The sequence below is a fragment of the Gekko japonicus genome, unplaced genomic scaffold, assembly GCF_001447785.1.
Source record: "Gekko japonicus isolate JY-2015 unplaced genomic scaffold, Gekko_japonicus_V1.1 scaffold382, whole genome shotgun sequence".
NCBI classification, from domain to species: domain Eukaryota; kingdom Metazoa; phylum Chordata; class Lepidosauria; order Squamata; family Gekkonidae; genus Gekko; species Gekko japonicus.
In genome coordinates this window covers 702,244-760,189 of record NW_015168662.1, presented here as the reverse complement: position 1 = coordinate 760,189, position 57,946 = coordinate 702,244, and the positions used below count along the sequence as shown (strand labels likewise).

General features: G+C 42.3%; 2 protein-coding genes across 2 annotated transcripts; both read right to left on the bottom strand.

Annotated features, from left to right (window-relative positions):
• Window positions 1–1,740: 1,740 nt before the first annotated feature.
• LOC107113871 (epidermal retinol dehydrogenase 2-like) lies at window positions 1,741–15,624 on the bottom strand. The gene is made up of 7 exons (XM_015415264.1): window positions 15,535–15,624; window positions 11,967–12,263; window positions 8,364–8,495; window positions 7,173–7,272; window positions 4,970–5,114; window positions 4,365–4,478; window positions 1,741–1,846 (listed from the first exon to the last, which is right to left on the bottom strand). The coding sequence occupies exons 1-7, from the start codon at window positions 15,622–15,624 to the stop codon at window positions 1,741–1,743; spliced, it is 984 nt and encodes a 327-aa protein (XP_015270750.1).
• A 7,291-nt stretch (window positions 15,625–22,915) lies between these two features.
• PENK (proenkephalin) lies at window positions 22,916–32,783 on the bottom strand. Its single transcript, XM_015415278.1, has 4 exons — window positions 32,677–32,783; window positions 32,463–32,582; window positions 31,340–31,477; window positions 22,916–23,584 (listed from the first exon to the last, which is right to left on the bottom strand). The coding sequence occupies exons 3-4, from the start codon at window positions 31,472–31,474 to the stop codon at window positions 22,916–22,918; spliced, it is 804 nt and encodes a 267-aa protein (XP_015270764.1). The 5' UTR covers window positions 31,475–31,477; window positions 32,463–32,582; window positions 32,677–32,783.
• Between the last annotated feature and the right edge of the window lie 25,163 nt (window positions 32,784–57,946).

Below are 57,946 nucleotides of genomic sequence, written 5' to 3'. Positions count from 1 at the left end.
CAGCGGCGCCGAGGCCTCGCCCGCCTGCCAAGCTTTCTCCCCCCCTCGTCCCACAGTGGCAACGAGGCCGGAGCTCGGCCCGCCAAACTTTCTCCCTCCCCGGGCGGCTGTGGCAGCAGCGGTGAGGGATGTGCAGCTTTCAGTCACCAGCCGGCCAAGCCTTCTCCCCCCACCCCTTCTTCTAAGGCGGCGGCAAAGCCATTCTAAGAGCGTTCCCTGCGCATGCACAGGGGGTGCTCTGTTATTTTTTTTGGGATATAAATATCCCCCATATATTTTTTTACAGTTTTCAGATTTTTCTTCACACCTGGGCATTGCCCCACATGTGCAGGAAAATCTCCCTGCCCCCCAGGTGCCCCCGATGTGCAGATTTAGATATCTGCATGCAGGGGGCGCCTTCGCTATTAGATATATAGATATCTGTAGATGAGTACATTTAGTGTATAAGATTCTGAAGGTAAGAATCTACTGTATTAAACTGTATAGCCTTGAACTCATTAGATCCTGGAAGCTAAGCAGGGTTAGTACTTGGAAGGGAGACCACCAAGGAAGACTCTGCAGAGGAAGGCAACAGCAAACCACCTCTGCTTGATCACTTGCCTTGAAAACTCTATGGGGTTGCCATTAAATCAGGTGCAACTTGATGGCACTTTACACACCCACCCACCCTGTTTCACTTAGAGAACCACCCTGCCTGATATATCCTTCCCTCCGCTTCCAGAGATAGCCATTTTACACAATTATTCCAAGGTGCACTGGGTTTCTGAAATGCCTAGTCTGATTTAGCACCAAACATTCCAGCACTCCTTTTTAGCTGGAAGGCTTATTGCATTTGCATACAATCTGTATTTGTTTCTTCTTCAAGAGCTGCTGACATCCCCATATAACCCTTCACTTCTCTTAAACAGCTATAATTTCTTGGCACGGTCAAGTTGTAACCTGTCTCCAGCTAGATTAATCAGACTAGTTGACCTAAACACTTCAGGGATGAATCATCCCAAACCAGAAGCTCTTCAGCTCATGTCTGCTTTTTGCGTGTGTCGCTTCAAATTCTATTTTGCAACCTGAATTGGCAGCAGTGGTTCTATTTCAGTTCAAGTGGAGCCTACCTTTTTTTGAACAGGGCTGGCTTGCCTTAAAACTTCCCCCAATGCCTAATAAATTTAAACTGTTCTTCCCAGCATCAGTTCCTCATACATACCCTAAGACTCCTAATCTTTGCCTGTCTAGCTGACTTTATATGTGGAACAGGCAGCATATACTACAGACTACCTATCTAAACATAATGTAATGTCTGGTACCTTTCCCCAGGCACCAAGTCACCCATCACATCAATCACCTCTGTGCTTTCACTAACAAGAGCCTCCTTTTACCCACAAAAGTATCCTTGGAGCAAGAGGACTGGTTTCCCTTCTGATGAACAGGTCCCTTCAGAAAGATCATTTCCCACCTTCTCATCTTGACACCCTCCTACTTCATCTTTTCTTTCTTTATGATTAACTCTATACCAGAATAAGTTAGATTTTATCCCTTGTGACCTCTGTTCTGTATTGAATAATATACCTTAATGTATTTAACGTAACTGGAATTTTAGACATGATCTTTATTATGCATGATAACATTTCAAGATGTAGTTAGTAAGTCGGAAAGTAGCGTTATTTCATTTGTATTTTAATGAGTTGGATTTCCCTCTTCCTATAAAATGATCTCATTTGGCAGCAATAGCAATGGCAGCAATCATTAAATTTTGTTCTCTTTTATTTTCTTCCGACCTTTGAAGTGATCAAAGTAATTGAAGAATCCCAAATATTCAGCAAGAAGGAACATTACTTTTGTTGGTAGAAATCTGAGAAGGGAAATAATGCAATATATTTCTGATTAGCGTCAGCATTATTCTTTACATTTAATTTCTTATTATTTTATTACCGATTAGGAAACAAACCAGAAACAAATCGAGTGAGTAAGGGATAGTTTACACGTTTGGACATGATATCTGCAATGTGGAAAAGCTCTACCATCCACATAACGTAATGAGTAACACTGGCATTTCATGCAGAGGACTGTATACAAAGGTTCAATTTGCAAATTTCTTTCTTCATAAAATACTAGGAAGGAAATGAGAATAGGGCATGTGCACATATAATTCAGTCCCTGTATTATAATTATTGTGGTGTCATTTCTGTTTTCCATCACACAAAGAGGATGACATGTCCCCACCCCACAGCAATGATCTATCTAATCCCTTTTTAAGGCTGTTTATTCCTGTAGCCATCACTACAATCTCTGGCAGCAAATTACACATTTTAATCACTCTCTGTGTAAAGGTAGCATTTCCTTTTGTCTGTCCTGAACCTACTGCCCAGGAAAAGAGAACTACGGATATGAGTCTGAACGGGAGAAACAATAACCGTAGAAAAATAACTAATTAATTCTAAACAAATCTTGAGAGGCTTTCAAAGGCAGTCTCCAGCCTTGCGGGGGTGGGGGGGCTAGCTGGAGAACTCATTTTGTAGAACTTCCTCAAAGACGGATCTGCTTGTTAGTAGTCAAATAAAAAAACCCTTCAATCTCTTATCCCTTTACTTGCTGGTATTTGCCTTACAATCTATTCAGAATCAAAAACATCTTTACTCCCTCATGCCTGGCAAAAAGCCTTACAGTCTTATCTTCCTAGGAATTAGGAATTCATGCACTATTAAAGTGTACAGCATTATAATACTTGAATAGGACACTTCTCAGCATTATTGCGCTGTTTATTAGTATTTACTTTCTATATGTTTGTAAGGATATAGTGATTTAAGGGGATTTGTTAATCAGTAGACTTGCACTGTATAAATTGTTTGGTTGAATGGACACAGAGGTATAATTTCTACTATTTTATATTTCTTTACTTAGTAAACTGGTATATTAAAAAGTGTTAATTAGTTATTTTTTCTACAGTTATAGTTTCTCCTGTCTGAACCTACTGCACATCAGCTTCATAGGATCTGAAATGATCAATTTTTGACATTTTTTTTCCTTTTCATTTTGCTGCCTGAACAAATAGCCTATGATCTCATTAGATATAATGAAAAAATGTTACTTCCAAGGTTTAATTTAACTGCTGCTGCTGCTTTGGAATGTTGTTGTTGTTCAGTCGCACAGTCGAGTCCGACTCTTCGCGACCCCATGAGTCGAAGAGTTGGAATGTTAGAGAATCTTATTTAACTGTGAAAAAACCTGTGAATTAAAATATCTGCTGCATGAATTTAACATAATCCTTAGTGATATATGTCTGTCCCTGTTTCTGTCTTAGATGTCTACCAGTTGGAAGTATTTGGTAGATGTTAGTAGGTAAGGTGAGGTGAGTCTGCCCTCAAAACATTTAAGCTAGGGTGAAACAGTGTGTGTGTGTGTGTGTGGGTGCATGTGTGCTGGGGGAAACCAAAGTTTAAGAAAAGGGATGGGAAAGGCATGGAAAGAAGCTGAGGGCAAAATGTTTCAGAAAATTCTGTTAAAAGAAATTGTACTTGGTAAGAAAGTAAGTTCCAACTGAATCATGCCCAGATTGCAGAGCACTGAGGAAAATCAGGTAAGAAAAGCATTGTTATCATGTAAAAAGATGATTTTGGCGGAGCAACATAAATGTATCAACCACTGATAAAACTACATTGACTTTAAAAAAAGTAGCTACACCTGGAGGAAGTTTTCCCTTACAGTACCCACCATACTGAGGGTGTATCAACCACTGATAAAACTACATTGACAAAAAAAGTAGCTACACCTGGAGGAAGTGTTCCCTTACAGTACCCACCATACTGAGGTTTTTTTTCTGAGAACAAAGCTGAAATAAATAAATTACATAATATTAAAAGCCCTATAAAGAAGGAAATCCCAGATAGTAATTTCTACCTACTTCCTTAATAACCTCTAATTGGGTTTTATTGTTTATAGGGAAGTACACAGTGGTATGTAATCAGAGAAATTAAATCAGATGTCCTGTTTAAATATATTTGGGTACAGGTTATACTGGAAATCATTCCAAAAAGTAAGACAATCGTTTCCCTGTCTATTTGGATATTCTTGGACTGTCAATGATTCTGTGCACAAGATAAGAATACCTATGAAATGTGATGATGGCTATTATTATCTATATATCTCTTATATTTCCAGACTGAACCTCCAGAAAACTAATCAGAAATACCAATAGAAAGCAAGCCCTGAAGATTCAGTTATCTATTTCAAAGTTTTAATGCAATACACTTTAAAATACTGCAATTAGATTTTTTACCTTTTTGAAATCTTTCACCCTACCCCGATCTTATTTAGCTTCTGAGTTATGCTAAATGACCACAGAAGAAGTGGGAGATGAGTTGTATTCTCACATTTTTAGAGGAATGAAGGACACCCATGATGGAATAAAGAGATAAAACTTCTCCTTCAGAACAGCATCCACAATACTCCTGCCCACATCCAAGATTGGAAACAGACAGGGCCTCCTGAAAAAAAATATTATTTGACAAGATTGATTTCTTCCTGTCTTTTTTGCATGAATTGAGTAAAATGCATGACTAGTTACGTGTACTCAGATGAACTTTTGCTTGTGTTTCATGAGCAGCTGACATACCTTGTAACCTCATGTGAGTTTTAAAAGCATTTCCTGCTGGGACACACCTAAAAAGACTCTATGTGTTGGATTTCTGCTGATGGAAGGGAGTTCAATCAGTGGAACCAGAATTTCTGGCTTCCTTATTCCTCCTGGAGCCTCATATGATTGCACAAAAAGCCATTCCTGGAAGACAGGTAATCCCTAGGAAGCAGCTGGAATTTGAAGATCCACAGCAAAAGGGGGGAAATGGTGAAAACTTCTCCCCCCCTTTAGTGAAAATTTTCCATTGGATCCCAGCCTATAGGCACATAGGCGGCTCAACAGGTTTGTTGGATTTTTGAAGTTCTGTGGATGACTTTTTATTCGAAATCCAATACTCACGTTGTTTGTACTCCAGTAATCATTTCTGTGTCAACATAATAAGGAAAGACAATGGTCGTTTTGATGCCTTTCTTTCCTGCAGCCTGTAATTCAAAAGCAATAGCCTCCAAAAAGCCAGTTTCTGCCCACTTACTTGCACAGCAGTCTGGAAAGTGGAAAAAGAAGTAAGATTAAAACACATGCCAACGCAGGTATGAACAATATTATATGCTTAATTTAATTTTTAGACTAAAGTACTTATTCTTAGAAGTTAGTTGATAAGTAGTTATTTTATAGCTATGGGGAGACATCTTAAACACGCGTTCTAAACACTATTATCTGTGCTAGCGAATATGTATTAATCATTGAATGCACTGATAGTTATAGCAGTGCCACATCATAAGATATACTGCAAACAATACATTAAGTCATGGAATTCACCACCATAAAATATAGTCATGGCCACAAGCTTTGTATTAGTCCTTCCCATTCTATTGTTTTCCTCTTTTACTTTGCATTGTTCATTCAGGAAGGCTTCCTTATCTCTCCTTGCTGTTCTCTGGAAATCTGCATTCAGTTGGGTAAATTTTTCCTTTTCACCTTTGCCTTTCGCTTTCCTTCTTTCCTCTGCTATTTGTAAAGCCTCACCAGGCAGTCACTTTGCTTTCTTGCATTTCTTTTTCTTTGGGATGGTGGTGATTGCTGCCTCCTGTACAATGTCACGAACCTCCATCCATAGTTCTTCAGGCACTCTGTCTATCAAATCTAGTCCCTCAAACCTGTTCTTCACCTCCACTGTATATTCACCATTACTACCCAATAACTTTTGCAAAGGAGTCACTGTGTGATGTCACACAAGCGGTGACTTGCACATGTCCAAGTACTTCACAACCTGAACACATATGACTATCATAGGGCAACCTTCACTTCTGCAAACCTTGTGCCACAACTGTAGTGATAGCCTGCATGAGTAGTTTTAAAACTTGTATAGCCAGTTTGGTGCCTGGATGCTCCTACTACTAAATGGAAAGCTATTGTTCTTTCACATTAAAAGCCAAACAAAATGCTGGTTTAGGGCACAAACTGAAAGAGAACATTTACCTTCCTTCCTTTCCAAACTTGATACAAGGAGAAGGGAGGCCATGTATTCTTAACTGCCTGTTTTAATGCAAAGTCCTTTAAGAGTCCCAACTCTCATGGATGCTGTTTGCTGAATAAGCAAGACCCAAATTTTACCTGAGGCGACAGCTTTTTTGTTTAACTACACAAAATAAATTTTAAAATTTGCAGCCTAAACTCAAGCAGAGGGGTAGCATCCCTGATGGATTAAAGTATCCTGGTCCTGCTCCTTCATCTGACAGAGAACCATCTGTCTGGTGTTGGAGGGGAGATTATGTTTAAAGGCATCAGGGAGGCTGGGCCAAACCTCCCCGGTGGCTCACCTCCTCTTCTACACCTGACAGGCAGCTGCCTGTCCAGTGTAGGAGGGGGAGGGGGAGGAGTATTAGAAGCCACTGTGGAGGTGGGGCTGGCAGGATCACTGAGGCATTACTGCTGGGGCGGGCTACCTTGTGGCTTTAAGCACCCTGCAACCACTGCTGCACCTGACAGACAACCACCTGTTAGGTGTGGGAGGTGGGGGGGGGAGTGTTTTGGAAGCCATCAGGGAGCCTGGGCCAGCAGCATTACTGCACCTCACAGGTGGTTGTTGGACGTTTGATTTCCTCAACTGTCATTAGCTCTGTGCAATCTCCTGTAACTGTTGTTTTTTTATTACCTCAGAACACTGAGCTCTGCAGCTGACCAGTCAGAGAGTGGGGGGTGCAAGGAGGCAACAGCCTGGCAGCCATATAGGAATTAATGGGGAGAACACATTTTATACCTTTTGACCCACTTAGGGGTTGAATTTCTAAAAATCCCTTCTTAGTGAGCATCTACATCATGGTAGGAGCGCTCTCCCCGAATTTTGGGTTTTTAGGTCCAGTGGTTTGGTCTGGGCGTTGATTTTACAGTGAGGGGACTTAGATAGATAGATGGATCAGCATGTTCAGATTGGCCACATCTAAGAATGGAGAGAGAGTTAGCAAACCAGAAGCAGCTGATAGAAAGTGCTCTTGGCCACTATGCCAACCTGCTTTTTAAAAAGTGCCGGTAAGTAAATAAATGGACAGTTCAGAGGTAGAAAGTGTACATGCACACACAAATAACTCCACAGTATACTGACATGAAAGTGCATTGGCCCCAGTTAGTGCTCCTGTACTTGAAATAGTAACCAAATGACCACAGTTACAGGAAATCATGGCTGGTAGGAAAGCTTTGCAAGTCTGTGGTAAATTGATAAATAATAATTATTAAACAAGTTTTTAATCATGTCCATTTTGCTTGAGAGCTACAACTGCATGGGCAGATTACCCTACCACTGCAGGCTGACATTACTGTTTGGATTATGACACTAAGTTATGTTTGGAATGTCCAGTTTTAAAACATTTACTGTTTTCAGACATGTGCCACTCCAGAGAAAAACTGAAATTTATGAAATACAAAGCCTACTTCTACTTCTGGAGATAAAAAACTTAACATTGCAGAAACATCAGAAAAGTTTCATGGAGAACAATGAATATGCTTCCAAGTGCAGCTGGGATCAATGGGAAAGTCCTGTCTATAGTTGCCAACCTCCAGGTGGGGTCTAGAGATTTCCCAGAATTACAACTGATCTCCAGATTACATAAATCATTTATTATTTATTAAAAATTATTCCACTTTTCCTGGAGAAATTAGCTGCTTTGGAAGGTGGGCTGCATGGCATTATACCCTACCAAGGTCCTTTGCCTCCCTGAACCTCACTCTCTCAGGCGCCATCCTCAAATCTCTAGGAATTTCTGAACCTGGAGTTGGCAACTCTAGTCCTTAGATGCTCAGGAGAAAAGTAGGCACACACACATTTAAACAAGTATTTAAGCATGCATAAAACTATAAGGATTCAGGAAGTAGAGAAATGGTGACAAAGCATAAGTGGCAAAAAGGGAACTATTATAATTAATTAGCATAAAGTAATACTGAGATAGCAGACTATACGGATTTGTATTTGCTACCGCTAACCAATGTTCCCTCTAAGCTGTGGAGTCTTGTGAGCAAAAATTCTACTTTGTGAGCTACTGGCATTAAAGTTGTGAGCAGGTGATTTGGCAGCTGCATGACTTAGTTTGCTCTGGAGCCCCGTCTTTCCTGAGCCAAGACAAAAATGTGTGAGCTAGAGTCTAAAAAACTATGAGCTAGCTCACACCAACTCAGCTTAGAGGGAACACTGCCGCTAACTACTTCTGATTTTCTCAAATGTAGCCAAATTCCAATTATGCAAGTTTTTAGAAAAAATACAAAGTAATTTCATGGTTATCCAGAAAAAGAAAATGATTACCAAGAATTGTGCCTTAATGTTCAAGTCTAGTGTGTCTTCCATTTCAGAATCTGTAAGAACAATGAAATTCTTCCAATTCAAGATAACAGCATTGTTGATTAGAATATTAACATCTCCTACTTCTTTTTTAACCTACAACAAAAAGGGAAAATTGAGATATTATGTTCTAAGCCCATTGCCTAATTGAACTGTATTCGAACAAAGTTCGAGTCCAGTGGCATCTTTAAGACCAACAAAATATTTGTAGTTTGGTAGCACCTGTGATAGGTTTTTGTTTTGAACACAGACCTCTTCTTGTGTCTGTTTCTTAACTCTTTCTAAGAATTGATTTGACTCTTAATGCCTGTCTATTTATGTACCATCCTTTATTTATTCATGTATAATGTCTATTCATGAATCACTCTATCCCCTATTACTCAGAGTTCTGAGCAATGGACAACAATAATAAATTACATCAAGATAAAAGCAGTTCCAACAGTTAAAAAAGACTAACTGTGCAATACAATAGGACTGTGCTGTCATTTATGTCAAAGTGTCATTTATGAAATATGGTTGTTTATTTTTTTTCCATCTGATTGCAAGGGAAATGTTAGTATGAACCAGATTATACACTGAAATAGCTAATAAATAAAACTTCAAATAAAACTTATGTGCTGATTTCACTACAACGTGTCTCGAACCCAGTACTTTATAGCCACGCAGAGAGAAGGACGCCCTCCGAGCTACACTCGCCAAACTGAGGGAGGGAAGAGGCCCTTGGATGGCAGGCAGCCCCCTTCGTGTTTGGGGACACAGAGTCCCTTTGTCCAGCGTTTGGGGGGGGGATGTATTACTTTTGACAAAAGTGGCTGTTGCTTTACTTGAGAAGCAGAGAAACTGTTTAATCACTCACCTTCTCTATAAGTTGATGGGGAAGAAATCCGTTTCATGACAAGATGGTTGAAGAACAAATAGTTGCCTAACCAAAGGATGCTGTCTTATATGAATGACAGCCCCTGGATACAGTAGGAGTGGTCTGGGGGCCTGTCCACTCTGGGACCTGTCATTCCAGTTTCAGAACACTCCTACTAACCCCAGGGGCTGTCATTCCACTCTGGGGCCTGTCATCCCAGTCCCAGAAGACTTCTGTTACTCCTAGGGCCTGTCATTCCAGAATCAGAGTAGTCTGTTTGGGCCCAGAGACCCTAATGGAAAATCTATTCCACATTTTTATTGCAACTCTACTTGTACTTTAATGTATTTCAATGGAGCCCATGCAAGTCAATTCGCATTCCTGGCTCCCATTATTTCCAATGGGCCTTCAAGTGTTTCACATTGTTTTCAATTGTCCTTCCTTTTAGTACATCCCATCTTCACCACATTAAACAGCAATCAGTTGAGCAACTCTCTCAGACCTAAAGGTGTTTGGTTAATGCGCTGTTTTCTTTTGGTGGCATCTGATAATCCAGGAGTCAGGCTCTTAAATTTACCCTGAATCATAGGTAGGATTGACAAAATGCAGGAATGACAACTGATCTCCAGACTACTGTTGAAAATGGCAGCTTCAGAGGGTGTACTTCTATGGTATGCCATAGATCCCAGGTTAAATCCCTGCCTAAATTCTTCCATCTACAGTGATGATCAAGATATGCAAAGTGACACTAAATAACAAGTTAAGGTTATAAGGTCAACAGCTGTAAAGCAATAAATATGTTAAACTTGCAGAGAAATGTCTAAAGGTGTCTTTTCTAATTTAGTTATTATTTAGAAGTATGAGCATGGCATGGCAGTACCCGCACAGATATATAATGGCAGGCCCCCTGAGAAAAACATTGGCCCCCCAGAGCAAAAAGTTGTTAGCTACCGGGCTGCTTCCACCAGGCTTTTGATTAGGAGCCACCAGTGATGAATGAGCACTAAGAACACCATGGATGCTGGCCTGGTTACACTGGATTACTGTATAGCAACTGCCATCTATACTGATCTGCACTTTATTTGTATATTGTTTTATGTGGTATTTTATTGTATTGCTGTTATGCACTGTGTTTTATTGTATTTTAATTTGTTGTACACTGCCTTGAGCCTGCTTGTGCAGGCAAGGTGGGATATAAATTGAAATAATACATAAATAAATCACAGAACAGTAATATAAAAGTAAGGAGTAATATCAATAAGCAGTACATAAAGTTCCAACTGATTACAGGTATAACAGCCAGTTATATACAGGTATAATAGCCAGTTTGGTATAGTGGTTAGGAATGCAGACTCTGATCTGGGAGAACTGGGTTTGATTCCCCACTCCTCCACATGCAGCTGCTGCTGTGACCTTGAGTCAGTTACAAGTTATTTCAGGGCTGTTCTCTCATGAGCAGTTCTCGAAAGAGCTCTCTCAGCCCCACCTACATCACAGGGTGTCTGTTGTGGGGAGGGGAAGGAAAGGAGATTGTAAGCCACTCTAAGACTCCTTCTGGTAGTGAAGGGTGGGGTATAAATCCAATCCAATCTCCTCCTCCTCCTCTTCTTTTTCTTATTGTTATTTCCTTTATATTAATTGGATACCTCATTTTGATTGCCCATTTATACTTAAGATCGGAAAATGTGGAGAGAGCTGGCCCATAGAATCGCCAAGAGTCAGACATGACTGAATGGCTAACAAAAACAACAACTTATTTATGGGCCTGCTATGAAGACTCAAGAGTGTTCATATATACATATTAACATTATTTGAATTAGTGATAGGAAAATAACTTACTTAGGCCTAAATAGTTAAGCCTATCCCTAAATCATTTTTTTTTAGTTAAGAAAGGGTTGAATGGATTATCTTCACTCTTTATTCTCACCCTCTTCTCTATGGTTCCATCCTTGTGTGAAATTTTAGGTGTAAATTCAAGAGACATCTTGTACTCTGTGACATGCCATGCACATTACTAATTCCATATAACTAACTAACTAACTAACTAACTCACTCACTCCTAGGCTAGTTATTTGGGGGAATTTCAGCATTTCTGCTTAGGCTACCTTGAAAGTAGTAGCTCAGGATTTCACAGTCTCCATGACAACCATGGGCCTGTCTCAAATAATAACAGGCCCACACACTGTGCAGGCCACACTCTTGATCTGGGGTTTGGGGCAGGAAGAAAGTGATAGAAGGTCTGGCAGATTGTCATGGACATATGTCATTGTCATAAACAGATCACTATTTTCTGGGGTTTAGACATACAATTGTACTAGGACTCTGAAAGAATGGGGGATTGATTAAGATGATCCACTCCTGTAGCCTGATGGATCTGACTAGTTTTCAGATAGAATTAGGAGGTTTTTCTGCTGATATGGTCAGTGCTTCTGTTGGTAACCTGGTCGACATCTGAAATAAGGAAATGAGTCAGGCAATTGATATGATTGCTCCAAAGTGCTCTCTCTCCAGTTTAAGAGCCTGGGGAGCCCCATGGTTTACTGAGGGGCTGCAGACAATGAAAAGACAAGGGAGACAATTGGAACAACAATAGAGAAAGATTCAGGATGAATCCAGCTACGCATGGCATGGCTAGCACTTATTTAAAGCCTATTCACCCGCCCACCCAACGGTTCGAAAGCCCTCAGGCAAGTAGATAAATGGGTACCCACTCCTAGGAGCGGGGGGCACCTTCCTCCAATGAACTGGAGTGCAGCAGCGGCGGCAGATGAGCGGTGGCAGCGGATGATGAGCGGCGATCCGGCGAACATGGCGGCGGTCCAGCAGCGAGCGACCCGGGCGGAGATTGGTCCAGGAGATGTGGCGACGTGACGACGTAACGACGTAGCGCAGTCAGAGCCAATAGGATGGAGACCAGCTGCTACAGCCATTGCACAGCCGCGCACCGTGAGGACCACTCCAGAAGGAGTCACTGCGAGAAAGAAGGATCTTCGCCGAGACACCGTCGCCTGGAAACAGAAAACAACCCACCATGGAAAAAGAACAACATAAGGAAGATCATAGCTGCTTAGGTGCCTGGTAGGCACTCACCCCTTTCCTTGCACTGTGGCCCTAGTTAGGTAATTTAAAGGTCTTTGTAAGCCGCTCCGAGCCCTCGGGAAGAAGCGGTATATAAGTTGAATGTGTATGTATTCTGTGGCAGCAATGGTGGCAAAGAAGTAACACTTCTTTGCCACCATTTCATCCACACAGTGTCAACCTGCAACTCTTCTGGGTGGTCAGGGGCTATTGGGTTTTAGACTACAGGATGTTCCAGGTTCAAAGAAATCTCAAGGAAACGATATGCAAGATCCAGGTTTCCTTACAAGGAGATTTTTAATAAAACATCAAACTTACAGAAAATGCAGGCTAATCTTCTGTCAGCTAGGCCTCGAGTGTATACACACTATGGGCAATTTCTCACTAGAGCTGCCTCGCAGCACAACCGCCATTTGCCCCAACACAAACATGTCAATTTCACTCCCGAAGCTCCAGGGGCTGCATTTTGACTCGCGGCTTCGCCCGATTTCCTCCACAGTTTCGTGATCCTGGTTTTTGAGGATCATGAAACTGCGGAGGAAATCGGGCGAAGCCACGGGTCAAATGCAACCCTGCAGCCTCGGGTGTGAAATTGACATGTTTGTGTTGGGGCAAACGGTGCTGAGAAATCGCCCACAGTGAAGCTTTCCAGAATCTGAGGCCACAAGCATAACTAAAACTAGGTGCCTTATACCCTAAATGCTGGTTACCAGTCAGTGGGCTTAAAAGTATGTAATCTTCAGGCTATCACTGCAAATAAATAAAACTCTTCTTCATTAGAATTAATAAAACTGTTTAAGATTCTTCCAGTGCAAATGAGGTTTATAATTTTCTGCTAAAGTTTGTGAAGAAAACAATACAAACAAAATGTCACACACAAACTTTAGGCTTAGTTCTAAGGCACATTTGTATCTCTATTGGGAATATGACACCTTTTGCTGCTGTTAGGGATGAGCATGAACCGGCTCACAAACTAAAGTTTGTAGTGAATTCTGGCCAGTTTGTAGTTCATGAACTGAAGTTCATGGCAGGTTAACGAGCACAAACTTTTCATGAACTTTTGAACAGTTCCTGGAGGTTGGTGCTGGTTTGTGACATTTCCAGACAAACTGCCTCCGCTGAAACAAAATGTTTTCCAAACTTCAAAGGGGGGGGGGATCTCCAGCCTTGGAAGCACTGTTGTCAGTTTCAAACTATTCATGTCAGTTTCAAGAAGAGGGTTCCCCCTCTTTGCCAATCTTCCTTTTTGTTCACTTCCCATTTTCTTGCACAGAGCTTTCAAAAATCCCACCCCCCGCTTGGATTTGTGACTCTGTGCTTTGGAATTAGTCCTTTTAATCTTGCAATGCCAGTGGCACTGGGTTCTACTCAGCATTCTGTGATTGCACTGGTACTGCTGGTCACTCTGGACATTGTACTGGTTCTGCAGGGCTTGCAAAAATGCCCCCTCCCACTTGGATTGTGATTGAGCTGTCATTGCCACATTGGCATTGGGTTCTTCTGGGCACTGGTACATTGCACTGGTTTTGCTGGGCTTGCAAAAATGCCCCCCTTCAGTTCGTACTGCCGAGATTCTCTGGTTTGACCTTAGTCCTGTTGGATTTGCACTGCCACAGTGTCACTGGAACTGCTGAGCACATTACACTGGTTCTGCTGGACTTGCAACAATCTCACCCCCCCCTTCAGCTTCTACTGCAGAAATTCTCTGGAACTTCGGTTCTGTTCTGCTGGGCTTCTATCGCCATTTCTTTCTTTTTTTCTTTTTTCTTTTTTTGCTGTTTTCTCCCTCCATTGGAAATTATGGAGGATGGGGCACCTTCTTTGGGGGACCATAACTCAGACCCCAGAATCTAATCCTCACCAAACGTGGAAGGCAGGTAGCAGAAAGTCTGTCAGAGATCCCCTGCAAATTTGGTTACTCTAGCACACCAGAGGCCATTCTACCATGTCACAATCCTCAGAAACTGAAACAGTTCGTTTAGCTCTTAAAAGTTTGTGGTTTGTGGGTATTTCTTTGTAAAAAGAGTAAAAATTATGACTGTAAAGCAGGCCATCAGGCAGCCCAGTCCTGTAGCCCATCTAATACAGCAGGAGCTGCAGTACATTCACTGCAAAGAACATAGCTAGCTGTCCAGTTCCTTCATCAATCAGAGTGAAGTGCTGAGCTGCCAGTCCCCGCCCCCCCCAGAAAAAACACAGATAAAGTGCCAACTAGGAAACCTGAGCTTTATCATATGACAGCTGAATATTTCCCTGTTATAAACTTCTGAAACTATAGGTTAGGGATTCGGAGTGCTAGATGAAGCATTGATCTGAGTCCAAACTGTAGTGGTCTGCACATTTTAAGGGGTGGCATCCTATGTATCAAAGCGGTCATGACATGAGAACTTATGATTAGGATCTCTTGCAGGTTTTTACGCTAATTATGACCCACCTATTCCTCACCTGTTTTCAGCCAAACCGTTCCTGCCCAAAAGATTGTGGAAACTCCCCTGTTCTCATTGCACCAGCCCTGAAGATTCTCTGTATCATCTACTCAGTTTACACAGCCTGTTGTTGTTGTTCAGTCGCACAGTCGAGTCCGACTCTTCGCGACCCCATGGACCAGATCCCGCCAGGTCCTCCTGTCTTCCGCTGTCCTCTGAAGTTTGCTCAGTTTCATGTTCGTTGCATCTATGACACTGTCTAACCGTCTCATCCTTTGCCGTCCCCGTCTTCTTTGACCCACACAGCCTGTACCCCTCAATATTTCTCTCTTTGGCTTTGTGTGTAATTTTGAATTTTATATACATGTCTACTAATATAGGATACACTTTGAGTTCTCACTTCTAATCTCAGTCTTCACATGTGCTTTAACTAGGTCTAAAACAAGTTTATTTTAAAACCACAAATAGAAATATAGTTACAGAGTGTTGTTTGCTTTGATATAAACTGAAACTAAGTTATCCACTATTCTACATATATAACCTCTAAACCAGATTAATATGTATCACAATGCATGTAAAGTGTGTGTGTGTATGTTAACTTGACACTCCACATTCTAGTCATAATATCAACAGAGATTTTCTGTTCCACTATTATGTATGTTTAACTCCACAACCAGGGTAGGGATGAGAGGAATGAGGATGGAAAACCGGGGCGGGGCGGGGGGGAGGATGACAGAGAGAAAGAGGGTTCAGAGAGAAAAAAATGAAGGCATACCAGATTGGTTGATGGGTTTATGGGTTTAGCAGCATCTTGTGTTACACCAATGTTTGCTTCATCCTCATAGTTAAAGAAGTATGCAGCCATAGAGAGCATTCTTTAAAAATCAGTGCTAAAAAGGGTGGTAAACAGCACTGTCTGGGAAGTTTGTCTGTTTGCTCTGCTTTGCCTTGCCTGCTCCCCTAGTGGCTGCAGTGCAGAACGGCACTAAAATGAACTGAAATGCATTTGCTGAATACAGGATGATTGCTGCTTCACTGAGTCCTCAAGCTGACTTAGGCCCTGGGAATTTTGTACCCCCAGTCCCTTCCTGTTGGTGGCCTTGCTGAAAGTACTTTAAGAACACACACACACAAACAGATTTACAGAGAAAGAGAATGAAAACAGTAATTATCTACTTATGTATGAAATATAATGTGTATTATTATATTCCTCATAAAGTTATGAGGTAAATATGAGGTGACTTCTGTGAGATAAACAAAGCTACAAAGCGCATAGGTCTCTGGAAAGCCTGCCAAGCAGTGGAGCTGATATCTAGTCACTGCTACTAAGGGAGTAGTTTTCTTTCTGTGGTTTTCAGTGAATCTCTGTCATCTTTTTTATGGGATGGATCAGTCAGTTAGTGATGATTAACCACTTTCATTGGGCTGTTCTTAGAACTTATGAGATGAGCACACAGAGGAGTTTGATTGGTTGAAGAAGTAAATGAAAAGCCTCAGGCTGGCTGAAGTAAAGGTTGGGTGGGGTGTAAAGATTCAGCAGTTGCTGATGAAGGCAACAAAAAGTTGACAAAGAACTGCCTGAAGAAAATATCTTGTAATCTGGAAGGAGATGGGGCTGGAGGAACAAGAGCTTGAGAGGCTCAGCTGAGGAAGAATCTTCCAGGTGCAATGCCTTGGTTTTCTTATTCCAGTGTCTTCAGTAAGCAGACCTGACCAAAGGCAAACGACTAGTGTGGCCAGCAAGTGAGAGGAAATGATGCACCACCACTGTAGGGAGAATGAGGCTTGGCCATCTGAGTGTAAAAATTAAAGTCCTGTGGCTGGGGAAATGAGTGGGGAGGAACAGCAGCAGAGACTGAGGAAGCTGACAGCTGTGGTGGAGCTGAGGATGCTCCAGAAACTGAGAAAGATGCTAAAACAAGGGAGGGTTGCAGAGGCCAACTAAGGGTGGGGGCAAGAGGCAGTGAGAAATCTGAGATACTGGCAGAGCCAGTTCCAGACTGGGAAGAGGTTAATAAAAGAGGAGAGATTGACCCGGAGGAGGTGCTGCCGGGCAGCAAGCAAACCCTGTCCCTGAAGAACCCAAGGAAGGACTGGCTCAATGAACTTGAAGGACACTGGGGGCAGGGTGGAACAGGAGAAGGAACTTCTCCCTTTGGGAAGGCACAGAGGCTTAGGAGTAGGCATGGGCTAAACACTGTATGCTATGTAGGTGTATATATGTAACGCAGATGGCCAGGGAGGATGAGGGCAGCCCTTACATAAAAGCCACTGGGAAAGGGAGTGGTTAATCTTTTCTCTCACTTAAATAATCCCTCTTCAATTACCTCAGTGGAAGAAAAATAGGGGTGCTGCAGCAGGTGGTTGTTAATTAGCTTTAATACCTGAAAGTTATCCTAATCATGATATCTTAATTGGCTTATAGGAAGCCATGATTTAAAACCTCTAAGCTCCCAATGAGCAAGGGAAAAATGTGCAGACCTGTTGAGTAATCTTATGAGCATTTTGAGTTACATTTAGAGATAGTTTTGTCTGGCTGATACATTTTTATGCAAACAGACCATATTGGTATGTGAGTCATGATCACTGAAGGATTTCTGCAGATTAAATTTTCCCAAATAAGAGGAGAAATAATAATACTGATGAAGAAACCTATCAGAATCTAAATGAGTAGGCTCAGGCCTCTTTATACTTTTTTTTCTGGGGATGAGAGGTTTTTCTCTAAAGTTTACACAAGGTATAGATAGGGACTCTGGGGCAAGTGATGCTCTGTCATCTTGGTGCTTGGGGGGGGGTCAACAGTGGGAGGGCTTCTAATGTCCTGGCCCCACTGGTGGACCTCCTGATGGCACTGGTATTTCTGGCCACTGTGTGATACAGAGTGTTGGACTGGATGGGCCTTTGGCCTGATCCAACATTGGCATCTCTTATGTTCTTATGTTCTTACATGTAGCAGAGGTGTCTCCTCCTAGGTATGCCAGAGGATGTAGTGATGGTCACAGGAATAAACAGCTTTAAAAGGGAATTAGATTCACGGAGGTTAAGTCTGTCAATAGCTACTAGCCATGATGACTGAGGGGAACCTCCACATTCAGAGGCACTAAGCCTTTGAATCCCAGAGCCAGGAGGCAACATCAGAGGAAGGCCTTGGCCTCTATGTTCTGTTCATTGGCTGTCCAGAGGAGCTGGTTGGCCGCTGTGTGAGACAGGATGCTGGACTAAATGGACCACTGGCCTGATCCAGCAGGGCTCTTCTTATGTACTTATGCAGAAATTCCGGTCTATGGGTGCTCCTGTTTCTCTGTCCTATCATTAGGCACCCAGCCACTGAAATTTGCTTTCTTGAAGGAGGGATCATCTGGAATTTATTTCCCCAAACCGTTGTTTATTTTGAAATGTTATATAAGTACTAATCTAAATCCACACACAAACAATTCCTTTAATGGCATTTTCACAAAAGTAAATCAAACTTTTATTATTTTGTTTTTGAAACTGTATGACAGTACCAGGTGAAGAGTATTGAAAAAAAGAGGTCTATGGTAGTTCAGGGTTTTGCTACAACTGCTATTTTTTCCCATATAGCACTCATGTTGATTTTGCTGTTTGGTGAAGCAGGAGTCGATATAGAGGGCATCACCATTTCTGTACCGTTTGCAGTGTCAGGCAAGCTGAAGCAACATGCCTCAAGTCCAGAAAAGTCCTATTCCTAGAGTCTTGGTTTTCATTCCTGAGATGTAAAACTTTTAGTATTCCTGCTTGAGCCTTACCTTATGTGTCAGGAGGAAAACAAGTGATTTGCAAAAATGCTGTTAAGGACTGCCTTCATGGCTCATTCTACTGGCAAAGTTGTTATCAAAATGTCATGAAATGGCTGGTGCACCCATACAGAGCCATGTCTAAAGGTTTTGCAAAGATCATGTGTCCAATCCTAAACAAAGTTAAGCCTTCTGTGTTCATTGAGGTCAATGGGTTTGCACTGTAAACTACCCCAAAATGGCTAGGGAGGTTAACAGAGATGCACTGGGAATGTAATGTGTAGAGATGAAGCATGCCTAGAATAAGATCAGATCAGGATGGAGGATAACTTTTGAGGCACCCTACTTTCCTTCCGGTGAACAGAGATAAGGTGGACAAAAGATAAGCAGGAGGTGTTCTGGTTGCTTACACATTCTTGAAGTTCTTGTCGAGTGTCATAAATATATATGGGACTTGGATCTCATGAACGATAGAAGTAAAAACCATTATAGAATTTGCATTTCTCAGTACAGTAAAGTTGTGTTGAATTCTAGTACCAAAGAGATTCTTCTGGTATTTCTACCTGAACTAATTTAATTAAATTGCTCCTTTATTTAAAAATGCAAAGAAAAAAAGTCCATCATGAGGCCTAGGGCGTGTGCAAAGAGGTGGTTTATATATTGCAAGAGCTGTTGGGAAGTGCACAGAACTGTGTTCTTTGTGTATACAGATAAATTGTACCCCTTGTGGATTTGTACCCCAGTGCTGGACTCCTTGACAGAGAGCTTCTACACAATGCTGTGCTATTTGAGGGCATGGCTCTTGGGGCTGGAAGGAAAGCAAAGGAAAACGTTCTTAGCTCCAGCATAAGAGGGAAAGAATGTGTTAGCTGCAGGCAGAGCCTTTGTGTGAAAACTCCAGCTGTGCCCAATCTAGCGAGGAGGAGGAGGAGCTTAGCACTGTCTTGAAAACAGCGGTGTTCAGCTCTTTACCCCCCCTTAGCTAGTCAACAGGGCTTTTAAAGAAACACCTCAGCCTCTGCTCAGTTGTGAGCCACAGCTTGACTGTTCGGAGGAAGGTGGAATTGCATGGCTGGGGCTGGGTGGGTGGCTGGGTGGGTGGGAGAGAGGGGATTGTCATCAGGTTGGCACCAATGTTCCCTCTAAGCTGTGGAGTCTTGTGAGCAAAAATTCTACTTTGTGAGCTACTGGCGTTAAAGTTGTGAGCGAGCCATTTGGCTACTGCATAAATTAGTTTGCTCTGGAGCCCTCCTTCCTGAGCTGAGACAAAAATGTGTGAGTCGGAGGCTAAAAAACTGTGAACTAGCTCACACTAACTCAGCTTAGAGGGAACACTGGTTGGCATTTCTGCACTGATGTGACAAGAAAGAAGGGGGTGAGAAGGGCATTTCCAGCAGTGAGTGGTACATGGAAGGGTGTGTGAATGCACAATCTCATTCACTGCTGCTTGTACAATGGGGTCAGTTTTTTCTTTTCCTTGGTTCTCTGTATGAAAGCACACTGGGTAACCTCAGTCCTACTGAAAATTGAATTTGTTCCTACCTGCATAGCTCCATCCAGTTTCTTGATCATGCAAGAATACTATGGAAATCCGGGTGAGTGGGATGAGATATTGGAACTGAATTCTATTATTTGTGCTCACTCTGACCTGGATAGACCAGGCTGGTCTGATCTAACCAGATCTCAGAAGCCAAGCAGCATCATCCCTGGTTAGTACTTAGAAGGGAGACGACCAAGGAAGTCTTGAGTTGTTACTCAGAGGCAGGTGATGGCAAACCATCTCTCTTGAAAACCCCATGAGGGATTGCCATAAATTGGGTGCAACTTTGTTTATTTACTTTCTCACAGGGACCCAAGGTGGATTTTACAGAGTTCACAGCAAACCAAACCAAACAAACAATTCTGCCCCAACACCATTTGTTACTCTTTCAGCCATAGAGGAGTCTGCATGAAGCACTCAGTGTAAAAAGAAATTATTTTCTTTTAACTAAACCGTTTTCTTTAAAATATTTTCTAACATTTCTCTAAATACTTTGAACAACAGACCGTGGGTTGGATCCTGCCAGCTTTCTTCTTCAGTCTCACCTAATCTCCCTCCTTGTTATATCCCCATTCCACCGGTGAGCGAGGTTGTTGTTTTTTGGCCTTGCAGGTCCATGATCCCCAGCACAGGCTTTTGGGTAGTCAAAAAGGGGTCCTTCTTCTCTCTTTTTTACTAGTTTGGATCCAATCATATGTGCAACATTTTCACACTTACCTGTACATCTAGGCATCAACGTTCCCTTTTGTTTGAAATACTCCCTATTAATTATAACTAGTATTAGTGGGTTTTGTCTTTGTAAAATTGTAAATAGACAGAACAGCCTTTTTTGCCTTTTGCAAGATGAAATAATGAAATTTGATTTGGGAGTTGAAAAGGGCTGGGGAGAAAACAGGCATATGGAAAGCTTATGAAGCAGATGCCTAGTAGGAGCAGAAAGAAGAGCTCAAATGAAATCAAGAAGGGGATGAAAATATGCAGTTTAATAACAAAAGTGAATGGAAAATGCAGAAGAGGTGAATGTAGAACTGGCCATTATTGTGGCTGACAGTTTTTTAAACTAATCTTTCTGTATGAGCCAAACACCAGCCCATCATAGATCATATGGTTAATGACACCAGATTCTATGTATTATTAGTAACACGACTGCTACTGTTTTTGAATACAAGACTGCTACTGTTTTTGAATACAAAGAAGTATGCAGGCAGTACTGTGCTTTAATGTTTTTTGACTGCCACATTCTAATGTACATAGTAAAAAAGTTGGTTGCAATAGTGGCCACCTTGCAATGAAAGAGATCAGGTACAATTCATTATTGACCTTCAAAGATTTAATCCCCTGTTGTTTGAAATACCAGCGGCAACTCTGTTGTTGTTGTTGTTCAGTCGCACAGTCGAGTCTGACTCTTTGCGACCCCATGGACCAGATCACACCAGGCCTTCCTGTCTTCCGCTGTCCTCTGAAGTTGGCTCAATTTCATGTTCGTTGCATCTATGACACTGTCTAACCATCTCATCCTTTGCCGTCCCCATCTTCTTTGACCTTCAATCTTTCCCAGCATCAGGGTCTTCTCCAGTGAGTGCTCCCTTCTCATTTGGTGGCCAAAGTATTTGAGCTTCAGTTTCATTATCTGGCCTTCCAGGGAACAGTCAGGGTTGATTACTTTTAGGATTGACTGATTTGATCTTCTTGCAGTCCAAGGGACTCTCAAGAGTCTTCTCCAGCACCATAGTTCAAAAGAACCTATTCTTCGGCGCTCGGCCTTCCTTATAGTCCAGCTCTCGCAGCCATACATGACTACTGGGAATACCATTGCTTTGACCATGTGGACTTTTGTTGGCAGGGTGACTCTGTAAGTGTACCCTTAATACACACATATTTTAGGAGAGCTGCTAGGGGATGGACACAAGAGGATACAGCCGAAGAACAACAATACTGGAAGGTGAAGGCAGTCTTTGGAAGTCAGTGTTGCTCTTCATAGCAAAGCAAGATGCTCTGGGTCAGGATTGTTTCTGAAACATGTTGAGTTATGAATTTCTCCAGTGCTACAGAAAGGGCTGATTCAGTTAGAAGAGACTAAAGCAGCTGTAGCTTGAGCTCAGCATCCCAAGGGTTTTGTTGCAACACAGCCATTTTTGGGTGTCTGTCCAAACACAATTAATACAAGTTGGGTATCATATGAAAAACTGCTAGAACCGCTGCTGTGAAATATAGCAACTCCATTAATTTAGAAACATAGAGATTTTCAAGTGCTTGTTTTGAATATGCCATATTACATTGGAAAATGCCTTGCTCATTGACCAGTTGTATGTACTGCTTCAGTTAAATGTGTAAAAAAGTATGTACTCATAAATCTGCATTAAGCCAGGCTGATCAGCTTTCAATGCAATAAAAATATGGATCATAAATCTGTAGAATACATACTTTGCTTAAGATTTTCCTAAAAAATCCAATTTATGTTTTTTGAAGACTGAACAAATATGCATGTTAGCAGATAAATTCATTATAGAATATTTCTTTGTTTTAAAGCAGTGATTGCCAAGAAACAATAAATACTTCTGGATGTATTATGCAGTTAGGATGAACAATTTATTGTATATACAGTTAAGCAACTGTGTTGTTTTAAAGAAATGGATATGATAATCAAAGTAGATTTAGCATGAAAAGTACAACAAAGACCCCAGACAAGAACAGAAGTTAGTTGTTGACTTAAAATAGCACAGAACTTGAAATAACAGACAGCAGGTTGCATTATTAACTAGGACAGTAAAAAACTGTACAATACAAGCAACAAATTACAATAAATCATGATAAATGAGGCAGTCTTTCATTTGCAACCGAAAGGACAAAAAAAGAGGATTTTAAAATCTCATAAATCCACCGTATCTTTTTTCCATCTCTGGAACTTCTTTGGAATAACTTTCTCCATCTTCATCTGAAGGAAGAAGAGAATTGGCAAAGCGCTTAAGAAATCCACCATAGCGTTTCTGGTAGTCCAGCCACCACTCTGGCCTTCCCACTCTTCTCATGAAGCCACCATACCTCTTTTGCAGCTCTTTGGCATCATCTTCCAGTTCTGGGCTATGCCTTATGTTTCTCATGAAGCCACCATATCTTTTGGCAATGTCACCATCATTATCATTCATGTCCCGGTAATGCCCAACATCAGCAATTTCCCCTGTTCCAAGAAGCTCTTTCAGCAGATCAGAGGAATTAGCCAAAGCATCATCATCCGAGTCCTTCTTCATAAACCCTCCATACCTCTTAGTAAGGATTTCTCCTCCATTTGGTTCCTCCTCTGGTTCTATACGATAGAGCTCATCCATCTTCTTCATAAAGCCACCATACCTTTTCATGAACCCACCGTATTTTTTTGCTAGCAAATGACTCTCATCCTGCTCTTTTGGGTTGTCCCCTAGAGCACCATTTCCTTCCTGGGAATGATCCAGTTTAGTTAGTTGTAGGAGCTCCTTGCAGGTTTCCCAGGCATTGGCAGAAGGCAGCTTTCCTTCACATTCTAGTGTACACACCTGAAAAATAGTTTTATTTTTTAAAAGTATGTTTAAATATATATATTTGAGATGTATCCTTGTTTTGCTAAAATATAGGGATATATAAAGTCCCAAATGCAGAATATAAACCAAGTATTAAGGGTAATAGTCATGGTTATGGACTTTGAAGCTCTGTAGCCTTCTTTGATATACCATTCTGGTATGGAACAGTATTAATGTGATTTGGTACAGCACTATATAATCTAATCTGTTTTGGTTAAATCTGGGGAAATTTTCCATTAATGCAAATAGAGTAACCATGCTTCTTGGAATATTAATATATATTTATTTTAATGAAATGCATTATAAGACACAGAGCCAGAGCTAACATGCCAATATATCACACTATTGAAATACTATTAAAAGTCATCGAGTTTCTACATTTCACATGTCTCTGTAAAACTTAAGGCAAACTTCTGTTTCTGGTCCTGTGTTCTACGTAGCCACATGTCAGAGAACAGAGATCAGCTGTCAGTCTCTGCCTCGTGGGCATATACTCACACAATAACAATCACATATTTACTGTTACATAACATCTGAAGTAATGCATTGTGCTGTAGCCCCAGTGGAAAATTCCCAAAATCTATTACGTTAGAAGAGAAATAGAAACTGTTGAGCACGTACTCTTACACTGTGAATTGTTAAATGACATTCGAGTGGAATTTATAGAAGCCCCCCTTAGGTTGGTAGCAGGCCAACCGGATGGAAACAAGGTACACTATCTCCTTGCTTCACGAGACCTGGAGATCATTGAACTGACTGCTAAGTTTCTTCATGGCTTTATAAAATGGAAGAATGATCCTGATCATATTATTGATTCTTAAATTATAATTAAAAAAACCCAAAAAAAAACCCCTTAAAAACCCCCTTAAGTTTAAAAGTTTAGAATTCAATTTATTTTACGATTCAGCTATCTTCTGTATGGTCAAATCTATCTTGTGACAACTTGAGGTATGTTATAGGCCTGACATATCCTTGGAATGGTTTACCACTGGATTGTATTAATACTGGTTGCTTTTTCTAATATTGTATGCCAATAAAAGGTATTTGACTTTGACTTTGAAAATCTATTACATTTTCCCCAGGCCTTTCAGTTTGAACAGTATGTAACCAAACTCATTTTCATTTCCCTTTAGAGATTTCTGTAATAAGCCAAACCTGTACACAGGTGGCAACATTCAGTTCATTTATTTAAAACATTTTAATGCTAGCTTTCCACATAACTTAGGGTCCTCAAGGGAAAGAACAGTCAAACACACAAATACACAAATTAAAATACATAAATGGGAAGGAGGGTCAGTGAGAGAATGCCAACAGAACAGAAAATTCTTTATCCGCTTCTGAACAACAATAGAAGAAAAAAAGACAAATCTGCCTGGGGAGAGAATTCCATAATTTTGATGTCCTAACTAAGAAGGACCTTTTGGGTTGCTATCTAATCTCAGTCATGAGGGACTCTGAAGATGACCTTAGTGGTCAGATAGGTTCATATGGAAGGAGATAGTCTTTAAAGTATGCTGGTCTCAAGCTGTATAATGATGTAAAAGCCAATACCAGCACCATGATTTGGGTCCTGTGGAAAATTGGGAACCAGTGTTGTGGAACACTAGTGGGCCCACTCTAGTCTGCATTCTGGCTGCAGCATTCTGAACCAATTACAGCTTCCAGACACTCTTCAATGACAGCCCTACACAGAGTAGTCTAACGTAGAAGTCTAATGTTAACAGGGCATATACCTCAGTGGAAAGATCTTTTTTTGTCCAGGAAAGGCCACAGCTGGCTTACTAGCCAAAGCTGGTGAAAGGAACTCCTGGCCATTGCTACCACCTGCTTATCCAACAGGAGGCTCAGGACCAGGAGCACCTCCAGACTACAAATCTGATCTTTTGGGGGGGCGCACAACCCCATTCACAACAGGAGACACTTCAACTCCTGCATAAGTTCTTCCACCTACCAGTAGCACCTCCATCTTGCCAGAATTAAGTTTCAGCTTACCAGCTGTCATCTATCACTAAACCCCTTCCAGGCACTAATTCACAGTTTACACAGCCTCCCTGGGGTCCTCTAGAAGTGAGAGGTAGAGCTAAGTATGATCTGCATATTGGTCACAACCCTACCTAAATCTCTGGGACCGATTTCACACAAGAGCTGTGCCGCGGTCGCGCCTCCCTTTGCCCCGCTTCTATTGGTCAATTTCCCACTCGAAGCCGCGCGGCCGCATTTTGACCCGTGGCTTCGTCCAATGTTCCCTGCAGTTTCGTGATCCTGTTTTTTGAGGATCACAAAACCATGGGGAAAATCGGTGAAGCCACGCGTCAAAATGCGGTTGCACGGCTTCGAGTGGGAAATTGACTAATAGAAGCGGGGCAAAGGGAGGTGCGACCGCGGCGCAGCTCTTATGTGAAATCGGTCTAGATGACTTTTCCCAGTGGCTTCATGTTAAAAATCATAGGGGACAAGATGTAACCTTTCAGGACCAGTAGGCGAGAAGCAAAGGGGCCAAGCAGCAGTCCCCCATCACCATATTCCGAAACCTACCTTCCAGGTAGGACTGAAACTACCACAAAACAGTTTTTCCTCATTTCAACCCAGAAAGGCAATCCAAAAGGATTCCATGTTTGATGGTATCAAAAGCCACCAACAGGTCCAACAGACTCAACAGGGTCACACTCATCCCATCCATCTACTGGTGCAGGTCATGCACTAGGCCGGGTGACCAAGACCAAGACCAGACTGAAAGCAATTCAATCAATCTGGTTCATCCAGTTAAACAACTGTGATTACACACATGTAGCAGTAGCAACTATCTTTTCAAAGGACAGTATACATTTTTGCCAAAGGAGGACAGCATAGTCCTGTTAAAAATAATTTGCATTTCTAAAACCATTTGTTTTAGATTTTTTATTTAGCACATCTGACTTGTTATGTTTGGTATACCTTATTATTTCAGAAACTCTACCTATATTCTTAAAAATGTAGTTTGAATGCTAGTGATTTCTAAAAAGTTAGATTTGCATATGAATATAATGTAGTGCATCACTTGTTACTGCTTCCCACGTGCCAATCACTAGAGCCTTCCCTTCAAATACATGCTTAATCCACTTCAATGTCATGCCTACCATGACATTCAACATGGCTAATAAATTAGGGATGCTATGCTACATTCAAAATGATGCTTTGTCTTATTGCCAGGGCTTAATTTCTACATTTAGCGCTTGGGGCTTGTACATATTTCCTGCCATTGGATCAGAACAGAGGATTGATGCTTACAATTATATTTACTGGTTTTGGAAATAGAGATGGGGTGAAATCTATGTGGATGAGAGACCCAGATTCAGGCTCTATATCATTGCAAAGAGATAATTGTTGTCAGTGTTGCCTACATCAACATTCTGTTGAATGGCTATGCAACATGCAGCAGTGGGAAGCTTATTCAACATTCATGTTCAGTCTATAAATGTCTAGTTTCATCATGTATTCATGATATATAAATGTGGTCTTTGTCCAGATAATAAAATTACAGAAAAATGTGGTGACCAGTGTGTGTGTGTGTTTTACGGATGATGTTCAGGCTTCATATTTCAATAGGACTCACTCTTTTCCCTCTTCCCCAATAACTCAATACACATATCCTCCAGAGTGATCTTAACATTAACCAGACCGTACAGGAATAGCTGGGTTTTGAAATCTTTGTGAGAATGAAAATGGAATTTATAACCAACTCCTGGGGATACTTCCATGAGTCAGATTTTTTTAAATTAAAAAATTAACAGAAGTATGTGTGTGTTTGCAGTTCAGCTAGTTTTCATGTTTTAGAAAACATCCTGCATATTTCATTCCAATTGTTTAACTTTCATGATCATGAGCCAGGAGAAAAAGGGGGCATATAAATAATTTTTAAAGCTATTCTCTTATATTACTTTGAGTTAACAATGCACAGTGGTAGTGCATGGAGTGTCAATCCAGTGTCTGAAGAGACGGAATATGTCTAACAATTTTATTCTGACTTCTTGCAGGGAAACGCTTAGAAGGAGCTTCGATTCTGGCAGGATAAGATCATTATATTCCACACAAGTGAAGCTTGGTAGGGAATTAGTTCCAATCTGTTATTTATTAAACAATATAAATAATTTTTAGTTTGATTCAGTACCTTTTTTTACCAATGTCTCATGTGCATCTCCAGTCTAAATAGCTCTGCTGAAGGAATAATTTATGTCCCCTGGGGTACGAATGGTTAGAGAAGAATGGGGCTGACCTACTGACTTGCTGAGCTCTCTGGCCTCTTATTACGCAAAATACTTAAGTGGGTGTCCATAAACTTAATATATTATGTGATCTTCCTGATGCCAGCAATACTGATGAATATGGTTACTTAATTATGTATACAAAAGCTTGCTTCTGCTTTCTATGTGGCAACATGTCAATATGTGCAGGGCATAAGCAAGAACTTGTTTCTCCCATCATTAGCATTCTTAAAACCTATGAAGAAAAATGTGCTTCAGAACTGGGCATTTGTTTCCCTTCTGCAGTTTATCTTGACAAGCACTTTACAAGTATTATTTAAGACAAAATCTTCCTGCATTGAAATCTATATTTATATGGGCAAGAACCAAGATGGTCAGCATTTTGTAGTCCATAGATTCCCTTTAGGAGACATTTTCCATTACATCTTTATTTGCTAAAAGGGCTAAAGCACAGAGAATTTAGCATAGAGAATGCCCCCTTCCCCCAGTCTCTGCCATGACTAAAAAAGTCTTGCATGCTTGAATATCTGGATTAAAGCAGATGTCATAACATTGGCTGCAATCCATTTACAGTTACTATTGATGTCATCAGGCTCTGTATATAATTTCCATAGGTTTGTATGTGAATGAACATGCTTAAACATATGAAACCATCTGAAAGTAATGCATTTTGAGGCACTTCCCTTGACTCTTAATCTCTAATGTCTCTTGTACTGTTATCTTGCCTGACTTGCTTTTTTCTTCTGTATTGCTCTCAAGAAAGGAAGAAAACGAACTAATAGAACAGTAAGAAAAAAGGACCTGTTTATCAACAATTATAGTTTCAGAATGGTGACTACCTAAAATAAATGACTATATTTTCAAACACTTTGGTCTCTTTGATTTCAATGAAAGATGTAAACCTAGAGGTATACATCCTTAGTTTTAGGACTGGTATTTTGGGAAGAACTATGTCTCAATGATAGAGCACATGTGTTATATACAGAAGGTCTCAAGTTGAAGATGAGCATATTCAGTCCAAGGATCTCAGAAAGCAGGCAGTGAAAGAATTTATTTGCCTGGGAAGATATTACTTGAGCTAGATGGATTAATAGTCTGATTCTGTATGGTCATATTTTAATCTATGAATAGTTTTGACATAATATTCTAGAAAGAAAGGTTTTCTAAACCAATTCCATTTATATATGAGATGCCTGTTCTAATGACAATATAAACGTTATGGCAAAAATATATGATCTGTTAATGGCTTAAAATGGAAGAAATGGAATGTGGACTATTTAGTTCTCACTTAATCCTACAATTCTATAGATAGAATTACAGCTAAAATTATGACTTGGCCATACTTTTTTGTATGTGAAAGAGATCATTTAAGAATATTTTGGATTTTTCACTTGGCTATTAGATTAACACTAGAATCAATGAGACGGGAGTAACTCTGCATCACACTGTAACCTACATAATGCTTTTAAGGAGCACTATCAGTCTGGCTTGCTTGAAGAACAGCATTGTGAATCTTCAAGCTAGACTTTTCAGCAAGCAATAACAGGGACATTGCATTTATTTTGTACCTCTCATTCACTCTAATTGTCATGTTTTTCCACATTAGCTATGGCTACATAATTGGGCTGATTTATCTATGTGATCAGCATATGTGAAGATAAAAAGCAACTGAAATAACGTCTCTTTGACATCACAGCAGTGCTCTTGAACCAGGAAGAACTGGAACACCTCTGTTTTCTTTGTCATACATAGACTGAAAGATCACACACAGAGTGAAGGAGCAAACTTTCTTTCACTGGGTTCCTAAAGTGATATTTCTCTTTTTCCCTTCACAAATACAGTATTGTATCACCATAGTCTTCAGTAATCCAGTAAACAATTGGTACAGGTAGTTTTGGGCAAAAAACCCCTAAATGTTTGCGTTATAATGATCTGTCTAAGGCTCTCTTGTACTCCTTGCAAAAGGATCTAAGACCAAGTGCAGTGGCAGAAGTACGGGTGCTTTCACACGTGCTAAATAATGCAGTTTCAATCCACTTCAGCAACCATTTGCAAGTGAATTTTGCCATTTCATACAGTAAAATCTAGTTGCAAAGTGCATTAAAAGTGGATTGAAAGTGCATTATTTAGAGCGTGTGAAATCACTGTATGTTTATCTCTTTTGTTGTCCTGTAGGGGACAATTGCCTTATAAAACCGTAGTCTGGACAGGAACAAATAAACAAGAAACTCTGAGAAGTTTTCTTAGGATTTTTTTTTGTTTTTTTATTCCTTTGAATGGCATCTCCCCACTGCCATATTATAAACTGCTTCTGAAACTCATCTTAATTTCAAAAGCCACTGGTCACATGGCATGGAAGTCTGGTCTTCAAGCTACAGAAAATTCTGTCTTATTGTCCTAATGAGAACTACACAGTGATACCTAAACCTAAATGCATCCTTAAGGCCATTAATTGCTGGATCCTTTGGACTTATGTTTTCCTTCTAACTTTGAGTGTCTTCTCTTGATAATCCTTGGCCTCACTAGGTCAAAACAAAAGATTGCATCATATTATGACTTCCTGCAGATCAAAATGGACCTCTCGAGAAAGGCATTGCAAAAGCCCAAGAAATGGTAGTTCTGCCACCATGGTGTTGTGAAATAAGCATGGCTTCAGTGTATGCTCAAATCTCATGGAGGCTATCATGCAGTTTAGGATCACGGCTTGGAGATTAGTTTGCAAGGCAACTCTGCCAGGCAGGAGCTAGTGAGAAACATAAGAACTCTCCATGGTCCTGAGATGGCTGGCATGCTTTTAGGGGTATGTTTGTGTATTTAAAGTGCTGTCAACTTGCAGCCGATTTACGGCAATCCCAGCAAGAGGCTTTCAAGGCAAGTGAGAAGAAGAGGTGGTTTGCCATTGCTTTTCACTAGAGTCTAACTTGGTGGATTCCCTTCCATGTACCAACCCTGTTTAGCTTCTGAGATCTGACGAGATTGGGCTGTACCATGCCACCTTCCCTCCTATGCCTTTAGGTACATGGATGTATTTGTTTTGCATCTGTTAAGGAAGCTAGAAAGGTCATCTGAATATCTGATATACCATCATGCTAAAATCAGTTCTCATACATTCTTCTAGCAGTGGATGGGAAAATATACACTGTTTCGTAGGGTATATACAAAAATGTGTTTCTGTTCTGGAAATTCAGAATAGCTACGCTGATGCTGTACGCAGTGACAGATTAGAATCACCATATAATATATAACTGTTTTGGGGAAATACATTCAGTTATTCTTTATTGAACCTGGCTATGATTATATATAAGTGAATTAACAGTCACCAATCTGTGTTAGTGACCTATGTGAGGCTAAGTTTTGCTATTTGTCTGTGGTTTCCATATGCTTTATAGCTTTTTGTGGTTGTTAAAGTGTGATTTGCCCACTGGATTTCCTAACAGGGTAGCAATTGAGAGGGGGCTGTCTTAAAAGACAAAGAGTTAATTCTGCTTACCAGAGGTTTGATGTTGGCATGGAATGCCAGTCGGGTACAGAATGTACAGTCTTTGCTGCAATCTGCCTGAACTGTAAGGATGAGGCATGTGCTAAGAGCCAAGAGCATGAAATAAAATCTCAGAAGCAGTGTCATGGTCTGCAAAAAGAAGAAGTAAGACTTTAGCCCAACAGCTTCCACCTATTTTCCTGTTGCATGCATATATCTCATCCCAAATATTCTGTTTTCTTATCACTGAACATGTTCATAGATAAAAGGAAATCAAGGGGAAGGAGTTCTAAACACATTTCCTTGCAAGCAAGTCCCATTGGTTTTAATTTCACATGCATCAGAGTAAGGACAGTCAAGGCTTAAATGTGTGTTATATGTTAAATAAAAAGGTCAAGCCATGAAATGCCATTGTAACTCATTCATTTCTCCCTTTATAGCATGGGAGACTACAACCCTGTGCTGGCTGATGCAAGGAAAGGTGCGAGATCCTGGAATGTAACACTGAATGAAGACAAAAGTTTCAAAGTGGATGGAATAAAATGTCTCTTTCCTTTCATTTTTCACTGAAGATTAATGTAATGACTACCATTCCTTGATTCAGCCTTTTTAATTTCTAATGCTACTGAGAAAGTCATTTTAGCAATATCTTACCAAATAACATAGCTTGGATGGCTGGAAAAAATTTACCCATTAACTTTTACCCCACCCCATAGTTAAAGCACAAAAGTGCTGTTAGTTTTGGTTGATTTAAGAGGTCCCTTTTGCCTCCACTTTTCCTTAGAACAAAAGCATATGGTGAATACTGTCACTCCTTATCTTCTAAGGCTGTCAACACACAGAGAGAGAAAGCCAGGGAGCCTAATTCCAAAGAGAAAGGGAATATGTCCACTGATAGCCAGGAACGAAGTGCCTCAAAGAGGTTTCTTCCAAGTTCATCACTAAGGTTACACTGATATATCATTAAAGGAACCCAGCAAAATATAAATCCATTCTCAGAGAAGCAGAACACCTAGTTAACAGAAAGTGAAACTTACAGATGAAATGGACAGTACTCAGAAAAGAAAAATTATTAAAAACCCCCCCCCCAAGTTCCTTATCTTTACACCCCCACAACCCCCCCCCCCTTCCTTACATTTATTTCTCCGGGCACGGATGCTCTTCTGAAGGGGGAAGGGGCTCTGTTGAAGTCTCTTGCTTGGAGCAGTTTCTAGATACTGGGAGAAGAGCTAAGCACCGGTTGCCTCTTGAGGAGCTGTCGAATGAAAGAAACAAGCAACAGAAAATGCTGGGGGGGGGGTAGTCATGAGATGCCGTTAGGGAGGATTGTCAGCCGCGGCAAATCTTACAGGGAAGACGCAAGGTCGGAGCTGGAGTTGCTGCCTCCCCTTTCTCTCCCAGGGCTGGTCTCCTTTGCGGGCTCGGAAGCTCTTCACCGAAGTCAGGACCCAGGGAAGTGGAGAGCGCCACTTTATAATTAGTCAAAAAAGAGAAACGCGGCGCATTCCCCAATCGCTTCCAGGCTCCATCTGACGCAGGACCGACGGCATCCAGTAGGAGCTTCCAAGACTGGCGGCGGCGGCGGCGGCGGCCGGGGGGGGGGGACTTTGCACGCGCGTGCCAGAGGCCAGTGGAGGACTCACGATTCTCTTGTTCCCCTGAGTGTGTGTGGGAAGATGTGCTCCACCCCTCACCCCACTCGCCTCCCTCTCAGGGAGTCATGTCATCGCATGGCAGGAGGGGTGAAGGGCTCCCTCCAAGCTTGCACAGGGAGAAGGGGATGTTGGGGTCACTTCTGCTTCGGGGAGTGAAATGTTTGGGACTCCCTCCTTTGACCTCGCAGGTTCTGATGCTGAACCCACCACAGGAGGATGCTGAGCATTAATTGCCACCGCAGGATCTGCTTAGGGAATGCAAAGAAAAAACCTCTTGGTTCTCAGTTTGCCAACAAGTCCTGTGCATTCTCTGAGGCACAGTGGCAGAGGGCAGCCACGTAGGAGGAGGCAATGGCTGTGGCTTGCATCTGCGGATGCTTCATGCTGCTGCTGCCTGGTCAAAAGTGAGCTCTAGAGGTGTGTCCGCTGGAACTTAGGTTTGGGGCCACATGGGAGAAGGCACACCATGACCACACCCAGGCACTTGAAGACTCCATCCAAGGCGGACTGCAGAACCTGGAGTCTGCTTGAGATCTATCAGGTGTGGCACATTCTCTGCCTCTGCTACCCAGGTAACAGGGAAGGAGGGCACTTGGAGTGGCAACCTGCCTTGAGATGGCCTGCTGTAAAGTCAAATATTTTAAGCAGCTCCTGGTGTAATAGGAATCCAGGACCAGAGCTTTCTAAAGGTAACAGAGAGGAAATTAATCAGTCCCTTGACATTCATTCTGTATAGCCAGGTCTCAATGTTGTGTGACAGCTGCTGCTGCTGCTGCTGCTACCTGTGCAGGCAGGCATCCCCTTCCCACAAAAAGAAAGCAGGAGAAAAATATTACTAAAAGAACACAGATATGCTTTCAAACTGAGGGCTTTTATTCTACATATCCAACACCCACATGCAAATTCCAAGCCAGAGACTAATCCCAATAACAAAGGTTGTGGGACAACTTGTAGCATTTGGTGCATGTGTGTATATGTGTGTGTGCACACACGCTTGCATATAAATAAAACAGGATTTGTCCTGATTTAATACTATAATTTGAAACTAGCCATGGAGGAAATTTCCATTTGGACAAGCCCACAGCTGACTATTGTATAGAATAGATTGTGTCTAATATGCTCTCTCGTAGTCTGATGTGTCCTTGTTTCCTTCTCAGTTCTAGCAAAACATGCTTTTGTCATGGGGATGTTTTATGCTGGATCTCAGACTATTATATACCAGATAGAATGGCAGGCATGGACATCTCTCTTGTATATTTGTTTGGGCCACTTGGCACATGTAGGCTGACTCCTAAGATATAGACAGTAAGTGTGTATCTGGAGGAGGAGGAGGGCCAATTACCAATGTGGTACAGCTGCCAATAATAAAATCTCAGAAAATTAAGAGATTTCATGACATGCAGAAGTACCAGGTTCAATCCCCATCATCTCCACCTAAAAGGATTAGTTAGCAAGTGATGTGAATGATCTCTTTATCTGAGACACTGGAGAGCTGCTTCCAGTCAGAGCAGACAATCCTGACCTTGATAGATTCAGTATAAGGCAGCTTCATGGGTTTGATGCACTTCTGAGCCTACTCGTAGAGATCCAGAATGCTTGACATTAGGGGCTGCTGAAGAAGAGGCATTAGGCAGACAGTTGGTCTATTTTGAAAAATGTGGTGAGAAACCAACAGTGTGTTAAAAAATTAATTGCACAAGCAGGAGCCAGAATGTGTCTGACAGTCATGCAGTCCAACTTCCTGTTTTAAACCAGAATGTTCTGCAAATAATCCCTCTCCAGATTAATACACATAATCCAGATTGCTGTCTACCACAAGCAGAAAGTGGGAGTGAGCAAGATGCACCAAGATAAGCATGTTTTCAGGCAAGGAAGAGTTTACTGTAATTAACCAATCAGAACATGACTTTTGTGCTCATTAGTCAGTGAAATATTTTCTTGTTACTTACATAGACACTGTGGCTTTGAACAGCTCCCAGGAGCACCTGCAGACATTGGCGTACTTAGCCTATTGGGCACCCAGGGCGGGTAATTTTTTAACATCCTCCTCCTCTCTCTCTCTCTCTTTTTTGCTGTCAAGTCACAGCTGAGATTATGATCCTATAGAGTTTTCAAGGCAAGAGACTTTTTGGGGTGGTTTGCCATGGCCTGACTGCCTCCGCGTCGGCCCTGCTTAGCTTCTGAGATCTGACAAGATCAGGCTAGGCTGGGGCTATCCAGGTCAGGGCCCTTCCTCTATAGGACAAAATTATTTTCAGTAATAATCATGAAATAAAACAAATAATAATAATGGTCAGAAAAGAAACAGACAGTGAAAAAATTATTTAATTTAACATTGTATATATTAAACATGCCAGTTTTAAAAAAATCGAATTCCTACATGGTATTCCATCACGAGAGCCAGCATGGTATATTTATTTATTGTTGTGATTTTTAAAAAAAATCCTGCCAGTTTGGTGTAGTGGTTAAGTGCGCGGACTCTAATCTGGGAGAACCGGGTTTGATTCCCCACTCCTCCACTTGCACCTGCTGATGTGACCTTGGGTCAGTCACAAGGTCTGGTGCAGCTGAATTAAAAAAGAGCAGTTTGTGTCAGAGTTCTCTCAGCCCCACCCACCTCACAGGGTGTCTGTTGTGGGGAGGGGAAGGGAAAGGGGTTTGTAAGCCGCTCTGAGACTCCAAGTGAAGGGCGGGGTATAAATCCAATCTCTTCTCTTCTTCTCTTCTACCCCATGTCATGGTTAAAGTGTCAGACTAGGATCTGGGGAATCCAGGTTCGAATTCCAACTCGTGCCATGGAAAGCTTGCAGGGTGGCCTTGGGCCAGTCACATTACTTTCAGCCTATCCCTGACCTGGATAGCCACAGGATATCCTTATTTTGTCAGATCTCAGAAGCTAAGCAGGGTGAAGAAGCAGGCAGACAATGGCAAACCACCTCCAAATGTATTTTTGCCTTAAAAACCCTACAGATGGAACACAACTCTATACTGCATGTTATATCCTACACTTCCTATACAAATAAGCAATACAGACACAATGCAATTTCATATTGGCAAATACATAGATGAATACTGTAGTTCTCAAGACATACCAGAGCGAATTAAATGTTTCTGAAATGTGATAAGCATAAATGTAGTTTTTCAGATTTTTTTATGTTACACAAAATTACTGGAATATTGTTATTATTAAGGTATTTGACTTTTTTGTAACTTGTTTTACGATACAATAAAAATTACTTTTTAAAAAACCCTACAGGTTTGCCATAAGTCATCTGTGACTTGACAGCAAAAAAAAGTTTCCATCACACCACTCATGTGCTGAGCAGGCACTTGGGAGGGCTTCTGTTCTCCATTTTGAAGCCCAAGAGTTGACCATCCCAAACATCTACGAGGCATTTTTGAGAACTAGGAGTCTGTCTTTGTACTACTTTTTATTGACTAACACTAGCCAAAATATCACAAAATAGTGATTGTATGCTTCAGCAGACTGGATGTTAAGAAACATACTATCTCCCAAATAAGGTGCCCCATTCTCCATTGTTTCCAAAGGATTAAAGTCAAACCAGAGAATCTCTGCAGTGGATACTGAAGGTGGAGGGGGGGCATTTTGCAAGCCCAGCAGAACCAGTGCAATGTACAAAGTACCCAGCAGTATCAGTGCAATCACAGGGTGCCCAGCAGAACCCACTGCCATTGTTGCAATGCCAGCTCAACAGGACTGATGTCAAGCACTGAATTACAGTCCGAGCATGGTGTGTGTCTGTGTGTGGCAGGGGTTGGAAGCCCAACAGAACCAGTGGAATGTACAGTGCCCAGCACATCCAGTGCCACTGGAGAATTGCCAGCTGATGTCAAGCACAGAATTACAATTCAAGTAAGCGGAGGATGGGGAGTAGAAGCCCAGCAGAACCAGTGCGATGTATAGTGCCCAACAAACCCAGTGCCTTCTGTGTATAATATTAGCAACGGTTTGCTACTATACTACTTTTAAATACATTCTGTCACCAAGCAGGATAGGGATGAAAAGCTCTTGAGACCAAGAATTGAAAATGGGGGGGGGGGGGAACCACACAGAAATGAATGAGAAAAGTGTGGAAAGGAAAAAGAAACATTATGAGAGGGAACATTTTTAAAAATCTTGCTACAACACCCTGCTTTGCAACATCTGGCTGAGCTGGGTGCAAGGAAAGGAAGAGAAAAAGGCTAGACTATTGGACAAAATGATCTGCAGGCTGGCAATTACTGTAGCAGCTACCAGTGTGCTGGCTCTATTGTTGTTAAGCGAGTTTGCTTCAGTCTCAGAGCAAGGGACGTTTAGCTGATCTAGAGTGTGGTTGTTGTTGTTGTTTGCTGTGCTCAAACTTCCCTGCACCCCTATTGGCTGCAGCCAGAGCTGCATTTTAAAATGAAAGACGTTTGGTGGATGCAGCATGATGCTGGCTTCAAGGCCACCCCCCCAAAGGCCTTCTTCAAGCTGAGCCCAGGGTGGATGGTACCCCTCACCCCATTCTTAGTACTCCACTGCCTGCAGAAGCTCTCAAAGAGACAACCTCAAAAACAAAACAAAACAAAAAAAACCCTTGCCAAGTATAAAGCACTCAAAGGTAGGAGGAGGATGAACAGGAAATCATTTCACACATTACACATCAACAAACCCACAGCTAAATTCAACAGTGAGCCATAGCTGAAGTCCCCGGTCTATATGACACATTTGTATGGCAGAGACAAGAAACGGATATATTTACTTCTGACACTTTTAGTTGTATATCTACAAATGTAATGTGTGAAAAGGGCCTCTGAGACAGTCTTAATATTGAGTATTCCAGGGAAGCAGATGAAGACAGTGCTCAGAAAGAAGCTGAAGAATGCTTTTAACAAATCATTTCATGAGCATTCTCCCCACCCTTTCTGTTTCAAACCACATGTGGATATTGTTCATAAGAACAGAAGAAGAGCCCTGCTAGATCAGACCAGTGGTTCTTCTAGTCCAGCATCCTTTCTCACATAGTGGCCTACCAGTTACTCTGGAGGGCCAACAACCAGGCATAGGGGCTGAAGCCTGTCCTTGATGTTGCCTGCTGGCACTGCTATTCAAAACTTTACTGTCTCAGAATATGGAGGTTACCTTTAGTCTCCATGGCTAGTAATCACTGATAGACTTATCCTCCATGAGTTTTGTCTAATTCCATTTTAAAACTGTCTATGTCCTTTGGAAGCAAATTCCACAATTTTTTCACCTGTGTAATGCAGTATTTCCTTTTGTCCATCCTGAATCTACTGCCCATCAACTTCATTGGATGCTCTGGAGTTTTCATATTTGGGAAAGGGACAAAGAGTTAACTATGTCCACTCTGTCTATCTTGTACATAATTTTATAAACCTCTATTGTGTCCACTCCATTACTTGTCTGTTTTCTAAACTGAAAAGTCCCTCAAGAGCAGCTATATCTTCATCTCATTCCCTAGTTGTATACACCGAGTATTGATTCTTATAAACAATGATATGGACATGCATGCAACTTAAAAGTTCATACCCCTTGGTTTGATGTTTCATAATGTCACTGTAGTCCTTCCTAGGCATTTAAACATCAGAAAATAGTCACAAAGTGTTCTTAAAACATAAGCCTCCTTGCAATTTAACTTTAAATACATCTAAGAGCCGACCTTTGTACCATCCTCTCTTCCTCAGAGATTATATTTTGTTCTTCCATATTGAAATAATGTCCTTGTTCACAAATATGTTAAAATGTTGTACTGGGATTGAAGATATCCCAATTTACTTGACAAGGAACAATGAACACTGGTTTGTGAGGCCAGATTAATTGTGCTTGTATCGGCAGTCCCCATCTGAAAAGAGATCATCATAGTAACAGCTTCTGAAGCTTTTGTTAGAATTCAGGTAAACACTCTGAGTCACAAACTGCTGCTGAGTCCCTTCCAAGCATAAGAATAAAGAAGAATGAAAGCCAAAGATATAGACAGCTGTTATTGCAAACCCACAGAGGAAAAAAAACAAGGCATTGAGGCTAATAGTTGTTTCAGAACACAGGGCAAAGGAGAGTCCTCCAGCCTTTTGTAGAGGCTGACTTGGGCTTCCTGTGATCTTGTACTTCGCTCTTGATCCTACCTGCTTTAATCTCAGCAAGTCTTGTTCACCAGAGGGCGCTCATCACCTAATAGGAAACTTTTCTTAAAAGCAGAAATGTTATTCACTATGGATAACAGAAGAATAAAGGCACATGCTTGGATTATTGTTTATTTTGGATAACACCTGGAGGGTGTACATGTGCAGGTGACTGTGCATGTGTATGTTAAGTAAAAGAATCATAGTTCAATGGTAGAGCACATGCTTTGCATGGAGAACATCTATATGTTACATTTTAATCCCACCTTTCCTCCACAGAGCTCAGAACAGCGTATATAGTTCTCCATTTTCATTCTCACAGCAATTCTATCAGGTAGGTTATGTGGGGGAAGGGGAGAGACTGACCCAAGGTCACCAGCAAGCTTCATGGTTGAGCAGTGCTTTGAACCTGGGTCTCCCCAAGTTCTAGTTTAACAGCCTAACCAGTCCACCACACTGTACCTCATTGTTCTAGCAGTACTTGAAAGGCTGTCAGGTAGGACTGAGAAATAATTCTGCCAGAGGCACTGGGCATTGTCCTTGAATGCTGGGTAGATGGACCAATGGCTTTACCATCCTGGGGCAGATGGACCAATGGTCTGACTCACTATAATATGTGCACAACCTCCCTCCCCCCCACTTGCATCTGTGTAGATTTGACATTGAAAAGGAAAAGGAAACAGCCAGGCTACTGGTTTGTTGATGAGAAGTATTGTACTGTCAGTATGACTGTACATTTTGCTCCCAATAACTGTACTGGTCAAGTCATCCCTGGAAGCAACTGCTGGTACTCAGCAGGGCAGCCCAAAGGCAGAGATTACAGAGAAATAGAGCAACCAAAGTCCAAACCAAAGTCCATGGTATTTTAGGATTTTGTGCCATTTTATACTGTTGTTTTAAGTAGTTTTAATTGTATTATATATTGTATTTATATTGTTGGAACCTGCCCTGAGCCTGCTCGCAGGGAGGGCAGAATACAAGTCTGAACAAATAAATAAAGTCAAGGGATACAGAGAGCAGGTTAATGAAGGCCAGTCTAGGGACGGGGGGGGGGGGGTCCAGGCAGCAAGTTCAAGTCCAGCCCAGGGATTCCAGAAGAGCCAGTTGTCCATGTCCAGTCCAGGATCCAAGGTTCCGAAGTCCAGGTCTCAGCAAGGTCAGTGGCTCAGTAGTACAGCATACCAGTTGCACCCACAAACTGCTGCTTCTCTTGGCTGATTTTATAGCTACATCTTGATGAGCCATAAAGTAAGCTAGTCAAATCCAACTCTAGGTGGCAGTGCTCATCTCTGTTTCGAAGCCAAAGAGCCAGCATTGTCCGAAGACGTTTCTGTGGTCATGTGGCTGGAATGACTATACACTGAGGCGCATGGAACACTATTACCTTCCCACTGAAGTGGTACCTATTTATCTACTTGCAATTTCTTGCTTTTGAACTGCTAGGTTGGCAGGAGCTGGGGCCAGAGATGGGAGGTCACTCCATCACGCGGCACTAGGGTCTCGAACTGCTGACCTATAGACCTTCCAGTTTGCAGCTCAGCATCTTAACCTCTGAGCTACCACAGCCGCATTAATGAACCATACTCACAGCCAATTACTTGGCAGTCATCCTGAAACTACTCATCATGATGGCGGCCCAGGAGATGGTGGCCCTTTCTTCTTGCCTGCAACTCTGCACACTGCTGACAGTGCCGGCGCTGCATGGGTGTGGGGGAGCAAGGTGAGCTGGGAGTTGCCTTTGCATGTTTGTTTCCTGATTCAGAGCTGCAGGGTATTGGCTCAGCCACAGCTGTGGGCTATGAGTTATGATCAACTGGTAACCCAGTCTCCTGTTGCCCATAAGCTGCAGCCGCCCCTCTTCCTTGGAGGAATCTCCACTGTCACTAATGACAGGCTGATTTACGACAATACTTTTTCTCTGAATGACTTGACTTCAACATTGCCAACCATTTGGTGAAGAAGTAATTAGAAAATTGGAAGAAGGACATAACAGAGATCCAGTGTTGCATGGGTTTCAACTGTCAGAGAAGGACTATGGAAACTGGAGTTCCAAATTCCATTCTGCTGTGAAGCTCACTGATAATAGCCACACATTCCCACAGCCTCACAGGTAAGGATAAACTGTAGGAGGAAAGAACCATGTATGCTGTCCTGATCTCCTTAGAAGAAGGGCAGGATACACATGTAACAGACAGATGTTTGGCCAAAGAAGGTATAATCTTCAAACAGACAGGCTCAGTTTAGTGCAGGTTATATGGATTTAACTTTATGATAATATACATGTTTTGTGCAAGAGCTCACAATAATGTTCTCATATGATACCTATTCATTTCAAAGGAGCTTGTGCAGAAGCTCATAGAGGATAGTTCCCAAAGTCTCTTATGAACTGGTGTTTAACATAGACAATATATATGAGTCTTGCATTCTATAACATTTAATCATAATGTAGGCAAGACAAATAATGTGGTGGAAGGGACTGGGAGGAGCAGTTTGTAAGTTCTGTGACAATCTTTTCTTAAAGCAGGCAATATACTGTATATATTTTCTGAGTACTGAAAAGCTTTTATTTTCATTTAAACACGTAGTTGCACAAACAGCTAAGTGTGTGTTATGCCTTCTTTTGCAAAGATGCAGACAAAGGAAATTGCTAACCATGGAGTCATTCTTGATAAAATAGTATTTGTTAACAGGATGAACTAGATTGCACTTCTTAATAATAAATAGGAAGTAAAATATTGAAAGCATCTATAATGAAAGCTGGCTTGTACCTTTCCTTTCTCATCCGAGATCACGATGACTGTGGAGGTGGCAACCTTCTAAAATAAAGGAATATCTCTTGCCAGTGTTCTGTTAAACCCAGACAATGCTGGAAGGAGGGAGAGAGGGAGGCTTGTACATTACAGACACTTGTTCCTTCTAGTCTTTCTCCCTCTAAATATAGAAATGACACGAAAAGTAAGGATTGACAACATTTTTAGCAATATTGTACAGAGGAAGATTAAAATAAAACTTATTGAAGGAAATGGAGTTCTTTGTCAGTACATTTCCAACAGTCTAAGAGTTCAGCACACTGGAGTTTCCATCCTGACCCACAATGAGGTGGATGTCTGCACCCTGCCTCTGGGAAATGTACCAGCATGGCCACAATCCAGCTTCCAGCCATGCTATGCCAGTCAGGGCCAGATCCTGTTTATACCCACCCAGGGTGGGTAAACTGTGGAAATGCTGGGATGAACCCAGCTCCCAAATGCTTTGCAACTCTTTATTAGATATCATGATGGACCATCGTTCCAATGTACTAAAAGCATCCACATTTTAATAGTATGCACACAATTTTTAGAATACAGAGATGCCAATTATATTTAATATGAACAGATTCATTCCTTTTGCATTTTTTTAAAAAAGAGAATGAACCCACAGACCAAAAGCTGTGATTTTGAAAGGCAAAAGGATTAAACTCCACACAATTTATGAAAAGGATTACTTTGTACAATGTAAGAGCCAAAGGATTACTAATAGATTAAGGATAAGATTCTGACTGAAGCATTATTGAAAAGGCATTTCTACAGCATTATTATTCCAGCTGTGTTACTTTCTCAGTTTGGTATAAAACACTCCAATGTTCTACTACACATATCCACATGCTTTTAGCTACTGTCAAAAGCTCACCACAGAATTTATTGTTTGCAACTCAGCTTGAAGAAGAAAATAAGATCATATTTGTTCCAGTTCTTTGGATAAGGACTTATACCCAAAGCATTTGTATCATATAGGGTTTTATAGTGCTTTATAGTGACTTCAGCTGTCTTCAGAATGGGACTCATCCTGGGATCGGCTGAACACATTCTCTAATGTCTGCACAGATGTGCTGTAACAAGGTCCCACGGTACATCTGGTTCAAATATGGCTGCTAGGCTGTTAGGGGGTATAATGTACAAGGAAAACATCAATTTGAAAAACTTTCAACTAGTTGCTGCATCGTTCCTGACTTCAGTTCAAAACTGCTGGTGCTTACCTCTAAAGCAGTACATAGTCTGGGACCAAGGTGTCTCTTAGAAACCTGCCCTCCACCTGACCTGAGTGCGCCCTATGGTGAAAACATGATCAGTTCAGGTCACATGCAGTGATAACAATGTTCCCCCCCTTCCCATCTTGATTCTGTCACCAAGGGCAACTCAGGGCCAAGCTGTTCAAAGATCAGACATTAGGCTCTCCTGTAGTTTAAAAAAACTGATTAGCAACCCCAGACAGCTGCTTTGAAAAGATAGAAGGGTTGCAGGGGGAAGGGTGTATTTAATCCTTTGCTCCCATGCGTCTTCCATGGTTTAAAATACTCTTCTAAAGTTGTAATTTATTCGGGGAGGGGAGGAAACAGGTTCAGCCACTTGTGCCTGTTCCCCCCCTCCCCACCATACATAGCTAAGGTGGGGCTGAAGAAAAAGAGGAGGAGGAGATTGGATTTATACCCTGCCCTTCACTACCCAAAGGAGTCTCAGAGTGGCTTACAAACACCTTTCCCTTCCCCTCCCCACAACAGACACCCTGTGAGGTAGGTGGGGCTGAGAGAGCTCTGACAGAAACTTCTCTTTTTTCAAGAATAGACACCTAGAAGCTATCCAAGAAGACATCTCAACTACTAAAGCTTTTTTTCAGTTTCCTGAATACTATGATATAATCCTGCAAAGTTCTAATCTCTACCATAGGTCCATGAACATGGTTACAAGAAGAAGAAGAAGAAGAAGAAGAAGAGATTGATTTATACCCCGCCCTTCACTACCCAAAGGAGTCTCAGAGAGTGGCTTACAAACTCCTTTCCCTCCCCCTCCCCACAACAGACACCCTGTGAGGTAGGTGGGGCTGAGAGAGCTCTGACAGAAACTTCTCTTTTTTCAAGAACAGCTCTTATCAGAACTATGGCTTGCCCAAGGTCATCCAGCAGGTGCAAGTGGAGGAGTGGGAAATCAAACCCGGTTCTCCCAGATTAGAGTCCGCGCACTTAACCACTACACCAAACTGGCTGTTAAACTCCCTTACCCTGCAACAGGTTCCTGATCTTCAAAGTAGCCTCCTGGGCTCCTTTAAAAAACTACAAAAGGCCCCCGTCATGGTTCACCCCAACAAACTGGATCCAGACTAAATTCTCAATCGGTGGCATGGACCTTTCCTGAGCCGCTTCGGCGGGAGGGCGGGATAAAAATCTAATAAATAAATAAATAAATTCCCCCCCTTATACTGCAGCCCACAGATCTCCATTAAACACTACTCTTGGGAGGACAGGGGACCCTGAGGAATAACATGAGGGGGAAAGAGGGAGTCAATGGACATTGCCAATTTATTCTGTATCCAACTCTGGTTTTATACAGAAAAGTCAGGTAGGACACAGTATGCAAACTATATCTGTGTTTTAGTAAAGGTCTGTCACATGACCCTTGTGACTTGAAAAGTGTGAGAAGAAGCTATTGTAACAGGGATAGATGTTCAACAGAAATAACTGAAGGCAAACACTAATCTGATAAACAGTGTCTTGGGAGAATGACTGAGGGCGACTATTTCCAGTCTTGACTTTGTAGAAGTGAACAAAGAAGCTGGCTTTCAACAGAGGGAAAAAAGCAGAAATATTTCCAGCAATGCAAATTTCACTTCTTTAAAGAGTACAACACTGTTGGATGCTGGTCACACACATGTCATGCATTATTGGCAGAGAGATACTCAAGACAGCACAGCATAGTTTATTTCCTAGGCTTCTAAGCTTCATTTTATTATAATGAACTTTACTACATGCTGCTGTATGTACAACATGTACCAGTCTGATATTTGTTGCCAAACTGACAACAAGCTACGATACATACTGACTGTACAGCTGCAGTGATGTCCCATCAGATAGCCTTAATTTGATGTTCTTTCCCACACATTGCAGCTTAAGGAAACACTAGGGAACAGACATTCTCATAATAACACTATATTGATAGGGCATAAGAACAAGGATCAAAGCAACATGAGTGTCAGCTGACACTGCCATGGCTTGGAATGTGTGGGGGGTGGAGGCCTGGGAGGCCTGGGACTCCCTCATCTCCATCCTTGCCTCCCTTCTCTGCTGCAGCTGCTTATCTCAGCAGGTGTCCTTGGAGAGGCGGGTCTCCTAGCTCTCCTTTTCCCGCTGGGAAGCTAATGGCCCTGCTTTAGCCCATGCTGCAGGGTGCCTGCTTATTGTCTTGGTAGCATCAGGGGGTCTCCTTTGAAGGGGGTATTTTAACAGGTCTGTGAGGTCCATTTCCTTATTTGTGCAATCCTGTCAAACCTGTATTATGTGCAAAACTTGACCCGGGAGGCCTCCTGGATTGTTACACCGATCTCCCCCCTAGCAAGGGAAAAACAGTCATCTGGGTGGTGGTGGATCTGTTCTTGAAGCAAGCACATTTCGTCCCATTCTCCCAGGTGCCAACTGCCCGTTCCCTAGCTTGGGCATTCATACAACATGTTATCAAACTCCATACAGCCCCCCACAAGATTATCTCCGATAGAGGGTCCCAATTTGTTGCCAAGTTTAGGGGGGAGCTCCTGAAGGTCTTAGGAATATGCCGCAACACAGGGAGTGGGTGGAGGTTTCCGATGCCTGTGCTCCTCACCTTCTCCGGGAGTTCCATGCTCATTTTCCTGAGAAGCCCGGGGGAAGGGGTCCTTTTGAGGGGCAGAATGTCACCTGATGCTGCCATGGCTTGGAATGTGTGGGGGGTGGAGGCCTGGGACTCGCTCATCTCCCTCCTTGCCTCCCTTCTCCACTGCAGCAGCTTATCTCAGCAGGTCTTCTTGGAGAGGTGGCATCTCCTAGCTCTCCTTTTCCCGCTGGGAAGCTAACGACCCTGCTTTATCCCACGCTGCAGGGTGCCTGCTTATTGGCTTGGTAGCATCAGGGGGTATATCCTCTGGGGTTCACACTTTCCCCACCATTCCTGACACAAGAGTTTAAAGTGTTTCATGTACTTTCTCCCCCAATAAACTGAATCTACTGAAGATCCTGGTGTTGAGCCTCTCCCTATAAAATTCCCTGTTGTCATCAAGTGTGTTTCAGGAAATGTTTTTTTATTTTTTATTTAGGCATTTTTACCCCGCCCACCCCACGAGTGGGCTCAGGGCGGCATACAAGGGGCATAGGCCCATACATAAAACCAGATAAAACAGTAAAATCATACATAATAATACCAATAACAATAATAAAGTGCTTTCTGTAAACATAATGGTCTTGAGTGGTTTTGATGGCATCCTCAGTCTTCCCCATTGGGTGACACTGTCCAGCAGATAGATCAAGCCAATCCCATATTGTCCGTGCCATGCAATTTATGGCGGAGCTTCCAAGGGCGATCCCTGATCCCGATGGTATCGCCACCATTGGTGGTGGTGGCAGCGGCAGCGGCGGCCCCTATACAAAAGCCTGATGGAAGAGCTCCGTCTTGCAGGCCCTGCGGAACTGCATAAGGTCCCGCAGGGCCCTGATCTCCTCTGGGAGCTCATTCCACCAGGTAGGGGCCGCCACTGAGATCTAGCCCTTGTCACAGCAAGCTTTACCTCCCGGGGGCCTGGGATCACCAGGTCGTGTTGGGTCCCCGACCGAAGTGCTCTTGGGGGTATATGTGAGGAAAGGCGGTCCCTCAGGTATTTCGGTCCCTGGCCATATAGGGCTTTAAAGGTGAGTACCAGCACTTTGAAGTGGATTTGGTATGCTATTGGCAGCCAGTGCAGCACCTGCAGCCCAGGCCGATGTGCTCCCACTTGGGGAGACCCATCACCAGCCTGGCTGCCACATTCTGCACTAGCTGCAGCTTCCGGATTTGCGACACAGGCAGCCCCATGTAGAGAGCGTTACAGTAGTCTAGCCTTGAGGTGACCGTCGCATGGATCACTGTAGCCAGGTCATCGCAGTCGAGGAAGGGGGCCCACTGCCGAATCTGCCTTAGATGGTAAAATGCAGATCTGGCAGTGGCTGCCACCTGGGCCTCCATAGTCAAGGAGGGATCCAGGAGCACTCCCAAACTCCTAACCTCCAACACTGGCACCAGAGGCACCCCATCGAAGGTCGGGAGAGGGAGCCCCAACCTCGAACCGTTCTGGCTCAGGCACAGGACCTCCATCTTTGCTGGTTTTAGTTTCAGCCGGCTCAGTCTGAGCCACCTAACCACAGCCTGTAACCCCTGGTTCAGATCTTCTGGGTTGGAACCTGACCGGCCACCCAACATCAGATAGAGCTGGATGTCATCTGCATATTGATGACAACCCAGCCCATACCTCCTGGAAATCTGGGCGAGGGGGCGCATGTAGATGTTAAACAACATCGGGGAGAGTACAGCCCCCTGAGGCACACCACATTCCAGTAGGTGCCTCCAGGACTGCTGCTCCCCTATCGCCATCCTCTGTCCCCGACCCTGGAGAAAAGAGGCAAACCATTGAAGAGCGAGCCCCTGTATCCCCCCGTCGGTGAGGCAGCAACTGGTGGTCGACCGTGTCAAACGCAGCCGACAGATCTAACAACAACAGTGCCGCCACACCGCCTCGATCCAGATGCCTCCGGAGATCGTCAGTAAGGGCAACCAGCACTGTCTCCGTCCCATGACCAGGGCGAAAGCCGGACTGGAGTGGGTTGGGGACAGAAGCATCATCCAGAAAGCTCTGAAGCTGTGTCGCCACCGCCCTCTCAATCAATTTGCCCATGTACTCACCAAATAGGGCAAATTAGATACCGGCCGATAGTTGGCCAATTCAGCCGGGTCCAAAGTTGTTTTTTTAAGAGAGGGCGGACCATCGCCTCCTTAAATGCCTCCAGGAACCGTCCCTCTGCAAGGGGACTTGTTAACAATCTCCCGTACGGCAACTCAAAACCCCTCATGGCCCGCCTTAATGAGCCAGGAAGGGCACGGATCCAGGCAGCATGTGGTTGGACGCACAGAAACGAGCAATCTGTCAACTTCCTCCAGACTGAGCGGGTCAAAACATTCTAAACTCTGCGAGGACGTGCAAGGGGCCTCAAGTTCACTCACTGTTTCAACTGTGGTGGAGAGATCACGGCAGAGAGCCAAGACTTTATCCACGAAATAGCTCGCAAAAGCCTTACAGCCGATATCCAATTCCCTACTATTTTGTCTGCCCTGTAGCAGATCTGTCAAAGACCGAATTGTTCTAAACAATTGGGCTGGGCGAAAACTTGCAGACGCAATTGTGGCTGCATAGAACTCTCTCTTAGCAGCTTTGACTGCCATCTCATAGGATCTCATAAACGTCCTATAGGATGCTCTTGATGCTTCATCGCGGGCACGCCGCCACCGTCTCTCTAGCCGTCTTAGTACCTGCTTCATGAGCCGCAACCCCTGGGTGTACCAGGGGGTCAGCCTAGTGCGAGGACACAGAGGGCGCCGGGGAGCGATCTCATTGATCGCTGTGGAGAGCCGGTCATACCAATCCCACACCAGCTCATCTAATGTTAAAAGAGATTTCTGGAGGATTTGGTGGTAAGACTTATTCTCGCCAGTTTACATGTACAGGACTTGAGCATACGGGGGTGGGGGGATATCCTCTGCCACTGGCAGCTGAAGGTCAGATGGCCTTCCTCAATACATGCTTCTTAGTTTGTTCAAATAGAATCTGAAAGAACCTAATGCAACTTGGCAAGAGAGAACACTTCAGTTTCCTGTGATCTGCTGCAGTACGTCATGTACTCACCTATAAAAAAATGGCAATTACCTCATTAAAATGAATGAGTCACTGATGAGCTAGTACTGGTAACTCTGGCTGTTCCTTCAAAACCAAATGGCTGAAAAGCAGGAGGAAAAGAACATACTAGTCTTATCCTGCCTACAAAGAGATTGCTCTGAAGTAATGTTTAGCATGCCCTGGATTACAGATAATTTTGTGTCACTATAGCTTTAATGGAAGCAGTGGTGAAATGAGCTTGGGCAAGAAAGAACAAAAGGTTCTTTTGATCCCAAATTATAATAAAAGATGTGGCATGTTTATAATCTTGGATACTTGCACAAAAATTGAACTCCATAGGTTCTTTTGATCCCAAATATTTTATATCGGTTATACATCGAACCACAAAGACAGAAAGGTTAGGTAAATTATAACAAAACATATGGCATGCTTGTCATCCTGGATACATCCACAAAAATGCAATTCTTTGTTGAAACAGAATTACTGCAGTAATTGTATATGTCGATGCAGGAGTACAAAATCAATGATGAGTAAACAGCTGTTGCCTTGCTTCAGTTTAAACTAGTTTTTTTTTTCCTAATCTTTTCTTGCACTTGAAAAATCCTTGAGTTTTTGAACAGCTCTCAAAAGACAGGAAAAAATGAGTACAAAAATGTCATGATCCCATCATCTCTTCCCTTTTTGTCTTCCACACGTACTTTGTGGTGGGAGAGATGCAGTAATGGTGAAACACCTAGGATACTGCAACAGCATAGGCAGAAGGGAAATCCAGAGCTCTTTTTGTAGAAAAAGCCCAGCAGGAACTCATTAGCATAATAGGCCACACCCAACAGCAGGAACTCATTAGCCTATTAGGCCACACCCCTGACAGCACAGGATATTAACATATTAGGCCGCACCCCCATGTTACCAGAAGTGTGGTCATCCAGCCACACCCACCTTTTGCTTCTTATTCTGTTTACCTTGCTTGTTGTCAAAACCCAGGGCTTTTTTGGTAGCAGGAACCCCTTTGCATGTTAGGCCACACACCCCTAATGTAGCCAATCCTAATGAGTTTCTGCTGTTGGGTGTGGCCTATTATGCTAATGAGTTCCTGCTGGGTGTGGCCAACTCGGGAGCCAGCCGGAACTCCATTCCTGCCCCAAAATAGCCCTGGGAAATGCCATTCTGCAGGGCTCTTAAGTTAGACGAGGTAAGCTTAGGAGAAGGTAAGGCATGATGGTGGCAGGGAAGAGACCTACAGCGTGGGAAAGGGCAAACTCCAGTATGAACCAATACAAGGGGTTTAGTCCCACATTGTGCTGGAATGAGGTACTGAAGACTTTGAACTTGAAATGCCTCCAAGTTGAACTTCACAACATCACTATGCATTGTGACCTCTAGAAAGTTTTGCACATGACTCGTTATTATGATGGTGATCACAGGCCATTTCATAAAGGTTCAGATAAATGGAACAGCTGGCAAGAGAAGTGCCTGTTTATTGCTAAAGCTGAATCAATTTGGTTAGACAGATGAATGGGGAATATAGTTCTATGGACAGGTAATATTACATCTTTATTGCAGGATTGGCTATCTAGATTTTTGGGGGGTATTTTTGTATTTTTCATACGTGCACATGTGTGTGTGTGCGAGCACGTGCACGCATACGCTCCTGGAAGTCACGGCCCTCTCAGGTGACTGTGTACACTTGGAAGTCATGGTGACCTCTGGTGACTGACCTCTACTGGAGGCCTGGAGGATATTCAGAGAGGTGACTGAATAAAGCCTGCCCCCACCTCCTGACTGCTGGTATTCCTAGGAGGTCTCCCATCCAAGTACTTAGTCGAACTTGCTTAGGTTCCAAGATCTGATAAGATCAGGCTATCCAGGTCAGGACTGCTATCTAGATTTTTTGAACTTGGTCACATTCTACATTTTACTTGAAAAAAGTTCAGTACTAGTATCTTTCCTGGGTTTTTACTGATTTTAAAAATTACAGCAAACATCAAACAGAGAGAGCAGCTGTTCTGGAAAGGTTACTGAAATGTAGCTGCAAGGCAGAAAGAGAAGCAATCACACTACAATACTGGTTTGCTTTTCTTTACAAACCAAACCCTATTAAATCACTTCCACTGGAGTGAGAAACACATGATTGTCTTGCAACTGCAAAGCTAGCTCAAGACAACAAAATAAAAATCTCTCAAGCTTTTAAATGGGAATTTTGATGCGATTCTCACTTGATAACTTAAAAGGCAATAAAAGAAGAATTTTGAAGTGCAACTTTCTGAATTTGGAAACCTGGATTTTTAGAAGATTGCTGTGACAAGTCCTTTCTACCAACTGAGGGGACCCACGCAGCCTCATGATTTCGGGGAACCAGGTTTGTTTTGAACTGTAAACTTTTCCCTCAATTACAAGATGTTCTTAGGGCAGCAAGTTTAAAAGGTTTGCTTCCATGAGTTAAATTTTGTGGTGAGAAGAACAATTGTGAACAATCTGAAGCCTTCTGAGCTGACTGTTTCAAGTATTTCATTGTCTGGTTTTATTTTCCTAGCTTGTGGAAATCAGGAGAGGCAGCAAGGGGGAGAGAAAGTGACTCAGCAGATATGTGCCCAACAAGGGTCTCATTCAACAAGAAAAGTTAGCTGATGATCCCACCAAAGAGGATTGTCCCAAGAGGTACATATGTGCAGTGTTTCCAGTCATAGCATTACAGTTTGCTTTCTCATTTTGGAAGGTAGGCTAGAAGGGGAAGGGAATACTTTTCCATCCATGAAAGGCAGAGTCAATGAGATGAGGCATGAAAGATCAGTGATGAAAAAAAATCAGAGTTCTATCTCTGTGTGAGACATTTGTTTTAAAGGATCAACAGTTTTGAAATCCCAGTGCTGATGCCTCAAATTTTGTGTAAAAATATTCCAACAGTCAGCCACACCAATTGCACACCACACACAGCTACTTCTGGTCACAGTGTATAAGAAAGTAAGGCACCCCTTGTTTGCACAATTCCTGCCTTATCCAGTACTGTCAGCATTTTCCGCCCGCCTGGCTTCCTTCCAGCATTAGATCCAGGCTGGGTGAAAAAAATGCAAAAAGCACTAGTATGCAGTGAGAGGCCTTAGAGGAGGTCAGAATAAGCTCTGCATTCTCAAGTAGTCTGTTTTTATTTGCTTTAATGAAATCCCTCCATTGCCCACTTGAGGATCTGTACATCTGCTCTGAACAATATTGTCTGTAAAATGAAAATGCTTTCTCCTATCTGCCTGCAGTTTGGCAAAGCCAACCCCTGAATTGAGAGACATGACCCTGGAGGATTTAATCACATCTAATGAGAAGTCACATCAAGAAATGTGCTTCTTATTGAAACCAATGGCAATTATTATAAGATTAATTAACACAAATAGTTCTAAGAATGATAAGCCTAATCTTCTTTTTTCTTTTTTTAAAATAAATTTTTTTTATTTTCTACATAAAACCTACAAAACTACACACTAACTAAAATTACAGCTATACAACGACCATAAATGATCATTGTTATCTTAAGTAAAAGTTTTCTCTTATTCCGGTTAAGAAAAAAAGTTCTATTCTAATGTTTGAATATGCATAAAATTGTTAACAATGCAAGATTATATAATGAAACATAAACACTTCTTCTTAAGTTTAAGCTATCTTCTGCCTTTCTTCCCTTACTTCTTGCTTTTGTCATCTCGGGGAGGTTTGGGTGCTGCCTTTCCCAATTCAGATTCAGATTCTACTTCTGAGCCGCCATCTGTAGATGTTTCGTGGCTTTCCAAGCCATGCGAACTGTCCAGTTCTCCTTCTTCTTCCTTTGTGTTCTTTGTGTCTTCTTTGGGGTCCTGATGTCTTTCCAAAAACTGCTTCACTTTAATAAGAGAGTCAATCTTTTCTTTTTTGCCTTTGTAGCTGAACATCAAGCCTTCGGATAGTATCCATCGGTAGGTAGTGGAGTTTTTCTGTAAATAGGTGGTTAAATTCTTGTTTTCTCTTCTTTCTTATCTCAAATGGAATATCTTTAAGCCTAATTTTCTTTTTGCATACTCCCAGTAGGTAGACAGTTGAGGTCATGAGGGGGTAACTGTCCTGTATTCTGCATGCAGGACCAGTCAGGTCTCCTCAAGTCGTACTGCCCCACTACTATACCACCTCTTGAAATAATTTCTAAAATGAATTAACTGTGGGTATAGATATATGTTAGCAGTCACTGATCATTCAGCTTGTTATTGTGAAGTCTTCGTTTTTGAGAGTAAATGTAGACAAGTTTGACAGCTATGATTCAATTGTTTTCTCATAAGGTTATTCTAAAAAGAGAGATAATAATTGATCTAGGTAGTAATCTTATGTATGAAGAGATGAAAGATTTGGGAATTAAAGACATAACTTCTCATATTTTTACCAGTTGGAATATTTAGATACAAACTTTGATATGTAGGAGGGAATCAGTGAATGGTGGTGGAACTGACTGGGACAGATAGAAACCATGGCTGATTTCGCACTAGAGCTGCCTCGATGTTGCACTGCCGTTTGGTCAATTTCACACCCGAAGCCGTGGAGCTGCATTTGACCTGCGGCTTCGCCCGATTTCCTCCGCAGTTTCATGATCCTCAAAAAACAGGATCACGAAACTGCGGGGGAAATCGGGCACAGCCGCGAGTCAAAATGCAGCCCCGCAGCTTCGTGTGTGAAATTGACCAATAGTATCGGGGCAAACAGCGGCGCAACATCGAGGCAGCTCTAGTGTGAAATCAGCCCATTTCTTTTTCCATACAGAGGCATCACAAGCCTTATTAGTACTTTCCCCCTTTGATTAATGAAAGACCAGTAGGAAGCCATCTTAATATAAAAAGAAACCTGGCAAAGTGAGGATAAACTGTTGGATAGTGTACCTGTGTATTATAGGTGCTGGATCACTTAGAACAATTAGAAAAGGAACACTTGTTGAAAGACTGTAGTGCTGGATTTAGTGATCTCTCAGCAGAAGATGCTGATGGTTGCAGATCTTTACGATATCCTGTCCCTTGGCAGTCTCTCCCAGTCCTTGGAAAGGTTGTGATACTCATGTGGACTAATAACTATGAGGGTTGGGGGGACGCACTGAGAAGGGGAAGGAAAATTGCCCTTCTGCCTCTTACATCAGGGGAGCTGGTACTCGCAGAAAAAGAAGGGGGGCAATTCTGCACTCCTCCTCAGTAGGGCCCCTACCAATTTGTATGGCTATAAGGCTACACACTTCCTGCAGCTATGAGAATCAACTTCCTTGGGATATGGAGAGGCTTCTTGGAGGATGGGTACATGGAAAAAGTCTCTGTGAACTCCCTGAAGACTGAATTGCATATCTGTAAGCTAATGAGCTACAGGATCTGGAATGATATCTATTGTTTGGTTTTGGCTCCTTGGTCAAGCATAGAAAACAAATAGCATTAGCCATTTGGTATAAAATTTTAGATACAGCATTTAAGTACCATCTTAAGCAAAATTCTTTTTCTCTCATTGAAAGATAGTCTTGCATGAACAGAAGCCCCTGTAACCAACAACTGTATGTAATTATGTTGTTAATGAACATAAAAAAAATGTAAAGGTTCAGCTTTGCTGGTTTATGTCAAGTTATGATTGATAATTTTTATGATCAAGTGTTTGAACAGGAGGATAGTGTGAATAGATGAATGTCTGAGAGAAAATGGAAAGGGGAGCTGCAGTATACCAGATGCAGTATACCAGGCATGCATACAAGGTGCGGATCAACAGCTTGAAAGGGGACAACTCTCTAAAATAACAAAACCAAAAGTGAGGATGAAATAAAGAAGATAATGAGGTTAGTTTTGGATGAAATTTGGGAAAGTTCTGCACTAATGTAAGATTGTCTGTTTCAAGGAAGAACAAAAACCACTGAACTATATAAAGGTCCCAAGGAAGAGGGCACAAGTTGGAGTTCACCCACTTCACCCTGATACCACTTCATGCACAATGCCAGCTCCCATGTCAAGTCATTAGTTCATAGTTATAGGTTTGACTATTCAAGAATAAGAATGTGTGAGTAGATGAGGAGAATAATTGAGACTTTGTTTTTTATTCTCTACAAAGCTTCATGGAATCATAGAATCACAGAGTTGGAAGGGGCCATACAGACCATCTACTCCAATTCCCTGCCCAATGCAGGACCAGCCTAAAGCATCTCTGACAAATATTCGTCCAGCCTCTTCTTGAAAACTACCAGTGAAGGGGAGGTAACCACCTCCCTAGGCAGCTGATTCCACCTTTGAACCACTCTGACCATGAAAAAGATTTTCCTAATATCCAGCTGATAGCTTTCTGCATGTAATTTAAACCCGTTGCTTCAGGTCCTATCCTCTGCTGCCAACTGGAACAGCTTCTTGCCCTCCTCCAAATGACAGCCTTTCAACTATTTAAAGAGAGCAAACATGTCCTCCCTCAATTTCCTCTTCTCCAAACTAAACATTCCCAAAGCCCTTAGCCTTTCCTCGTCGGGCTCAGTCTCCAGACCCCTGATCATGCTCATCACTTTCTTCTGCACCCTCTTGATTTTGTCCACATTCTTTTTGAAGTGAGGCCTCCAGAACTGCACACAGTACTCAAGGTGTGGCCTGACCAAGGCAGTATACAGAGGGGCTATGACCTCCTGTGATTTCGATGCTATGGCCCTTTTAATACAACCCAAGACTGAATTTTCCTTTTTTGCCACCACACCACACTGACTGTTCATATTTAGGTTACAGTCCACTCTTACCCCAAGATCTCTTTTGCATACACTAATACCCAGCAATGTATCCCCCATCCAGTATTTGCGCTTGACATTTTTGTGGCCCAGATGTAATACTGTGCATTTATCTTTGTTGAATTGCAACTCCACACTTCTCCAGAGTATTCAGGTCTTGTTGAATTTTAACTCTATCTTCTTGGGTGCTTGCTACTCCTCCCAATTTGGTATCATCAGCAAATTTAATGGGTAGCCCTTCTACCCCTTCATCCAGATCACTGATAAAAATATTGAAAAGTACCGGGCCCAAAACCAAGCCCTGTGGCACCCCACTGGAAACCTTCCTCCAATCTGATGAAAATTTGGGTGCAGTCCTCTAACCAGTTCCCTATCCACCAAACTGTCCTATAGTCCAGTCCACAGTCTTCCAGTTTGCCCATCAGAATGTCATGGGGGACCTTATCAAAAGCTTTACTGAAATCCAGGTAAATCACATCAACAGAGTTCCCATGATCCAGTAAGCTCGTCACATGATCAAAGAAGGAAACTAGGTTGGTCTGACAAGATCTGTTGGGGACAAAACCATGCTGACTTCCCAGATCACTAAGTGGTCCTTCAAATGCTTACAGATAGATCCCTTTAAAATCTGCTCTACCGCAGGCATCCGGAGGCATCCCATGGCAAACCGTTAGCCAGTACTTTGGAGGTACTACTTTTTTATCGTGCATTTTCAGCGGTAAGCCACGGGTTGCCCACGGGTGCGCTCCACTTCCCAGATGTTGGGGTGTGATCGTGCACGGATAACCCGCCCACCACCCATGGCTCTCCCGTGGCAAATTCGCTATGTGAATGGGGCCTCAGTTGAGTATAATATTGGATTTCAGATACATAGCCATGATCCTGTAATATGTGAGAAGAAAGCAGCAGATTCAAGATTATAGTGAAGGGAGAGTTACATGTTGCTTAGACAGGAAATCTTTGCATTCATTATTCTTGTCTTCAAACATTTCAGATACCTTTGTGCCACAGAGAGCAAACCTTCATTTCAATAAACTATCAGTCTAAAAGAGTATTTATAACAAATGTTATTAGCCTGCTCCTATTATCAGGGAACAACAGTAATGGCCACTTTTGATAATTACCCTCCACAGCACAGAAATGATTAAAGGGTTCCCAGTTTCATATAGGGAGAAGTTTTTCCCTTCAAACTCTTTAACTGATATAGTGGCTTCAAAAACAAATCCTGGAAAACTCTTACCAGGTAAGAGAATAGTTCCTGCCAGTTCTTCCATAAGCAATTTCACAACATTTTTCATAGAAAAGTTTGGGCTTAGTTGTTTGGATATTAACATTATCCTCATGCCCAAAGATATGAGTTTGATTATCTCAATTTTGTAAAAGATGAATGGCATTGATTTATTAATTAAATTAGGGGTGTTTTTTAAACTACCCTTTCCCACTTGTGTGGGGCTCAGAGTGGTTCACAACAATTTGGTTCAATACAGTATAAAATAAATTAAAACAATAAAAACACATATTTAAAACATTCAGAACATTTAAATATTTTAAAAACAAGATTGCATTTAGTCATGGTGGGTGAAGAGTGCCAGGCAGATGCAAGGAACCATTGCTGGCCTCAACCAAAGGCCTAGAGCAGGGGTGACAAAGATATAGCCCACAGGCTGCATCCGGCCCACGCAGGGCTGCAATTTGGCCCAAGAGCAGCTGACTCTGTGCTGCTTCCTGGTTCCTGTTTGTAACATTGCATCTCCTTTCGCCCAGTCTCTCTTACTTCCTGCTTCAGTAGGAAAGAAAGAAACCCTTCCCTCTGTTGGCTGAGGACTTTTTCCCCTCCCCCTCTGCGGGAGAGAGGGAGGAAGAGAGACACAGAGAGGGGAGAAATGGCATCTCGTGGGACTTTTCAGAAGACCAGCAATGATGTTTTGTTTTTTTTCATCCCTCTGGGGCGAGGTTTTTATTGGCTTTTTTCAGACTACAAAACTACAACAGAAAATATAGGAAAGGGAACTACATCTAGGGAGTAAAGAAAAAAGACCCACAACTAACTAAAAACCCAAGAGTAGGAGATCATACATCAGAGTTGGAGATCATCAGCTTAACACCATGCTATTTTCAAAAAGCTACTAATAATACAATGAACTTAGTCGGTTATGCTAGATTCATTATCGTTTAACCATCCCTTTAACTGTTTAAAGAAATTCCCAGAGCATCCCCAAGTTATTTCAACATTTTTTCAGGCATAAATCAGAGTCCTTCAGCCCTTATTTATTCTTATCTTTTCTAATCCTCACTTTATAAGGGCTTTTGGGGGCAGCTGCCCCCTTTTCAGAGGGAGAGTCCTCGTCCGAAGACCCTGAGCCCCACTCGCCATCAGATTTGCTTTCTTTTTCCTCCTCTTTGCCCTCTTCT

Excerpts from the sequence above, each read along its gene's own strand:
- LOC107113871 (XM_015415264.1), bottom strand. The coding sequence starts at position 15,624 with ATGGCTGCATACTTCTTTAACTATGAGGATGAAGCAAACATTGGTGTA. Across the intron at positions 8,496-11,966 it reads GGTGCCCCCCGCTCCTAGGA|GTTAAAAAAGAAGTAGGAGA; the intron begins GTGGGTACCCAT and ends TTTTTGTTGTAG. Across the intron at positions 4,479-4,969 it reads ATTACTGGAGTACAAACAAC|GAGGCCCTGTCTGTTTCCAA; the intron begins GTGAGTATTGGA and ends ATTTTTTTTCAG.
- PENK (XM_015415278.1), bottom strand. The coding sequence starts at position 31,474 with ATGACACTGCTTCTGAGATTTTATTTCATGCTCTTGGCTCTTAGCACA. Across the intron at positions 23,585-31,339 it reads ATGCCAACATCAAACCTCTG|GTGTGTACACTAGAATGTGA; the intron begins GTAAGCAGAATT and ends ACTATTTTTCAG.